Source organism: Onychomys torridus, chromosome 7, assembly GCF_903995425.1.
Source record: "Onychomys torridus chromosome 7, mOncTor1.1, whole genome shotgun sequence".
NCBI lineage: Eukaryota > Metazoa > Chordata > Mammalia > Rodentia > Cricetidae > Onychomys > Onychomys torridus.
Window position 1 is genome coordinate 81,760,032 of NC_050449.1, and position 72,089 is coordinate 81,832,120.

The 72,089-nt window shown below is 38.7% G+C and overlaps 3 protein-coding genes across 3 annotated transcripts in view; all 3 read left to right on the top strand.

Moving 5' to 3' along the window:
* The first annotated feature begins 5,012 nt into the window (after positions 1 to 5,012).
* Positions 5,013 to 16,521, top strand: LOC118586630 (tripartite motif-containing protein 43-like). The gene is made up of 9 exons (XM_036191728.1): positions 5,013 to 6,286; positions 7,418 to 7,506; positions 9,952 to 10,056; positions 11,742 to 12,153; positions 12,713 to 12,808; positions 13,362 to 13,592; positions 14,316 to 14,338; positions 14,734 to 14,831; positions 15,549 to 16,521. Exons 4-9 carry the CDS (start codon positions 11,746 to 11,748, stop codon positions 16,040 to 16,042), a joined length of 1,350 nt encoding a protein of 449 aa, XP_036047621.1. The 5' UTR covers positions 5,013 to 6,286; positions 7,418 to 7,506; positions 9,952 to 10,056; positions 11,742 to 11,745; the 3' UTR covers positions 16,043 to 16,521.
* Positions 16,522 to 16,833: 312 nt separating this feature from the next.
* Positions 16,834 to 42,483, top strand: LOC118586632 (tripartite motif-containing protein 43-like). The gene is made up of 10 exons (XM_036191729.1): positions 16,834 to 16,864; positions 19,396 to 19,585; positions 20,940 to 20,962; positions 21,356 to 21,453; positions 37,337 to 37,748; positions 38,428 to 38,523; positions 39,068 to 39,298; positions 40,121 to 40,143; positions 40,530 to 40,627; positions 41,740 to 42,483. Exons 5-10 carry the CDS (start codon positions 37,341 to 37,343, stop codon positions 42,246 to 42,248), a joined length of 1,365 nt encoding a protein of 454 aa, XP_036047622.1. The 5' UTR covers positions 16,834 to 16,864; positions 19,396 to 19,585; positions 20,940 to 20,962; positions 21,356 to 21,453; positions 37,337 to 37,340; the 3' UTR covers positions 42,249 to 42,483.
* Positions 42,484 to 63,424: 20,941 nt separating this feature from the next.
* Positions 63,425 to 72,089, top strand: part of LOC118587624 (tripartite motif-containing protein 43-like) — a 77,663-nt gene continuing 68,998 nt past the window's right edge. Inside the window, exons 1-3 of the mRNA XM_036193632.1 lie at positions 63,425 to 63,832; positions 64,395 to 64,490; positions 65,006 to 65,236. Of these exons, the coding sequence (XP_036049525.1) occupies positions 63,425 to 63,832; positions 64,395 to 64,490; positions 65,006 to 65,236 (735 nt within the window). The remainder of the gene's footprint in view (positions 63,833 to 64,394; positions 64,491 to 65,005; positions 65,237 to 72,089) is intronic.

Consider the following 72,089-nt stretch of genomic DNA (forward strand, 5'->3'; position numbering starts at 1 on the left):
GGATTCATTCTTGGTCTTATCAGTGTACTTGGTCCAGACGGAGCTGACAGATTTAGGGAGCCTGTCTCTGGTCCAGATGGAAACTCTGGGCCAGATGGGAGCTCTGGTCCAGATGAGAGTGCTGGCTGGCTGGGAGCTGGGTGCTGGACTCTGAGTCTCAGGAAGTTCCTGGGAGCTCCTTATTTTGTCCAGATGGGAGCTCCTCTTGTCCAGATGGGAGTTCCAGGGCAGGATGAAAGCTCTGGTCCAGATGGGAGTTCTGGGGCAGATGGTAGCTGGGGGCTCTGGTCCAGATGGGAGTTTCGGGGCAGGATGGAAGCTGGGGGCTGGTTTCTAAGTCTCTAGAAGTGACTGGGATCTCTCTGGTCCAGATGGGAGTTCCATGGTGGATGAGAGTTGGGGGCTGGTCTCTGAGTCTCAGGAAGTGGCTGGGATCTCACATAGATAGGTGTGGGGTCACAGTGTGGAGATTGCAGGGTCTGCATGCAGTCTTGGAAAAGGGGAACCTTCCAGCAGGGTGCGCTGAATGGCTAGAACCTGGGGCCAAGTTGGGCAGGTCCTCCCGGGATGGCTGGTGCCCAGGGGTGGGACCTAGAGGCAGGTGCCTCTCTGACTATAACCCCAGGCACTCACCTCTGGTCCAGTATCAGTATTGTATCAGTAGATTCCCCCAAGGAATATGTCCTAACTTTTGGCTTTTATAGCTTGCTTCACTGAAAGCCCAAATTCACTGGTTGCTGTTTCCAACACTCCATTTTTACCTCTACTTGGATATTATGCACAATTTTAAAGAAAACTCTGTCTTATTTTTTTCTATTTGAAAGCTGTGTTTTTGAGAGTTCTTTGGGATTTTGAGATAGGGTCCTACTCTGTGGTGTGTGATGGACTCCAACTCACAGTAGTCCTCAGGCCTCCAACCTGGTAGTTCTGGAATTACAGGCACCATGCAGGGGTGAGGTCATCCTCTTGAAGCACCCTTAAAGTATCCCTGTGCTTTGTGTTCAAGCCCAGGGAAAGTTACTTTTGTAGATAGCTTGGGGTTAAAAAGTAATATACAATCAATTTTTATGTCCTTCTCAAATTTTATTCTTATGGTCTGATTTATCAAGAATTCAAATTCTGCTAACCTGCTTCATTGGCATTATCCTGAGCCATGAAAATAAATTTGCAGGGTGGATTGGTGTGAAGGTGACTGTTACTTATCTGAATGTTATAAATGAACATTGTATGTCATTTTTTCAGGAGTCCAAGCTTTTCTCTTTTTGTTTACAACATTTGGATGACATGTTTAGAATGTGAGTTTAGTTACCAGTGAAAGCCAGAATACCTCAAAATATGCTATAACCACCTTAGCAAAGTACAGATATACTTTATGCAGATAATATTCAATTGTTTGTGCATGTTGTGTTTTGGGTTGTTTTCATGGATATTTGATTTCTGTTCTTTACCAGAAAGTGTCCTTTATTTCTACCTATGAACAAAGGATTATATGTGTTTTAGTTAGAGTTTTTTATTCCTGTGAAGTGACACCACAGCACAGAAAAGATTTAATTGCATGTACTCAATCCTCTAAATCCTCTATGGCTAAATTTGGTCTTGTGACCATTCCTGACAATGACCTTTGAAGTCTCCAAAAGGAGGATAGGGCCCCACAATGACGACTCCACCTGGATTGTGGTGACACAATTAAACTGAAAAACATTACCCAAAGATCAGCTTTGAACTACAAACTACTCAGGAAAATTTCCCAGTAGTTACCTAAGATGGTTCAGTCTCACAGACCACTCCAACCAAGACTTCAGATAAGCACTGCACTTTCCCATCACAACTAGACTAGACAACAGCTAACTCTCCCAGGACTTGACCATTATCTCAATTTTCTCTGGGTCCCCTAAAGTTGCTATCACCTCCAGACAGCAAGAAGTAATTTTAAGAATATGATGCCCATATTTCCAAGAGGTGGGGAAGCAGTTTTTGGTCATTTTGGATTATGGATGTTTGCCATTGTTTAGAGGGGTTGTTATTGGTCATGGTCAGGGAGGAAACTAAGCAAAGGAGATCTCAGATTCAGGGATCTCACTCTGAAAAGAAAATAGGGAGGATATAGGAATCATAGGATAAAAGGGTAGATTATTGAATCTACGTTTAAACAAAAAAAATCCTACTAGTCTCAAATATTTTATATAGGTAAGGATTTTTGTAAGTCGATACAAATTTAAGGTTATATTTGTGATACTGTACATGATTCTATTCCAGTTTAAGATACTTTTGTATATTGATACATATTTAAGATTATTTCTGTCATACTATGTATATGTTTCTAATCTTGTTTAAGGTATTGTACCTGTGCAGCTCATTTAACAATGTAATGTAAGTTTCTAGTCCTTGAAAGTTATTATTACAAACTATTTAGGATAATTAACAAATAGAGGTTAGTGGTTAGTCATCTAGTAATCAAATTTTTGACCATGTTAGTTATGTTTTAAAGGTTCAACAGACATATATTTTAAATAGATGGTCTTCAAACATTTCAGAGATCCACATAATATGGCATTTAAGATGTTTTTAATAACATAAGGCTTTTCATTACAGTGAGACATGTCTGCTCCTGGCAGCACCAATCTACTTCAAAAAAGGATGATGGGCATTGAAGACTCTCTATATGGAGTTTGCTTTCATTGTGGCAAAGTTAGCCACTAGACAAGAAACTTCCCTTGCCTCAATTGTTGACAGTATGTTGAGCAAATTGGACAAGCAGGACACAAAAGAAGATGGCTGCCAAACTTTGCCAAGACAAGGTAGAAAGTCCTTCAAAATTCTTGCTTCACAGAAAAGTCTGTCAGATAATCTAGGCTTGTAGGCCAAAGATGGATGCCCAAATGCTGTGGATATCGCTCTGTGTAAATAAAGTTCTGATTGGCCAGTGGCCAGGCAGGAAGTATAGGCAGGACAAGAGAGAAGATAATTCTGGGAAGTAGAAGGCTGGGGAGACACTACCAGCCTCTGCCATGAAAAGCAGCATGTAAAGACACTGGTAAGCCACAAGCCATGTGGCAAAGTATAGACTTGGCAAAGTATAGACTAACGGAAATGGGTTAATTTAAGATAGAAGAAGCAGATAACAAGCAGCCTGCCACGGCCATACAGTTTGTAAGCAATGTAAGTCTCTGTGTGCTTTCTTGGTTGGGTCTGAGCGACTGTGAGACTGGCGGGTGAGAGAGATTTGTCCTGACTATGGGCCGGGCAGGAAAAAATCTAACTACACCCAAATGTTGTAGAGGAAACTTGGGTGACTGTCCAAGCAGCCAGCTATCTCTGTAGTGTCTACAGTTTTAGAAGTTGTTTGCTCTGCACTTCCTGTTTCCTCAGGTAATAGTATAGCCTTCTGGAATCTCTAATGGAGTTGAAAAAGTAGTTACAGTTTTCCTTGTTGCCAAATTCAAAAAAGAAAATCACAGAAGAGGTACAAAGTGTATAATGTTGAGAGACATAAAAGCTTAAATTGTTTATCTAAGAAAATATTTCAATATCTAAGAATATAGTTTTGGCTTGGTAATACAAGTTAGGATAGAAAGTGAATTAGGTAAAAACTTTGAACTTACTAAGATAGGATAGATAATGGAGTATTTTCTCTGAATTAGCCAAATGCAAATGGACTGGAAATTGTGAATATAATCCTTACCTGCTAATTGTCCTTACCGCATATGCTTTAAATGTGCTAGAATTAAAACCTTCCTTTTTATCTAGACGAAAAGGGGAAAATGTTGTGGGATGTTTTGATCGCACTCTGACACTCGTGGGACTGACAAAGTTTATCCTGAGTCAGAGGACGGAGCTAACTACTAGCTGACCAGAAATACCAAAGAAAAACATCAAATAGCAGAGTCAGAGATTAGACTTTGGAGAAAATACTCATCAGCGAAAGGTAGGAACACACATGAGAGAATTCTCTTTGTAGACTATGTAATGTACAACTTTGAGCCCTCAGATATGGAACTTGGGATAAATTGGTGAAATGGCCAATGTATGATAGAAATGAACTCTCCATCCATGAATACTGACTAACTTGGTAGATTCTGGTTTGGAGATTTTACTGATGTTCCCAGCACTACTCCCTGTTCCAATTTGAAGATCAATTCAGGTTTAGGAGTGCATTGCCCTGTTACTAAGTAATAATGTAGGACTTAGAAAAATTCTGCTAGTAAGATTCTTTGAAGAAAGAAACTACCAGGTTTTAGGGTCTGTGCAATAAAAATGCAAATTTAGACCTTTCACTAGAGTTCAGTGAACAATCATGTAATTCGTGGACTAGAAGCTTAACCCTATCGAGGCGGTGTTGATGCCTGCCTTTGATCCCAGCACTGGAGAGGCAAAGGTGGGTGGATCTCTGTGAGTTTATGGCCAGCCTCATTTATAGAGGGAGCTCCAGGATAGGCAGAGCTATGAAGAGAAACCCTGTCACAAAAAGAAACAAACAGAAGGAACCTTACTTCTAAACAGCCTTAAGTGCTTGCTCCTGAGAATTGCCAAGTGACAACAGGTTGCTATAAGTTTCCAACATTTCACTGCTGTATTGCATCTTCTGAGAATCATTTGAGATTCTGCCACCCCTCCCAGGTGAAGTTCACAAATGAAGGCAGAGTTTTCACATCCTGGCAGCTGTTTCCTAATTACCATACAGAGGCTTATATTAATAGTAAATGCTTTGGCCAATAGCTCAGGCTTATTATTAGTTAACTCTTACACTTAAATTAACCCACATTTCTTATCTATACTTTGCCACGTGGCTCATGGCTAGTTACCTTATTTTCTGCATGACCTGTTTCCTTTGTGGCTAGCTGGTGTCTCCTGTGACTCCATTCTTCTTCTTCCTATCATTTTCAATTCGGCTTTCCCACCTAACTATCCTGTTCAGCTATTGGCCAGTCAGCTTGTTTATTAAACCAATCATAGTGACATAATTACACAGTGTACAGAAGGATTATTCCACAGCACACAGTGGCATCCTCAAATGAGATATAAATTAGTTTTTAGCATTTCCTGGACAAAACTCTGCTAATTAAAGAGTAATGAACAGTCTGGGACTATTAATTCAAACTAATCAGTTAGATTATCAAAGGTCACTCCTCTGATTTGGACTAGGAATATAATACAGGAAGGCTGTGCCTTCTAGTTTCTGGCCACATTCCCATTTCAGGTAAGTTTTTTGTGATTGTGTATCATTTCTAAAGGGCATATCTTGATGTGAGAAAGAGCTCACTGGGTTGGGCTTGGTTATTTGCATAGATGCAGCATGGATATCAATTAAACATAATCATCTCCTTGACTTTGATCTATAAAATGAAGACTTTGCCATCAGTTCCTATCCTGTTTTCAGACCTCATTCTAAGCCACCGCAGAAGAGCAACTAACAAGAAATTTAAAACTAACCAACTATATTGGTTAATTTTCATCTTGTCCTTACAGAAACAACTGTGATGTTTTTTTTTCCCCTCAGTTTCAGAGGACATAATCCATCATGGTCACGGGAAGATCCATCATCAGGTCACATTGCATGTGTAATTGGGAAGCACTGAGAGATGAATGCTTGTGCTCATTTGATTTCAGTTTTACCACTTTTTGCTCAGTCCTCTACAACAGCCCATGGCATGGTGCTGCTGCCCTCAGTGAAAGAAGGTCTTCAGTTCAATTGCACAGACATGGCCCGTTGTTGTGTTTCCTCATAGATTCTAGACCCAATAACTGGAGAAGGAATGTTATTCATCACTCCAACACCCAGTTTTCCAAGGATTTGAAGTGGTACATGGAATGAGGGAATAGACACAGAAATTTCCAATACTGAATCTGGAGAACTTTAACTGTGAAATGATGTCACACTACTTCCATCCAGAGACTACACAATGAATCCCAAATACTTTCTCCCATACATATAACTTGTAGATATGACTGAGTTCTTCTTTTCCTTTGCTCCTCTAATTTTTTTTCCCAAGATCTGACCACCTTAGGTCATATGGGTTAAAGCCAGGCTTTCTATTGTTAGATTCAAGGCTGTCTGTGAGAGTGTGTCACAACCAATTAAATGAGAATCATTATCTAAGATGTTCTAGTAGATGCTAAATCAATTGAATCCAGATAAAATAGGAAGGTAGTCAGACTTTGTTGAATGTAAACCTGGGGGTGGGTATGACCATTTCAATACTTTTAGTTTTTCTGTCAAGAAGGTGTTCTAACTTTTTATTTTTTTATTTTTTATTTTTTTATAAAAATCTAGTGGATGATATGGATGGTAAGTAGAGGAAAAGATTGTGTTGAGGCTGAATTCTTCTTACTTGGGCAGCTAACACAGAGCATGCACTCCCATTAAGTCCTAGATATAGACTAACCAATATTGATTCTAATATTAAGACAACTGTAGGTTTGCATGTGTTGCCCATAATGCTACTTGGAAGATATTTTCAAGTGACAACTCCCTGAGTCAGAAAGCAGAAGACATAGTCATTTGGGGGGAGGTGGTATATTTCAGGTTATCCTCAGGAGGAGTTCCTTAGAAGGCAGGATGAGTCTTTGTGCTAAACTTTTCTCTTAGTCAAGTGGATAAACAGGGACTTCTGGCAAGGAGGGGGATTACATGGCTAAGAACTCAATAACACAGTCTATCTTTTTGATTCTCAAAGAATGCTGACAATTTGGGGTTTTTACATCCTCTTGTGAGTTGAGCAAACTGAGTTATGGAAAGGAAATGCCTGTTTCCTAGTGAACAGGGATAGCGATATAGATACACATGAATATGATAACACATTAAGCACACATGCACAGACACACTGAAACACAGGTGTGAAGATAGATGCAATGGATAGCAAGTGACAGATATAAATGACAGCACCATTAGACCTTCTCATAGGGATATCTTCTGAGGAGTTGAAAGATAGATAACATTGGCTTGGCTTACCATGAACTTCACTTCCTTCCTAATATCTCCAGAATCAAGGAGAAATAGCCAGAACTTGAGGCTCTGCCATATGCCAGGGCACATCCTACTACCTTGACTGCATATGGGCAATATCAGTGGGTCCAGCCCCAGAATAACTTTAGTAGCTGTGTGCAATAGATCAGCACAGATTAGCTGCTGAGCCATAACTCTAGTATCCATGTAGAGGGCACATTTCTTGATATTTTGATATTTGGCTGCTTAGGTTTTTAACTTATCCAGCATCACCCAGGAGGAGGTTTAGCCCAGTTTTGCAAGGCCTGATAAACTACAGGTTCCAGCAGAATCAGATGCTGCTGTTAAGGCAACTTGTCCCTTTCACGTAGCCCTTTTCTTATGGAAGCTCAGCATAGGACTGTCGGAGGGCCCCAAAGACCACAGATGGCTGCACTGATCTAGAAGCTCACGCCATTATCCACACCTGTTCAGCAGGCAGAAGGTGAAGCAGGGTGTATTCTGTCCACGTAGGAAATCCTCACAAGTTTGACAAATCCTGCTCTCTCATTAGGATTTAATGGGTAAGTTACCTGTCATTTTAATGTCTTTTGCATCCTCATTTTGTACAAACCGTGGACTCTATCTTAGCATACTCATTATGGTTTTTATGTCCTCTAAATTCTAAACACAACTCAATCTAAAAACTGATATACTCATAAATAAAATTAAAATACTTTTCCCTCCAGCCCTCCTTAGTAGTTAGACCTATCATGATCACTCAAACATTAATTTATCATTGATTTGGTTTACTACAAAAATAAACACAACATTAGATTTTAAGTATAGTAAAAGAAAAAAGCCTAGTAATACTTATTTACAAGAACTTAGAAAAGAAGCACTAAGTCATACACTCACAGAATACCACAACTGGGAAAAATGCAAAAATCAACAGATCATGGGGATCCCAACCCCCATGATACATCTATATCCTAACTTCTGCATCAGTGATTCCAGAAACATTGTGGAAGAGGGGTCAGAAAGATGGTAAGAGCCAGAATACTAGGAAATCTGCTGTGAAACTGTCTCTCCTAAATGGCTGCATAAATCAGAACAAAACAATGAATATGTGGATGTGGAAGTGGGAAATATTTGAAGAGACCCACACCTAGAATTAGCCTCTATCAGGGATGAGCTCATTCACTGTTCACACAATACAAAGTGATCAGCCCTGATAATGACTATTCTTTTTTTTTTTTTTTTTTTTTTTTTTGGTTTTTCGAGACAGAGTTTCTCTGTGTAGCTTTGCGCCTTTCCTGGAACTCACTTGGTAGCCCAGGCTGGTCTCGAACTTACAAAGATCCGCCTGGCTCTGCCTCCCGAGTGCTGGGATTAAAGGCGTGCGCCACCACTGCCCGGCTTAATAATGACTATTCTTGGTTGTCAATTTGACTATATGTAGAATTCACTGAAACTCAAGAAGCTGTGATTATTCTTGTGGGAGATTTTTCTTGATTGAATAATTTGAAGTGGACAGATCTACCTTAATCTGGATCTTTTGAGGTGTGAGAATCAACCTTAAATCTTGGCCACACCTTCTGGTGCCAGCCTAGAAAGAGGAAGTGTAAAAAAGAATAGAGGGAGAAAATGATGTAATTTTACTTCAACTAACAACGTAGTAGAAATAAAGGTTAAAAACTCGGCATCCAGGTGCAAAGCGATCAACAGTACCTGACTGAGATATTGCAGGTTCCTCCTGGTGTCAGTGGTGGTGCACGCCTTTAATCCCAGCTTTTCAGAGGCAGAGACAGGCAGATCTCTGGGAATTCCAGGCCAGCCCAGTTTACAGAGCTCATTCCAGGAAAGCCAAGGCCACACAGAGAGAAATGCAGTTTCCAAAAAAAAGTGTTTCAGGTTCTGACTCATTTCATATCTGAATTTCCATACAGTTCTCTGACTGGTTAATTTGAACTCTAGACAGCTGGAGAGCTAGGAATCTTTGAACTCTAATGTCACTGTACATGCTTGGAACTGAAATAGAATGATATATATGGAATGAATTTTTTTGTTTTGTTAAAGAACAGGGAGTTGAGTGTGTATGGAAAGAGGATGGATCTGGAAGGAGTTGTAGTTGAGGTGAATATGATCAAAAGAAGTTGTACAAAATTCTCAAAGAACTGTTAACAATTTTTAATGTTGATATTTGCCAAAATCAGAGATTGATGACATCATCATTTGTTAAATTATCAACAGCAAAGTATAAACACACTGCAAAATATTTAGATACAGTAAAATGTAGCTGGAGACCTTCTCTGCAGCCCCGGCCAAGCCCTGTTAGTTCGACAGCCCACTTATAAAATAAATACACAGACGCTTATATTATTTAAACTCTTTGGCCATAGCTCAGGCCTACCATTGTCTAGCTCTTACTCTTATATTCAGTCCATTTCTATTAATCTATACTTTGCAACGTAGCTCGTGGCTTACTGGTACCTTACATCTTCCTTGTCCCGGTGGCCACTGGCAGTGTCCCCTTCTCCCTTCCTCTTTTCTCAGTTCTCCTCTCTGTTAGTCCCACCTATACTTCCTGCCTGGCTACTGGCCAATCAGTGTTTGATTTATACATAGTGATATCCACAACAGTAAAATATTGTAGGAAATTTACTTTTTTTTTTTTTTTTTTTTAAGAAAAGTTCTCACTGTGTATTCTAGGCAGGCCTTGAACTAAAACTCTTCCTACTTCAGCAGCCCATTCCCTAGGATCCTAGGATTAAAGGTGTGAGCTACTACCACACCCAGTTAATCAGTGACTCAGGAAATCTTGTGGAGAATTGGCCACAGATTTAATTCAATCTTCCATCCATTTAGAATACTGCAATTTACAAGAGCTCACCTATGGGAAGCATTAGTAAAAGCAACATGGGAGGAAGTGGGCGTGGTCTTTAGAGAGTATATAAGGACATTCCAGGGGCCAGCCAGGTTCATTCTCTTCTAGACCAGAGTATGTTTCCATACCTTCTGTCTCCTAGACTACTAGATCTATCACTACCATCCATTGAAGATCAGACCCCAGAGCTGAGCTAATATCGTTGTGTCTCCACTCAAACCTGCTGAGGCCAGAGACAATTCCTTGGGTGAGTGCACAATTTACAATGGGAAGTCATTGATATTTCCTAATTTTAATTTATTACCAAAATAAGGTTTCTGCTTAAAAATGACATTTTGCAATTTTTCAAGAAAGATTATGCTCACACTTGGTCACCGGTCTTCGTAAAATTACTATGAGTAACAGTTATAGGTAATTTTAGTTTATCCATATATAGTCTTTTGTGGCTCTGATGTCTTATGTTCAGAGGTACTCACATGCTACTATTCAACTTTGATCATTCTGTAAATTCTAACAACATTTTTAGAGAATTTCTGTATGTACCTCACAGATGCAAGAGCAACACCTCTAGATTAAGTGAAATATATAATAAATAAAAATTGCTGGGCAGTGGTGACACACACCTTTAATCCCAGCACTCAGGAGGTAGAGGCAGGCAGATCTCTGAGTTTCAGGCCAGCCTGAGCTACCAAGTGAGTTCCAGGAAAGGCGCAAAGCTACATAGAGAAACCCTTTCTCGAAGGACCAAAAAAAAAAAAAAAAAAAAAAAAAATTAAATGCTTTGACTGGGTTGCAAATTACTAGTTTTTAAAGATACATTCTATAAAAAGTGGAAATTCACCAGGCAGTGGTAGCACACGCCTTTAATTCCAGCACTGAAAGGCAGAGCCAGACAGATCTCTGTGAGTTCAAGGCCAGCCTGGGGTACAGAGTGAGCTCCAGGAAAGGCTCCAAAGCTACACAGAGAAACCCTGTCTCAAAAAACAAAAAACAACCAAAACCACACACACACACACACAAAACCAAAACAAAAAAAAAAAAAAAGAAAATTCAAGATAAAACAAAAGACAAGTTTTATTATTATTCTGTTGTAAACACTAGGAAGATAATACATTGTGAAATAAGGCTTGATAGTAGTTTACCATTTTGGTAGAACTGGCTATTCCTGCTATTTATTGATTTACAAGGTTGGAAATACACATGTGATTAAATTAGAGAAAACTAATCACACTATTCTATTCAGGAAAGTAGATTCTGGTTAAAATTTGGTGCAATTTTTCAATTCTGTGTGCAATTTTCATTATTTCTGTTTTTTTTTTTGTTTGTTTTTTGTTTTTTGAGTCAGGGTTTCTCTGTGTAGCTTTGCATCTTTCCTGGATCTCATGCTGTAGACCAGGCTGGCCTTGAACTCACAAAGATCCGCCTGCTTCTGCCTCAGGAGTGCTGGGATTAAAGGCGTGTGCCACCACCGCCCGGTTTCTTGTTAGGTATTTGCAGCAGAAAGAAGACAAGTAACTAATGTGGCCTTCAAGTGTCAAGGGGCGGGACAGTGGGATGTGATCCACTAAGATACTAACATCAGAAATCTAGCAACATGTGGACTTGAAGGAGTTTGATCAATCTATTGTATATTTTTTTCCTAACAACTGAGTGAGCATGTTTCTGACTTTGAACCAAGGTACTAATTGATTTGGAGTTTCTAAGAAATATGCAGATGGTAGTGCACAGAAGAGCATCAGATCAGTCTGTATTTTTGTAAGGACAAGTTATCAGGAAGACTAGCTATCAAAATCCTATGCTAGCTTTATTTGTTCATAAAAAATGAAGTCTGTCTTACCACACACAGAATTATGTCATAAGTTGCATCAGTTTTTGTGAAGTTTCTGACTTCTTTGGGGTCCAATAATTTCAATTCTGATTTTCTTCCTTCAGAGAAATGGAGCCAGACATCTCACAAGCCTTCCAGAAAGAACTCACCTGCTTCATCTGCCTGAGCTGCCTGACAGACCCAGTCACCATAAGCTGTGGCCACAGCTTCTGTCGAGCCTGCCTCCACCTTTCCTGGGAAGACATCCAACCTCCTGTCCAATGTCCTATGTGTAGGGAACCATCACAGAAGGACTTGAGAACCAACATTGTTCTGAAGAAGCTGGTGTCCATTACCAGACAAGCCAGCCTCATGAAGGACCTGAGCTCTGAGGAGCAAAAGTGTGTGACCCACAAAGAGACAAAGAGGATCTTCTGTGCTGAGAAGAGGATCTTCCTCTGTCCACTCTGCTCTAACTCCCATGAGCACAGAGGACACAGACACTGTCCCATTGAAGCAGCTGCTGAGGAGCAAATGGTAAGTGATGCTTCTGAGAGAACTTGAAAGCTGGAGAGAGGTAGGCTTAGCAAACCGCAGGAAGATGCTGGTCCTCATTATGACAGAGTCACGGTTTTCAGAATGGTGGCACTTTATTAGCATCTAATAAAGAAAGGGTGACCAGGAATGTAAACATCCTTTGGGGGACCCATGAGTGTAAACATCATTTGTATTTTATGATATATTATGTTCAGGTCACTGGAAAGTGCAATACTAACTTCATGTCTTTTAAAAGTGTCTATGACTGGAGACTAAATTAGAAAACATACATTGGACTCAGCTAGAGAGAAGCATCTGGGAATCCCAGTCTTCTGCAAATTATCTAGAGATTAGCCATAATTATTAATCACTATACCCGAATAAAGGGGTACGCTGTATTTTCTATTTCTATGTTCTGAAATGTAAAATTCATAGTCACCAAAAGTAAAAAAAAGAAAGAGCAATGCGATCCTTCTACTCTCACTAAAGCAGTTGTATTTATTGCCTAAGAGTCTGTCCATCAGTGCTATTAATGAAAAGTTGATATTTATTGTTACAGGAACAACTTCTAAAGCAAATGGCATCTTTATGGGAGAAGATCCTAGAAAATCAAGAGAATATAGAGGCAGAGAACAGAATGACAACTCAGTGGATGGTGAGTATGAGATTCATGCCCAAAATATGGTCAAGGCAAGTATTTTTTAAATTCATCATTCAAGATTTGAGTGTAAGTCATGGGATATAATACTAGGAAAATGTGTCCTGCTGGCCTCTAATTCTCTGTGTATAATATATCTCTGGTTATGGAAAGAATGGTCTGGCTGTGGGAGAGGATTCTGGGACTATTGAGTGAACTGATGCCAGTTTAGCACACTGCATTAGATTCTGACTACACCATGAATTCTAATTACTATACACAGAGTTTCATATCTTTGTGAACTTATGAATTATCAATCAATACCTTTTCTTCAGGCACCTCTGCCTCTCTACTATAGGTGAAAATGCTTAGGGTCTGTTTGCCTGAGTAATTAATAAAGAAGAAATAAATGAAACCAAGGAATTTACATTTTCTGAAAAGTGGAGACAGTTAATCAGAGTCTATGTAACAGAGTTCTAGAAGTCATTTGTGAAATGTAAGCATAGGAGGATGGAATGAAGGAGGTTAAAATACTTAGCAAATATGATTGAGAATGTTCCTTTTTCTTCAGGACTACTTGACTCTCCGGGAAGAAATGATCAGGACAGAGTATAGGAAACTGCATCCATTCCTCTTTACAGAGGAAGAGAAACATATTGAGTCTATGAGACATGAAGGCCAATGTGTTTTAGAGAAACTCAGGACAAGTGAAGCCATGATGGTTCAAAGGAGCAAACAACTAAGAGAAATCTATCAGGAGCTGATGGCAATGTCCCAGGAGCCATATGTGGTCCTGCTGCAGGTGAGCATGGAAGAGTGCAGGAAGAGGCTTTATTGACTTAGGCCCACTTTGGTGTTTGTTATTCTAAGATAGCTTTCAGTATTCTCTGCATTTATGTTAGGGGGATTCATTTCAGCAATAATCTGGAGAAACTAAATTCTTTAATAACCTTGAAAGAACAAGCTTTATGAAACTGTTGTAGTAAATACACCAATGAACATGTCCTAATTTTTTCCTTTTTTAGCTCACTTCTCTGAAAGCCCAAATTCAGTATTTGGTATTTCCAACACTCTTTTTACTTCTACTTGGATATTATACACAATTGTAAAGAAAGCTATTATTTAATTTCTTCTGTTTGAAAGTTGTGTTTTTCAGATGTTCTTTAGGAGATTGGTATTTTAGGTAGGAACCTACTTGGTGGTGCATAGTAGCCTCCATCTCACAGTAATTCTCAGGCCTCTAACCATGCAAGCTCAGGGAAACTCACCTTTGCAGACAGGTGGGGGTTCAAAAGCAGTGTACAATCAATACCTATGTCCTTCTCAAATTTAGCTTTCATCTGATTTCATCAAGAATTCAAATTCTGCTGATCTGAAAAGATGATTTTTTGGCATTATCCTGAGACATAAATAAAATTTACCAGGATAGATCGGTGTGATGATGACTCCCATTTATGAGAACTTTATAAACAAATATTATATGCCATTTCCTCAGAAATCTAAGTTTTTCTTTTTTTGTTTGCAGGGTTTGGATGACATGTATAGAAGGTGAGTTTAGCCATCAGTGCGAGGCAGGATACCCTGAAATATGCTATGAAATAGACCAAGCTGCCTTAGCAATGTGCACATAATTTCACATAGAAAATACTCAATTTTTTGTGAATGATGTGTTTGGGATTTTGTTATTTGATTTGTTATATTTATGTGTGTGTGAGTGTGCATCCACCTGTGCCATTGCACATGTGTGGGGGTCAGAGGACAACTTTCAGGAGACAGTGTTCTTCTTCCATCAAGGGTCCTAAGGATTGAACTCAAGTTGACAGGCTTGTGTAACAAGGGATTTATCCCCTGAGCCATTTGGCTGTACTTGGAGTGAGGTTGTTCCTAATCACTGTGATGATATCTTTAGCACCAGGTAGATCAATATTTTCTTCTTCTTGTAGGAATGAGTCAATGCAGCTGAGCATGTCCCAGGCTGTGAAACCAGAACTCAATGCCCTACCCATCACTGGACTGATTGAAAATTACAACCAATTTCAAGGTGAGTGTCTCCACTGAAAAAATGACCAGAGGTCCCTTTCAATAATGTGATAACCTTTGCAATTATTAAAATATTTTAACTTTTCAGAAACATGTGTATGTAAGTCACATTTATTCCTATTTAATCATGTGGTCATCTTACAAATAAACAAACATAAATGAATACCAATATCATGTTGTATGTGATAGTGGCTAAAAAGAGAGTATCAATTGTTCCTTGAGACATAAAGGATGGTTAAGTAATTCAGGACAGCCTAATTCAATGTTAGTGTACTCAGTGATGGAGATATTTAATTATTTTCCTTTAAATTCTTCAGAAATTATTATTATTTTTTGTTTTTTGTTTTTTGAGACCAGGTTTCTCTGTGTAGCTTTGCACCTTTCCTGGAACTTACTCTGTACCCAGCCTGTCCTCAAACTCACAGAGATCCACCTGGCTCTGCCTCTCTAGTGCTGGGATTTAAGGCATGTGCCACTACTGCCTGGCAGCAATTAATTTCTTAAAATGGTCTTATACTGGATTTAACTTCATAAATTAAAAAAGGCTCCTTCCTTTACAGCATCTAACATTCTGTTTCTTGTGGAAATCCTTTACTTTGATATATTTGAGCCATACTTAACCTCAAGTCTTGTCTTTTTAAATCCAAGAAGACTATGGACCTTTTCACCTGAGAAATGTAAATGGTCAGTTGAACTAAAATATTGACTCTTCCCACAGTGCACATCTTCTTTGAAAATATAATTGTATTCTATTACAAGACGAACCTGTTTAATGTTATGAGAAGATTCATCTTCAGACCTCATCATAAGGATACATCTGTGAATTCTGTTGGATCCTACTTGGCTTCCTGGGGATCACAGAGCTTCATCTCAGGGAAATATTACTGGGAGCTAGATTTGAAGGAATCTTGCGAATGGGCTGTGGGGGTCTGTAAGGATTCCTGGTTAAGGAGTAGAAAGCAAATGAATGAATCTGAAGGTGCATTTCTTCTTGTGTGTGTGAAGGAGGGTAATCATTGCAGTCTCCTCACCACATGCCCATTATTCCAGCACTATATAGAGAGGCCACTGTGCCGAATTGGTGTGTTCCTTGATTATGAGGATGGATGTTTAAGTTTCCTGGATGTTGCCAAGAGTTCCCTCATTTACAGGTACCCTCCTGGAACCTTCAATTATCCTGTCAAGCCTTATTTCTCCAGGGGTCACACATGAGCATATTAAGCTGTAATCCCTGTCTTTGCTTTCCCAGTGATGAGATTAAAGACTTAATGTCACCAACACAAGAAAGATCCCCCTCTCTTTATTTGGGTTGTTGGTTCAAGTCTGCATTTCTCTTTGAAACCTTGGCTGTTCTAGAACTTGAACTATAGACCAGGCTGGTTTCAGACTCACAGAGATCTGTCCACTCTGCCTCCCAATTCCTAAGATGAAAGCAGTGCAAATCCACCGCTGGCCCATAGTTCTTTTTCTTTTTTATTAAGACATTTTTCATTCATTTTACACGCCAATCAAAGATCCTCCTCTTCCCTCCTCACTACCCAGCCTTCTCTCAAACCACCCCCCAGTATTCCCCCAAGAAGGCAAGGCCTCCCATGGGGAGGCACATCCAGTGGAGGCAAGTTCAAGCCCTTCCTTTGCCTCAAGGGTTCACCAGATGTCCCATCATAGGTAGTGGGCTCCAAAAAGCCTGCTCTTGCCCCAGGGATGGATTCTGATCCTACTACCAGCCCCCCCCCAAACAGATCAAGTCACACAACTGTCTAGCCATGTAGACGGCGTAGTCCAGTCTCATGTAGGCTACACAGCCAGTGAACCAAGTTTCATGAGTTCCCACTAGTTTGGTTTGGTCATCTCTGCAGGTTTCCTCATCATGATCCTGATGCACTTGCTCATAGAATCCCTCTTGTCTCTCTTTGACTGGACTCTTGGAGCGCTGCCTGGTGTTTGGCTGTGGATCTCTGGATCTGCTTCCATCAGTCATTGGAGAGAAGCTCTTTGATGACAGTTGGGGTATTCACCAGTCTGATCACTGGGGTAAGCCAGATCAGTTCAGGCACCCTCTCCACTGCTGTGAGATGTTCTGTATGTTAAATATGTTGCTCTGATTGCTTAATAAAACGTTGATTGGCCAGTAGCCAGGCAGGAAGAGTAGGCTGGACAAGGAGGGAAGAGAATTTGGGAAAGTGGAAGGCTGAAGCAGAGAGACACTGCCAGCCACCGACATGACAAAGAAGATGTAAGGTACTGGTAAGCCAGGAGCCATGTGGCAAATGGGTTAATTTAAGATAGAAGAAGTAGATAACAAGAAGCCTGCCATAGCCATACAGTTTGTAAGTAATGTAAGTCTCTGTGTAATTATTTTTATAAGTGGGCTGTTGTTTGTCGGCGCTCTTACCCTGTGAGGAAATGTCATGACAAGATCCACTAACAAGAGTTTTTATTAAGATAGGAAAGAAAGAGACAGACATAAACAGGCCTGTGGAAAACACATGTGGTCAAGAAAGAAAGAAAGTGAGACTGAGGAACATGGCACTGGTTAAAAAAGGCTGGGCTGCGCTTGTGTACATGGACTTATGTGGCTACTCCACACATGCACATAGATCACATGGTTGCGCTGTGTGCTTTACGCAACCAGGCAAAGCCACAGGGTCCTGGACACATGAGACGTTTTGACCCGGAAATGGCTATTTTGCACCAGAAATAGCTAGTGTGAGTGTCTAGATCTGCCAGGCATGCCCAACCGTGGGGGCATGTTATGAATTCATATCAGTACATAGGCTTGGAAGAGAGAAAAAGGAATATATACAGTGATATACATACATATATTTTTTAAAATTTAATTTAATTTAATTAATTCCTTTTTAAAATTAAATTAAATTTAATTAATCCCCCCCCCCCCATTCCCATCTACTCCACGGCAAAGACTCCCCTGGGGATTCAGCTCAACATGGTAGATTCAGTACAGGCAGGTCCAATCCCCTCCTTCCAGGCTGAGCAAAGTGTCCCTGTGTAAGCCCAAGGTTTTAAACAGCCAGCTCATGCACTAAGGACAGGTCTGGGTCTCACTGCCTGGATGCCTCCCAAAAAGATCAAGCTATTCAGTTGTCTCACTTATCCAGTTGGGGGCTCCACAGCTTTCGGTTCATAGTTCATGTGCTTGAATCAGTTGGATTTATTTTATGATGTTTAAAGGGGCTTTAATTGAGGAACAAGGATCCTATGTCTTATTTTGTTTTGTTTTGTTCTTTTCTTTTCTGGAACATCCTTCTACACTTGAGGGTGGCCCAGCAGCAGCCCTAGCTATCTCCATACACATGTGTGCACATTGAGAATATTTCCCAAGTGTTTTATAATCATTAGTTGCCAACATCCTCACATTTACTGTTTTCTCCTAGATTTCCCAGGTGGTATACATGTTCCAGAATCCAGACATACCATAAGAACACCTTTGTGTGTCTACTATAAAAATATAGCACTATTTGGGTTTCATGTGTGTTACTCATTGAAAGGCAGTATCCTCTGTGAAGTTCAGGTGGTTTTCTTCCACTGCGTCTCCAGCTCTCTGGTGTCATTGACATCACCACATCTATTAAAATTGAATCATAGAAGCAGTTCCCTCAGAAATCCCTTCCCCTGTTCTATTAAGGATTTGCTTGAAGTGTTAATGGACTTGGGAAGTACAGTGCAGGAAAGGCTCTTTCCATTTGTAATGGTGTCATATGCAGCACCAGTAGAGCTATATTCCCATTTTTCCTAAGTCATGAAGAGAAAACCAGACCATTGTAAAGTATGCAGTATAGCCCAATCTTAACAATGCTTTCTGTATTAAAATTGCAGGCGGCTTCCAACATGTTAGGAAGTTGTAAGTATCTGAAATCCCTCTCATGTTCAGGAAATCTCTTAGTGTTTCATTCCTAAAAAGCCCGAATCAGTGTTCTTGTTGGGAAGGAAGGTTGAAAGAACTGGGGTTAATTTTGTGTGTGCTGGTGTGGATTCACCTGATATACTTTGTGCTGATGTTCTTGTAGATATAGCCCAGGTGGGAGACACAGACTTTGAACAACAGCAGAACATAGTAAAGAGAGTTTTCCTGGAAAGTAACAGCATGCCCTACTGCAACCTGTAGGAGAGAATCCAGGAAACAGTCAGGTAGTACTTTCTGCTAGGCAGGCTGAAGCAGTGGGGAATCTATCAATGAGGCATTGATTTGCATGGAGATTTGTGTACTGCTCCTTCCAGGCATAATTCTAAAGGGTAGACACAATGATACCAAACTCCACTGTCAGTTAAAGATGATTTGGGGGAGTTGGAGAGATGACTCTTTGATTAAGAGCACTGGCTGCTCTACCAGAGGAGCAGATTTGTGTCCCAACACACATCTAGCTACTCACAATCATCTGTAACTCAGTTCCAGGGTATCTGATGCCCTCTTCTGGTCTCAGCTGGCCTGCATGCAAGTGATATACAGGATTTCAAATGCAGGCAATACAGATGAAATAAACTTACAAATAAAAATATGATCTTTACCACAACACCCATCCTTCCTACCTCTGTTTCTTCCAAAGCTCCCAGCCTCAGGTTCTAATCAGGAGCTCTCCTAAGATGTCAAGGAACCAGTGGAAAGCTGAGGCTGATGTGAGCTACCACACTCAGCTGATATGGCTGTATCTTCTGAAGGTAGAATGAGCCCACAGAATGATGTTTTTAAAATACAGCTCTGGGAGTTGAGAAAGGTATCAAGTACTGTAGCTCCAGGTAGGTAACTACATTGCATTCTGGGTCTACACTGTCATGTGTACAAGGCGTCAGTGGAGACAGGGACAGAAAGAAGGCTGTACGTGAGCTCATTTCCTGCTTGTGCTCCTCACACTAGACTGACCTTCAGGGTGAATGATTCAAATGACACTTTGACAACTATCTTGGAGCTTCTGACCTAGTACTTCTGGATTCATAGACTTTCTGTTCATTGCCAATCACTGTTAGATTAGATAGACATCAGCCTGTAAGTCATTGTAATAAATCATACTACTATATCTATGTATAGAGAGATTTGCCTGCCTCTGCCTTGTGAATGCTAGGATTAATGGCATGTCCCACCACAGTCCTGCTTCTCCATGTATTTACAAAAAAGGTAAAGAACAGAAAGATGAGTGGGTAGAGAAAGGGGATGAATCTTGAAGAAACTGTAGTTGAGGTGAATGTGACAAAAATGAATTGAACAAATTGTCAAATAATTATTAAGATTTTTTAATGTTGATACTTCTAAAACCACAGATTAATATGATTAACCTTGAAATTACAAAAGGAAAAGAGAAAATATAAGCACACCACAATATGTTTAGAAATAGTGAAATGTTGTAGCAAAATTACTCTTTATTTTTTTATTATACAAGTTCTCACTGTATATCCTAGACAAGCCTTATAGTCTTAGGCCCACACTGGTGATTGTTATTCTAAGATAGCTTTCAATATTCTCTGCATTAATATTAGGGGTGTTACATTTTAGGGATAATCTGTAGGTACTAAATTCTATAATAACTTTGAAAGAACAAGCTTTATGAAACTGTTGTAGTAAATACACCAATGAACATGTCCTAATTTCTTTCTTTTGTAGCTCACTTCTCTGAAAGCCCAAATTCAGTATTTGGTATTTCCAACACTCTTTTTACTTCTACTTGGATATTATACACAATTGTAAAGAAAGCTATTATTTAATTTCTTCTGTTAGAAAGTTGTGTTTTTCAGATGTTCTTTAGGAGATTGGTATTTTAGGTAGGAACCTACATGGTGGTGCATAGTAGCCTCCATCTCACAGTAATTCTCAGGCCTCTAACCATGCAAGCTCAGGGAAACTCACCTTTGCAGACAGGTGGGGGTTCAAAAGCAGTGTACAATCAATACCTATGTCCTTCTCAAATTTAGCTTTCATCTGATTTCATCAAGAATTCAAATTCTGCCAATCTGAAAGATGATTTGTTGGCATTATCCTGAGACATAAATATAATTTACCAGGATAGATTGGTGTGATGGTGACAGACATTTATGAGAACTTTATAAACAAACATTGTATGCCATTTCCTCAGAAATCTAAGTTTTTCTTTTTTTGCAGGGTTTGGATGACATGTATAGAAGGTGAGTTTAGCCATCAGTGCTAGCCTGATACCCTGAAATATTGCTATGAAATAGACCAAGCTGCCTTAGCAATGTGCACATAATTTCACATAGAAAATACTCAATTTTTTGTGAATGATGTGTTTGGGATTTTTTTTATTTGATTTGTTATATTTATGTGTGTGGGAGTGTGTGTCTACCTGTGCTATTGCACATGTGTGGGGGTCAGAGGACAACTTTTAGGAGACAATGTTCTTCCATCAAGGGCTTTGAGGATTGGACTCAAGTTGACAGGCTTGTGTAACAAGGGATTTATCCCCTGAGCCATTTGGCTGTACTTGGAGTGAGGTTTTTACTAATCACTGTGATGATATTTTTAGCACCAGGTAGATCAATATTTTCTTCTCCTTGCAGGAGTGAGTCAATGCAGCTGAGCATGCCCCAGACTATGAACCCAGAACTCAAAGCCTTATCCATCACTGGAATGATTGAAAATTACAACCACTTCCAAGGTGAGTATCTCCACTGATAAAATGACCAGAAGTCCCTCTCAATAATGTGGTAACCTTTGCAATTATTAAAATATTTTAACTTTTCAGAAACATGTGTATATAAGTCACATTGTAATCCTAGTCATCTTACAAATAAACAAACAGAAACTAATATCAATAGCATGTTGTATGTGATGGTGGCTGAAAGAGAGTATCAGTTGTTCATTGAGACATAAAGGATGGTTAAGTAATTCAGGACAGCCTAATTCAATGTTAGTGTACCCAGTGATGGAGATATTTGATTATTTTCCTTTAAACTCTTCAGCAATTAATTTCTTATACTGGATATAAGATTAAAATATCCATGAAAAGGAAAATCTATGATTTTCCATAGATTAAAAAAGCCCCCCCTCTTCTACAGTATCTAACATTTTCAAAAAATTCCTCAGTTTTTTGAATGCTACCACTGTTTCTTATGGAAATCCTTGATTTTTATGTATTTGAGCCATACTTAACCTCAAGTCTTAGCCTTCTGTTTTTAAAATCCAGGAAGACTCTTTGGACCTTTCTCACCTGAGAAATGTAAACTGTCTTTTTAACTTAAATGTTGATTCATCCCACAGTGCACATTTTCTTTGAAAACATAACCATTATCCATCACAAGATGAACATATTTAATGCCATGAGAAGATTCACCTTCAGCCAATAAAGATACATCTGCGGATTCTGCTGGGTGCTGTTTTGTTTCCTGGGGATCACAGAGCTTCATTTCAGGGAAATATTACTGGGAACTGGATTTGAAGGACTCTTGGGACTGGGCTGTGGGGGTCTGTGAGAATTCCTGGTTAAGGAATAGAAACCAACTGATTGAATCTGAGAGTGCATTTCTTCTTGTGTGTGTAAAGGAGGGTAATGGTTGCAGTCTTGCACATGCCCAGTATTCCAGCACTATATATATACCCAACTGGGCCGGGTTGGGTAGCTCCCTGGTTGTGAGGAGGGATGGATGTTTAAGTTTTGGGAATGTTGCCAAGAGTTCCCTCATATACTGGTATCCTCCTGACATCTTCAATTATCCTGTCAAACCTTACCTCTCCATTGGCCACATATGAACATATGAAGCTGTATTCCAGTACTTTTTAGTACTTTAAGGTATTTCCTGTTGTAATGTTACTTCAATTATTGCTATGAAATATTAAAATTCTATTAAATGAAAAAGATGATAGGCTACGTTTCCTTTTCATCGATGGTCTACATATTTCCCAAAGAGCACTTCATTTCAAAGTAGTTTTTATTTGATTGTTTTTGCACATTTTCTAGAAGTACTATTTTAATAATTAGGCTTAGAGTGTAAAACAGAGACTAGTCTTAGGAACTAAGAGTCTAGTTTAGAGTTAGAAAGCTCTTTTTAACTATGCTCAGAACCTTCAGTTGGATCTAGCACCATAAAAATATGGTCTAGCTGTGGGATTCTATTTAATGGTATGAAGCAACAGCACAGATAGGTATTGTGCTGGCTAATTTAATGTCAGCTTGACACAGGCTAGTTTGATTTTTTGAGATACATTTTCTCTGTGTAGCCTTGGCTCTCCTCTGTACATCCCAAGTGTTGGGATTAAATTTGTGCACCATCAACACTTGAAAAAAATTTTTTATATCTTTCTTTGTTTCTTTCTTTCATTTCTGCTTGCTTGCTTGTATTTATTATTTGAGATAATGTTTCTTTGTGCAGCTTTGTCTGTTCTGGACCAGGTTATATACCACGGTGTCCTTGAAGTGAAAGAGATGTTCCTATCTCTGCTTTCCCAGTGCTGGGATCAAAGGCTTATGTCACCATCACAAGAAAGATTCCCCCTCTCTTTATTCAGGTTGATCGTTTAAGAATGGGTTTCTCTCTGTAGACTTGGCTGTTCTAGAACTTGAACTGTAGACCAGCCTAGCCTCAGATTCACAGAGATCTATCCACTCTGGCTCCCAATTCCTAAGATGAAAGGAATGAAAATCCACTGCTGGCCTACAATTCTTTTTCTTTTTTATTAAGAAAAAATTAAAAAAATTTTTTTCTTTATTATTATGTGTTTTAAATTTTATACATCAGCCATGGGTTCCCCTGTCTTCCCCCCTCCTGCCCCACCCCCACCTTTCCCCCAGCCCCTCCCCTCCATTCCCCTGTGCTCCAGGATCAAGGCACCCCTAGGGATTCATTTAAACCTGGTGGATTCAGTACAGGCAGGTCCTGTCACCTTCCAGACTGAGCAAAGTGTCCCTGTGTAAGCCCAAGGTTTTAAACGGCCAGCTCATGCACTAAGGACAGATCCTGGTCCCACAGACTGGGTGCCTTCCAAACAGATCAAGCTATTCAATTGTCTCACTTATCCAGAGGGCCTGATCCAGCTGGGGGCTCCACAGCCTTTGGTTCATAATTTATGTGCTTCCATTTGTTTGGCTATTTGTCCCTGTGCTTTTTCCAGTCTTGGTCTCAACAATTCACACTCTTACAGTCCCTCCTCTTTCTCAACAATTGGAGTCCTGGAGCTCCACCTGGGGCCTGGCTGAGGATCTCTGCATCCACTTCCATGAGTTATTGGATAAGAGTTCCAGCACAACTGTTAGGGTGTTTGGCCATCTGATCACCAGACTAGGTCAGATCAGGCTTTCTCTCAACCACTGCCAGCAGACTACAGAGGATATATCATTGTGGATTTCTGGGGACCTCTCCAGCACTCTGCCTATTCTTGTTCTCATGTGGTCTTCATTTATCATGGTCTGTTATTCCTCATTCTCCCTTTCTGTTCTTGATCCAGGTGGGATCTCCTGTTCCCCTAAGCTTTCTTTCCCTCAAATTTTGCCCTTCATTACTCCCACTGTCATCCAAGTTGTTCATGTAGATCTCATCCATTTCTCCGTCATTGGGTGATCCCGTTGTCTTTCCTAGGGTCCCGTTTTCTAGGTAGCCTTCCTGGAGTTGTGTAGCAGTCTAGTCATCTTTGTTTTCCATCTAGTATCCTCCTATGAGTGAGTACATACCGTGTTTATTCTTCTGAGTCTGGGTTACCTCTCTCAGGATGATTTTTTTCTAGATCCATCCATTTGCCTGCAAACTTCATGATGTCATTGTTTTTCTCTGCTGAATAGTACTACATTGTGTATATGTACCATATTTTCTTTATCCATTCTTCAGTTGAAGGGCATCTAGGTTGTTTCCAGGTTCTGGCTATTACAAATAAAGCTGATACGAACATAGCTGAGCAAATGCCCTTGTGGTATGATTGAGCATTCCTTGGGTATATGCCCAAGAGTGCTATAGCTGGGTCTTGGGGGAGATGGATTCCCAATTTTCTAAGGAAGCACCATATTGATTTCCAAAGTGGCTGTACAAGCTTGCATTCCCACCAAAAAGTGGAGGAGAGTTCCTCTTGCTCCACATCCTCTCCAGCATCAGCTGTCTTCTGTGCTTTTGATCTTAGCCACTCTGACATGTGTAAGGTGGTATCTCAGAGTTGTTTTGATTTGCATTTGCTAGATAATTAGGGATGTTGAGCAATTCCTTAAATGTCTTTCAGCCATTTGAACTTCCTCTGTTGAGAATTCTCTGTTTAGTTCTATAGCCCATTTTTTAATTGGACTGTTGGGCATTTTGATGTCTAATTTCTTGAGTTCTTTATATATTCTGGATATCAGCCCTCTGTCAGATGTGGGGTTGGTGAAGACCTTTTCCCATTCTGTAGGCTGTTGCTTTGTCTTGTTGACCGTGTCCTTTGCTCTACAAAAGCTTTTCAGTTTCAAGGGGTCCCATTGATTAATTGTTTCTCTCAGTGTCTGTGCTACTGGTGTTATATTTAGAAAGTGATCTCTGGTGCCAATGCATTCAAGAGTACTTCCTACTTTCTCTACTATCAGGTTCAGAGTAGCTGGATTTATGTTGAGGTCTTTGATCCACTTGGATTTAAGTTTGTGCACGGTGACAGATATAGATCTATTTACAGCCTTCTACACATTGACATCCAGTTATGCCAGCATCATTTGTTGAAGATGCTTTCTTTTTTCCATTGTACATTTTTGGCTTCTTTGTCAAAAATTATATGTTCATAGATGTGCGGGTTAATGTCAGGGTCTTCAATTCGATTCCATTGGTCCACATGTCAGTTTTTATGCCAGTACCAAGCTGTTTTTATTACGGTAGCTCTATAGTAGAGCTTGAGGTTGGGGATTGTGATGCCTCCAGAGGTTGTTTTATTTTACAGGATTCTTTTGGCTATCCTGGGTTTTTTGTTTTTCCATATGAAGTTGAGTATTATTCTTTCCAGCTCTGTGAAGAATTATGTTGGTAATTTGATTGGAATTGCGTTGAATCTGTAGATTGCTTTTGGTAAGATTGCCATTTTTACTATGTTAATCCTGCCTATCCATGAGCATGGGAGATCTTTCCATTTTCTGACATCTTCTTCAATTTCTTTTTTCAGGGACTTAAAGTTCTTGTCATATAGGTCCTTCACATGCTTAGTTAGCATAACCCCAAGGTATTTTATATCATTTGTGGCTACTGTAAAGGGTGATGTATCTCTGATTTCCTTCTCAGCCTGTTTGTCTATTGTAGAAGGGCTACTGAGTTTTTTTGAGTTGATCTTGTATCCTGCAATGTTGCTGAAGGTTTTTATTAGCTGTATCAATTCCTTGGTTGGATTTTTGGGGTCACTCATGTATACTAACATGTCATCTGCAAATAGGGAGAGCTTGACTTCTTCCTTTCGAATTTGTATCCCCTTAATCTCTTTATGTTGTCTTATAGCTCTGGCTAGAACTTCAAGTACTATATTGAATAAGTAGGGGGAGAGGGGACATCCTTGCCTTGTTCCTGATTTTAGTGGAATCGCTTTGAGTTTCTCTCCATTTAATTTGATGTTGGCTGTTGGCTTGCTGTAGATTGCCTTTATTATGTTTAGGTATGTTCCCTGTATTCCTGATCGCTCCAAGACCTTTATCATGAAGGGGTGTTGGATTTGGTCAAATGCCTTTTCTGCATCTAGTGAGATGATCATGTGGTTTTTTTCTTTGAGTTTGTTTATATGGTGTATCACATTGACGGACTTTCATATGTTGAACCACCCTTGCATCCCTGGGATGAAGCCTACTTGATCATGGTGGATAATTGTTTTGATGTGTTCTTGGAGTCTGTTTTCCAGAATTTTATTGAGTAGTTTTGCATCAATGTTCATGGGGGAGATCGGTCTGTAGTTCTCTCTCTTTGTTGCATCTTTGTTTGGTTTAGGAATCAGGGTAATTGTAGCCTCATAGAACGAGTTTGGTAATATACCTTCTGCTTCTATTGTGTGGAACAATTTAAAGAGTATTGGTATTAACTCTTCTTTGTAGATCTGGTAGAATTCTGCAGTGAAACCATCAGGTCCAGGGCTTTTTTTGGTTGGGAGATTTTTAATGACTGATTCTATTTCCTTAGGGTTTATTGGACTATTTAAATGGTTTCTTTGGTCTTGATTTAAGTTAGGTATGTGGTACCTATCCAGAAAATTATCCATTTCTTTTAGATTTTCCAGTTTTGTGGAGTAGAGGTTTTTGAAGTATGACCTGAAGATTCTCTGGATTTCCTCATTGTCTGTTGTTATGTCCCCATTTTCATTTCTGATTTTGTTAATTTGGATGCTCTCTCTCTGTCTTTTGGTTAGTTTGGATAAGGGCTTGTCTATCTTGTTGATCTTCTCAAAGAACCGACTCTTTGTTTCATTAATCCTTTGTATTCTCTTTATTTCTATTTTATTGATTTCAGCTCTCAATTTGATAATTTCCTGGCATCTGTTCCTCCTGGGAGACTTTGCTTCTTCCTGTTCAAGGGCTTTCAGGTGTGCTGTCAAGTCACTAGCGTGAGATTTCTCCAGCTTCTTTATGTGGGGACTTAGTGCTATGAATTTCCCTCTTAGCACTGCTTTTATAGTATCCAATAAGTTTGGGTATGTGGTGTATTCATTTTCATTGATCTAGGAAGTCTTTAATTTCTTTCTTTCTTTCTTTCTTTCTTTCTTTCTTTCTTTCTTTCTTTCTTTCTTTCTTTCTTTCTTTCTTTCTTTCTTAACTCACTGATGATTCAGTTGAGCGTTATTCAGTTTCCATGAGATTGTAGGATTTCTGTAGTTTTTTCTGTTGTTGAAATCTAACTTTAAACCATGGTGGTCGGATAGAACACAGGAGGTTATTCCAATTGTTTTCTATCTGTTGAGATTTGCATTGTGGCCAAGTATGTGGTCGATTTTAGAGAAGGTTCCCTGGGGTGCTGAGAAAAAGGTATATTCTTTTTTGTTCGGGTGGAATGTTCTGTAGATATCGATTAAGTCCATTTGAGCCATAACATCAATTAAGACCATTATGTCTCTGTTAAGTTTCAATTTGGCCGATCTGTCCAGAGGTGAAAGTGGGGTGTTGAAGTCTCCCACTATCAATGTGTGGGGTTTTATATGTGATTTAAGCTTTAGTAATGTTTCTTTTACATATGTGGGTGCCCTTGTGTTTGGGGCATAAGTGTTCAGAATTGAGACTTCATCTTGGTGGATCTTTCCTGCGATGAGTATGTAATGTCTTTCATCATCTCTTTTGATTGATTTTAGTTTGAAGTCTATTTTGCTGGATATTAGGATGGCTACACCAGCTTGCTTCTTAAGACCATTTGATTGGAAAGTCTTTTCCCAGCCTTTTATTCTTAGGAGGTGTCTGTCTTTGAATTTGAGGTGTGTTTCTTGTATGCAGCAGAAAGATGGGTCCTGTGTTCATATCCATTCTGCTAGTCTGTGTCTTTTTATAGGTGAATTAAGTCCATTGATATTAAGGGATATTAATGAGCAGTGATTGTTCGTTCCTGTTGTTATTTTTATTTTTTGGTGGTAGTGTGTGTGTACTTCTCTTCTTTGGGGTTTACTGCTGTGGTGTTATCTATTGTCTGTGTTTTCATGGGTGTATCTGCCTTCCTTAGGTTGCAATTTTCCTTCTAGTGCTTTCTGTAGGGCTGGGTTTGTGGATAAGTATTGTTTAAATCTGGTTTTGTCTTGTAAGGTCTTGTTCACTCCATCTATCATGACTGACAGTTTTGCTGGGTATATTAGTCTAGGCTGGCATCCATGGTCTCTTAGTGTCTGCATTATATCTGTCCAGGTCCTTCTGGCTTTCAAAGTCTCCTTTGAGAAATCGGGTGTTATTCTGATGGGTTTGCCTTTATAAGTCATTTGGCCTTTTTCCTTTGCTGCCCTTAATATTCTGTCTTTATTTTGTATGTTTAGTTGTTTAATATTATGTGGCGAGGGGACTTTTTTGGGGGGTCTAGTCTGTTTGGTGTTCTATAGGCTTCTTGTATCTTCATAGGCATTTCCTTCTTTAAGTTGGGAAAGTTTTCTTCTATGATCTTGTTAAATATATTTTCTATGCCTTTGAGTTGGTATTCTTCTCCTTTCTCTATCCCTAATATTCATAGGTTTGGTCTTTTCATGGTGTCCCAAATTTCTTGGACATTTTGGGTCATGACTTTGTTGGTTTTAGTGTTTTCCTTGACTGATGAATCTATTTCTTCTACCATATCTTCAACACCAGAGATCCTCTCTTCCATCTCTTGCATTCTGTTGGTTATACTTGTATCTGAAGTTCCTGTTTGTTTACTCAGATTTTCTATTCCCAAAATTCCTTCTGCTAGTGTCTTCTTCATTTTTTCTATTTCCCTCTTCAGGTCTTGGATTGTCTCCCTTGCTTTTTCATGATTTCCATTCAAGGATTTATTGTTTTCTTCTGCTTTAATCGTCCTTTCCTCTAGTTTTTTATAGTGCCCTTCCCTTTTTTGTTTGTCTGTTTCTCTACTTTATTTTTGATTTCTTCTATATAAGGCTGTAACCTCTTCATGATGTTACTTATAAGGTTGTTTTCTTCTTCTTCCATTCTGTGATGGTCAGGTCTAGCTGTTGGAGAAGGGCTAGGTTCTGGTGATGCTGTATTGCTCTTTATTTTGTTGTATGTACTTCTGTCTTGACGTCTTCCCATCTCCTCTTGTGTTCGTTCTTGGTCTTATCAGTATACTTGGTCCAGAGAGAGTTGACAGATTTAGGGAGCCTCTCTCTGGTCCAGATGGAAGCTCTAGGCCAGATGGGAGCACTGGTCCAGATGAGAGTGCTGGCTGGATAGGAGCTGGGGGGCTGGACTCTGAGTCTCAGGAAGTCCCTGCTGTCTCCTTATTTTGTCCAGATGGGACCTCCTCTTGTCCAGATGGGTGTTCCTCTGGTCTCTGGTCCAGATGGGAGTTCCAGGGCAGGATGAAAGCTTGGGGCTGGTCTCTGATTCTCAGGAAGTGGCTGGGGTCTCCAGCAGTTGGGTGTGGGGGCAGGGTGTGGAGACTGCAGTGTCTGCCTGCAGTCTTGGAAAAGGGGAGCCTTCCCGCAGTTCCCACCAATTGGCAGGAAACTGGGGCCAAGTTGGTCAGGTCCTCCCGGGGTAGCCTGTGTCCAGTGGTGGGACCCAGGTGCAGTTGCCTCTCTGACTATAACCCAGGTACTCACCTCTGGTCCAGATGGGAGTTCCGGGGTGGAGGGAAGCTGGGGGGTGGTCTCTGAGTCTCAGGAAGTGGCTGGGGTCTAGGGCAGATGGGTGTGGGGGCAGGGTGTGGAGACTGCAGTGTCTGCCTGCAGTCTTGGAAAAGGGGAGCTTTCCTGCAGGGCCCGCAGATTGGCAGGAAACTGGGGCCAAGTTGGTCAGGTCCTCCCGGAGTGGCCTGTGTCCAGAGGTGGGAACCCAAGGGTAGTTGCCTCTCTGGCTATAACCCCAGGCATTCACCTCTGGTCCAGATGGGAGTTCCAGGGAAGAAAATTTTTTCAGTGGAGACACCAATCAAATACTCGCCTCTTCCCTCCTCCCACCCCCAGCCTCCCTCTCCCAACCCACCCCCCAGTCTCCCCCACAAGAAGGCAAGGCCTCCCATGAGGAGGCACATCCAGTAGAGGCAAGTCCATCCCCCTGCCTCAAAGCTGCACGAGGTGTCCCATCAAAAGTAGCGTGCTCCAAAAAGCCTGCTCACGCACCAGGGATAGTTTCTGATTATCAGGGGGTCCTTACAAACAGATCAAGCTACAATACTGTCTAGCCATGTAGAGGGGTGCCTAGACAGGTCCCATGCAGGTTCCACAGTTATTGATCCAACTTTCATGAGTTCCCACTAGTTTGGTTTGGTCATCTCTACAGTTTTCCCCATTAATATCCTGATGTACTTGGTCATATAATCCCTCTTCTTTCTCTTTGACTGGACTCCTGGAGCTCTGCATAGTGCTTGGCTGTGAATTTCTGCATATGCTCCCATCAGTCATTGGAAAGAAACTCTGAGATGACAGGGTATTTACCAGTCTGATCACTGGGGTAAGCCAGTTCAGTTCAGGCACCCTCTCCACTATTTCTTGTACTCCAACCTGGGTCATTCTTGGGGATTCCTAGCAACTTCCCTAGCACCGGGTTTCTCTCTATCCCCATGATATCTCCTTCTATTATGGTATTACTTTCATTGTGTTTCCACTTCATCCCTGTTCCAGCTCAACCATCCCATTCCCTTATATTCTCATCCCATATCCCCTACTCTCCATTGCCCACCCCTCATCCCCAGTTTACTCATGGAGATCTCATCTATTTCCCCTTCTCAGAGCAATCTATTCATCCCTCTTTGGGTCTCTCTTGTTAACTAGCTTCTCTGGAGTTATGAGATGTCTCATTATCCTTTACTTTACATCTAGAATCCATTCATGTGTGGGTCCATACCATGTTTGTACTTCTGAGTCTTGGTTACCTCACTCAGGATGACATTTTGAAGTTCCATCCATTTGTCTGTAAATATCATGATGTCATAGTTTTTCTCTGCTGAGTTGTATGTCATTGTGTTTATGTACCTCATTTTCTTAATTCATTCTTCAGTTGAGGGGCATCTAGGTTGTTTCCAGACCCACACTTCTTCAGAGCTCTTGAAAGGAGAGTTATCAGATTCATATGGAGATACGAAAAACAAAACAAAAACAAAGAAACCAAACAAACACAAGAACAAACAGGCAAAAATCCCGGCAAACTTTAACAATTTTGAACTGTAGCATGAATCTTAAAAGGTCTTATTAATAAAATCAAACCTGGGACTTATGCAGGGACACTTTGCTCAGCCTGGAAGGAGGGGACTGGACCTGCCCGTACTGAATCCACCAGGTTTAAATGAATCCCCAGGGGAGACTTGGCCCTGGAGGAGATGGGAATGGAGGGGAGGGGATGAGAGGAAGGTGGGGGTGGGGGCGGGAGGAGGGAGGACAGGGGAACCCATTGCTGATGTGTAAAATTAAAACACAAATAAAATAATAATAAATAAAAAAATAAAAAAATAAAATGAAGACAACATCTTTAACAAATGTACCTATTCATACTGGATGGCCTCATGTAGAAGACTCCAAATACATCAATATTCATCACCCTGTATAGAATTCACCTCTAAATAGGTCAAAGACCTCAGCCAGATACATAGAAAACGATAGAAGAGAAAGTGTGGAATAGCCTTGAACTCACTGGAACATGAAAGAATTTCTGAACAGAACACCAATAGCACAGCCACTAAGAGCAACAATTAATAAATGGTACCTCATGGAACTGAAAAGCTTCTATTTGGCATAGGACAAAGTGGCAGCCTACAAAACAGGAAAAGAAGTTTAACTACTACACAACCAATAAAGGGCTAATATCTAAAACATATAGAGAACTAAAAAGACTGGATATCAAGAAAACAATCAACCCCATTATAAATGGAATATAGATCTAAACAAAGACTTCCAAGGGAGGAAACACATCAACCTCCACTTCAGTATGCATTCATCCTGTAGCATCCCTTCCTTATCCTGAGAAGGCTCAGGGAGCTCCACATAAAGCTTAGTTCACATTCTATTTTCCTTAAATGAACCAAATCATCCAGCTTCTTTGCCCTGGTATTCTCAAAGGCAGTTTCTAAATGGCTTCAACTAGGGTTAAAGCTTTCCAGGATCTGGCTATGACTTTAGAGGCAAAGAAAATTGCATAAGGGAAACTAAGAGGCTTCATCTCCTCGGCTCCTATCAGGTAACAACTGTTACTGTAGTGATTTTAATTCAAATCCAGGAAGATGCTACATAGAAGACACAGCATGAATGATAGCACAGGTCATGACTCCATCAATAAGATTCCTGCTAACTCAGTTAGGAATAATCGTTATCTGGACCATATTTATAGCTAGAAGACTAAATAAACTTTACATACAAGGAATCTTCACCAGTCTGACAACTCCAGTTCCCTCACCCAGTATTTAATGGGTAAGTTACATGTAATATTATCATCTTTCTCATCATCATTTTACACACTTCTTGGAAGGTGTGTTAAGATACCCATTACGGTTCCTTTGCTCTCTAAAAACTAAACACATCTCCATGATATGACAAATAATACTAAGTACATTTTTCTTGCCAGTCTTCTTAGTAGTCATTCCTATCATTTCCTTGAACTCACAATCCCTGAAACAATTTATCCTTGATTTGGTGTCCTACTAAAATGAAGAATACATTAGATTTCAGATCAAGTAAGAAAAGCATAGTCATGCTTATTTACAAGAACATAGAAAAGAAGCCATCAGCAATACGGCAGACACTCACAGAATACCACAATTGGAGAGAATGAAAAATCATGAGATCACGGGGATCTGGACCCCAACAGATGTTGATATCCTACATCAATGGCACCAAGAAAAATTGTGGAAGAGGGCTCAGAAAGACAGTGAGAGCCAGTATACCAGGAAGTGTGCTGTGAAACAGTCTCTTCTAGAAATGGCAGGATAAACAAGACCAGAGCCATGTACATGTTGATAAAAATGTGGAAAATTTTGAGAGTCCCATCCCTAGACAAAGAATTAGGCTCTATTAGGGAGGAGCTCCCTAACTGATCATCCAACACAAAGTGGTCAGCCCTTCTCATTGTAGTATGAATCTTAAAGAGTCTTATTAATAACATCAAACCTGAGGCCAGTTATTGGGGTGACCGCTGGAAGATCAGAGAAGCAGAACAAGCCACAGCTCCCTCACCTTGCCAGTTTCTCAGCTTGTCTTGTTTCCTCAGACTGCATGCTTCTGAGTCCTCATCCAGAATGAATCTCAGCTGAACTGTGCTGCTCAAAGCCTAATAGCTTAACCAGCCAAATGGTGAACCAGGCAAATGCTTCTAGTTTATGGTCTTCATGCCTTATAGAATCTTTCTAGTTCTGCCTCCACTCCCTGGGATTAAAGGTTTGCTTTTTGGGATTAAAGGTGTGTGTCACCGTGCCTGGCTGTTTCCAATGTGGCCTTGAACTCACAGAGATCCACCTTTCCACCTTGCTCTGTCTCCCAAGTGCTGGGATTAAAGGCCTGTACCACCACCGCCTAGCTTCTGCTATAGGTTGTTCTGACCCATTTTCTAGCCACCATTTTTGGTTCTGCATCTAGTGACTATTTGTTCTTTGACCCCAGATAAATTTATTAGGGTGAACAATATTTTGGGGAATACAATACCACCACATCTCATGGCTATTCCCTGGTGTCAATTTGACTACATGTGGAGTTAACCAAGAGAACAGTGTAGCAACCACCCTGAATCTAGAGGAACAAAACTATGTGAATTTGGACACATATGCAGAGAGAGAAAGAGAGAGAGAGAGAGACAGACAGAGAGAGAGACAGAGAGAGAGAGAGAGAGAGAGAGAGAGAGAGAGAGAGAGAGAGAGATGGAGAGAGAGAGAGAGAGAGAGAGAGAGAGAGGAAGCAGTGGTTCAGTCTACAATGCTGGATGTATCATCTGGTCTTCAGTCTACTTTGAAATCCTCCCCAAAATAGGCTCTTATACCAGTGAAGGGATGAACTCGCCAGTGGGAGTGAGAGCAAGAAAACAAAGAGCAAAGATGAGAGAGTTTCCTTCTTCCATGTCCTTTTACATTGAATGCCACCAGCTAAGATTTAAGGTGGGGCTTCCCACTTCAAATGATTCAATCAAGAAAACTCACAAGAAAAGTCAGAGACACTTGGGTTTTAGTTAAAAATATATTTTTTATTCAGACCTAGTTTCTCTGTGTATTGTTGGAGCACAGCTTTGAATTCATTTTGTAGATCAGGCTAGCCTCTAACTCACAGAGATCTCCCTCCAGAATGCTATGACTGAAAGTATGTGTGACCACTGCCTGGATTTCTCAAGTATTTATTTAAAAAAGAAAAAAGAAAAGAAGGGACAGTTGAGAGGGTAGAGAAAGGGATGATTCTCGAAGAAATCGCAGTTGAGGTCAATATGATAAAAATGAGTTGAACAAAATTCTGAAGAATTTTTGAGAAGTTTTTACTGTTGACATTTGCTAAAATCACAGATTGATATCATTAATTGTGAAATTACAAAAGGAAAAGCAAAAATATAAGCATACTACACAATATTTCGAACAGTGGAATATTGTAGAAAATTACTCTTTACTTATTTATTTTTTAGAAAAGTTCTAACTGTATATCTTAGGCAGGCCTTGAACTAAAACTCCTCCTGCTTCAGCAGCCCATCCCCTAGGAGTCTATGGATTAAAGGTGTGATCTACCACACCCAGCTAAGCTGGCACTCAGGAAAACTTGTTGTGGAGATTGGTTTGATTATTGACCATAAAGTTAATTCAATCTTCCATCCATTTAGAATACTGGTATTTAGAGGAGCTGACCTATAGCAAGCATTAGTAAAAGCAACATGGGAGGAAGTGGGCGTGGTCTTCTAGAGTATATAAGGACACGCCAGGGGCCAGCCAGGTTTATTCTTCTCTAGACCAGACAGAGTGTGTTTCCATACCTTCTGGCTCCTAGACTGCTAGATCTATTCCCTCCACACATTGAGGATCATACCCCAGAGCTGAGCTCCTATTGTGTCTCCACTAAACACTGCTGAGGCCAGAGACTATTTCTTGGGTGAGTTCACAATTTAACGTGGAAAGTTGTTGGTGCTTTCTACTTTATTACCAAACTGAGGTTTCTGTTTAAAAATGCTTAAAATTTGGCTAGTTATCAAAAGAGATTCTGATCCCATAAGATCATCTTGCTTTGTAAATATACTGTGTTACAGCTATAGATAATTTTACTATATCCATTTATAATCGTTCTTTGCTCTGATGTTCCAACTTTCAATTTTGATCTGTCTCTTAATTTTAAGAATATATATAGAGTATTTCTGTATATAGTTCATAGATGTGAGATCAATACCTCTAAATTATTTTTACATGATTAATGCATAAAATATCTGCTCTGAATAGATTGATAATTACTGGCATTTAGAGATATATTCTATGAGTATTATTTATAAAAGTGAAAACTCATTATTTAGCAAAGGAAAATCATTTAGTACTTTCCTGTTATAAACTATAGGAAAACATCACAGTGTGAAATAATGCTTGATAATAGTTTACCATCTTTGAAAAACTGGCTCTTCCTGTTATTGGTTAATTTGCTAGGTTGCAAGTATACATGTGATTAAATTAGAGAAAACTAATCACAATATTCTATTCAGGAAAGTAGATTCTGGTTATACTCTGGTGCAATTTTTTAATTTTCTGCATTCAGTTTTTAATTCATAAATTATTTTGGAATGAAGTATCCAATATAGAAAAACATACCAAATGGGTGCGATCAGATAAATTAAGGAAGGCAGCATTGGAGTCTCCATCTCTTTTCTAAACTAATCTTGACAATGAGTATTAGTATTATTTTCAAGGTAAATAAGACCACCAGCTAAAGCCATGGAATCCATTTGCTTCAGACCACAGAAGCTGAAGTTATTTGGGTGATGTTTATCTCAGTCAATCCAAGATTATTTATCTAGACCTACAAGGAGAAGGAACAATAGGCACCTGTTGATTAAATATGAAATTCTGGTATAGTCATGAGAGCCTCATTTATGCCTCAATGTTCTTCCCATAAACTGAAGCCAGGAACTGTATCTTTGATAAACAAACAACTTTCCACAGAGGGTACCTAGCATTCAACTTGATGGGATTTAGGATAGATAGGGAAACCACTGGGAAGGTCTGTGAAGGATTATTTGTGGAAGATTCACTACAGTTGGTAAGTGCCACACTAAATGCTCATGAGATCACTTGACCAGTCCATGCTTTGAGGTCTCAAACTAAAGAAAAGGGAACAGGAGCTAGCAGCAAGTGTTCCTTGCTTTCTTCTTGCTGATTTTCAATGCAATGGGACCAGGTACCTCAAACCCCTGCCACCATTTTTTCCCCACAATGATGGACAATGTCCTTGAATTATGAGCCAGCACAGTTCTAATTCTTGTTAATTATTTCATCAGAAAGAAGACAAGTAACTAATGTTGCCTTCAAGTGTCGAGAGGTGAGACACTGGATGTGAAGGACTAAGATGGGAAAATCAGAAATTAAGGAAAGTGTTTACTAGAGACCATGTGAAATAGGGAGTGTTTTCTTGGATAGCCAACAAGGAAGGGTGTGTCTAACCTTCGTAGGTCTGTAGTGAAAGGCAAACATGTGGATTTGAAAGAGTTTGAACACTCTAGTGTATATTTATTTATAAACACTTGGAAAGCAGGTCTCACACCAGCAACACGACACTAATTTGAATGGAATCTCCAAAAAAGATGCAGGTGGTAGGTAGCAGAAGGACATCAGATTAATCTGTATTTCTGTCAAGCAGAGTGAAAGAGGAAAGATCAGCAACTGCAATCCTATACATATCTTGATTTTTGTTGCTGAACAATGAAGCCTGCTTTTCCATACACAGAATTAAATCACAACTTGCATCAGTTTTTGTGCTGTTTCTGACTTCTCTGGGGTCAAATAATAGCAATTCTGCTTTTGTTCTTTCAGAGAAATGGAGTCAGACATCTCACAAGCCTTCCAGAAAGAACTCACCTGCTTCATCTGCCTGAGCTGCCTGACAGACCCAGTCACCATAAGCTGTGGCCACAGCTTCTGTCGAGCCTGCCTCCTCCTTTCCTGGGAAGACATCCAACCTCCTGTCCAATGTCCTATGTGTAGGGAACCATCACAGAAGGACTTGAGAACCAACATTGTTCTGAAGAAGCTGGTGTCCATTACCAGACAAGCCAGCCTCATGAAGGACCTGAGCTCTGAGGAGCAAAAGTGTGTGACCCACAAGGATACTAAGAGGATCTTCTGTGCTGAGAAGAGGATCTTCCTCTGCCAACTCTGCTCTAACTCCCACGAGCACAGAGGACACAGACACTGTCCCATTGAAGCAGCGGCTGAGGAGCAAATGGTAAGTGATGCTTCTGAGAGAACTTGAAAGCTGGAGAGAGGTAGGCTTAGCAAACTGCAGGAAGATGCTGGTCCTTATTATGACAGAGTCATGGTTTTCAGAATGGTGGCACTTTATTAACATCTAATAAAGTCAGGGTGACTAGGAATGTAAACATCCTTTCAGGGACTCATGAGTGTAAACATCATTTGTATTTTATGATGCATTATGCCATGGTGACTGGAAAGTGCAATACTAACTTCATATCTTTTAAAAATGTCTATGCACACCTTTAATCCCAGTACTTGGGAGGCAGAGGCAGGCGGATCTTTGTGACTTTGAGGCCAGCCTGGTCTGCAGAGGGAGATCCAGGAAAGGCACAAAGTTACACAGAGAAAACCTGTCTGGAAAAACCAAAAAAAAAAAAAATGTGTCTATGACTTTATAGTAAATTAGGAAAAGTACATTAGAGTCAGGTACAGCCAAGCATGTAATCAAAATTATTAAGCACTATACCTGTGCAAAAGGGTAAGCTACATTTTACAATTCTATGTTCTAATCTAAAATTCATAGTTACAAAAAGAGAAAAATGAAGGATAATTTTGATTCTAGTACTCTCACTAAAATTATTGTAATAATTACACAAGAGTCTGTCTATCAGTATTATTTTTCAAAATTGATATTCATCATTTTTTTACAGGAAAGAATTTTGAAGCAAATGGCATCTTTATGGAAGAAGGTCCAAGAAAATCAAGAGAATTTAGAGGCAGAAAACAGAATGAGAACTCTTTGGACGGTGAGTAAGAGAACCATGCTTAAAATCTGCTTGATGCTAATATTTTCAAAATTCGCATTCAAGATTTGAATGTAAGGCATAGGATATGATACTAGGAATATGTGTCCTGCTCACCTCTCATTCTGAGTGTATAATCTATCTCTGATATTGGAAAGAATGGTCTGCCTCTGGCAGAAGAGTCTTGAACTAATACGTGAATTGCTGAGGGTTCTGCACACTGCATTAGGCTTTATGACTACACCATGAATTCTAATTACTAAATGCAGAGTTTCATGTTTTTGTTCATATATGAATAATCAATCTTTTCATTCAGGCACCTCTGCATCTCTAATATAGATGTAAATGCTTCTTAGGGTTGGATTGCTTGTGTAATAAATAAAAAAAATAAATAGGGAATTTATATTTTCTGAGATGTGGAGACAGTCAATCAGAATATATGCAGCAGAGTTATACAAGTCATTTGTGAAATTTTAGCATAAAAGTATGCCATGAGGGAGGACAAAATACTTAGCAAATATGATTGAGAATGTTCCTTTTTCTTCAGGACTACTTGACTTTTCGGGAAGAAATGATCAGGACAGAGTATAGGAAACTACATCCACTCCTCTGTGAAGAGGAAGAGAAACATATTGAGTCTATGAGACATGAAGGCCAATGTGTTTTAGAGAAACTCAGGACAAGTGAAGCTACGATGGTCCAAAATAGAAAACAACTAAGAGAAACTTATCAGGAGCTGATGGCAATGTCCCAGGAGCCATATGTGGTCTTGCTGCAGGTGAGCATGGAGGAGTGCAGGAAGAGGCTTTATTGACTTAGGCCCAAGTGGTGATCGATATACTAAGATAGCTTTCAATATTACCTACATTTTTTTAAGGGTGTTTCCTTTTCAGAAATTTTTCTAGAGAAACAAAATTATGTAATAATCTTGAAAGAACAAGCTTTTTGAAATTATGTCAGTAGATTCTCCAGGGAATATGTCCTAACATTTGTCTTTTGTGCCTTGCTTCTCTGAAAACTGAAATTCAATGATTTCTATTTCTAACATTCTTTACCTCTACTTGAATATTGTGCACAATTTTAAAGTAACCCATGTCTTAATTTCTTCTGTTTGAGTGCTGTGTTTTTGAGAGTCCTTTAGGAGGTTGGCATTTTGAGATAGGATCCTACTTGGTAGTACATGATAGCTTATAACTCACACTAATACTCAGGCCACGAAACCTGCAATTCTGAAATACACATGTGAAGCACCATTCAGGGGTGAGACCACCCTTTTGAAGTATCCTTAGCTAAAGTATCCCTATGTCTTATAGACAGGCTCAGGAAAAGTTACCTTTGCAGACAGGTGGGCGTTCAAAAGCAATGTACCGTCAATACCCATGTCCTTCTCAAAATTTACTCTCCAGTCTGATTTCATTAAGAATTCGAGTTCTGCTAATCTATTTGGTTGGCATCATATTGAGACATGAATATAATTTACCAGGGTAGATAGATTGGTGCGATGGTGACTGACATTTATATGAACTTTACAAAGGTTTTTTTTTTTTTTTTTTGTATTTCATCTCTTCAGAAATCTAAGTTTTTCTTCTTTTCTTTGCAGGGTTTGGACGACATGTTCAGAAGGTGAGTTTGGCCATCAGTACAAGTCACGATACCTTGAAATATGCTATAAAAATTTTCAAGTTACCTTAGGAAAGTGCAGATATCTTTTACATAGAAAACACTCAATTGTTTTTGTGTGAAATTTTTTGCATTCTTTTATTTGTTTTCTTATTTTTATGTGTGTGTGTTGGTGTGTGAATGTGTGTGTATGTACATGCACATGTGTGCAGGTCAGAGGACAACTTTCAGGGGACGACTTCTCCTTCCATCAAGGGTTCCAAGGATTGAACTCAAGTTGTCAGGCTTGTGTAAACTGAGGTGTTTGGCTGAACTTGGAAAGAAGTTTTTCCTAATCACCCTGTGCTTTCTTTAGCACCACACAGGTCAATATTTTCTTTTCCATGCAGGAGTGAGTCAATGCAGCTGAGCATGCCGCAGGCTATTAAGCCAGAACTCAATGCACTACCCATCACTGGACTGACTGAAAGTTACAGGAAGTTCCAAGGTGAGTGTCTCCACTGATAAAATGACTAGAGGTACCCTTCAATAATAATATAACCTTTGTAAACACAAATATTTTAACTCCCCAGAAATATGTCTAGGTAAGTCACATTCTATTGTTATTGAATCACATTGTCATCTTACAAACAAATCAATAAACAGAAATGCATACTAATATCATGTTGTATGTAATGGTGGCTGAAAAGAGACTATGAGTTGTTCATTGAATAGAATGGTTATTTCACTCTGGACACTAGAATTCAAACCAAGTATAGCCAGTGATGGAGGTATTTTATTTTTTTCCATTCAATGTGTTAGCAATTAATTTCTTACATTGCATTTTAATCCATGGATTAAAAATATACAAGATAAGGAGGTGGACATTAGTAATCCCAGCATCAAAAACCTAGAGTGTGGAGGACTGTCAATGAGGTTGAGGACAGTCTGGTCAACATAGTGAGTTCCATGCCAGTCTTGGACAAATAGAAAGACCTAACACCAAAGGAACAAAAAAAATCATAAAATAACCGACAAAGCCATGTATCATGAGCAATGAAAATGAAACAAATTGATAGGACATGAGGCAGTGTCTAAATCCCTCTAGTAGATATAAAAGTCAAATGTAACCTCATAGAGAAAGAGTATCAGAGGAACCATAGGTTAAAGGAGGACAAATACATCTAGGGATCCACTTCTAGAGCATATTTAGAATCTCCTTGAGTATAAATATGCTCATTTAGATGCAAATCAAAACACCAATATGAAAGTTATCACTACGTCTATCTACATAAAAATAACTTTTCATGTAGATCATGAGCAGGGCCTTTGCTCTGGCCCTTGCTGCAATGCACACATCTTCCCTTAGGCAGGTGTTATTAAAAGTCACCTGACAGAAGTAGGCTGAGGCTCCCTCCTCTACAGCATCTGAAATTTTCAGACAACTTTTCAGCATGCTATCAATCTTTTCTTGTGGAAATCCTTGACATTGGTGTATTTGAGCCAAATTTAACCTCAGATCTTAGCCTTCCCTTTTTAAAATCTATGCATACTATGTGGAACTCTCTCACCTGAAAATTGTAAACTGTCATTTTGCCTAAATGTTGTTTCTTCCAACAGTGCACATTTCATTTTCAAACATAACCATTATCCATCACAAGATTAACATCTTTAATGCCATGAGAAGATTCAGCTTCAGACATCACCATAAAGATACAACTGTGGATTCTGCTGGATGCTATTTTGCTTCCTGGAGATTACAGAACTTCATCTTAGGGAAATATTACTGGGAGATTGATTTGAAGGACTCTAGGGACTGGGCTGTAGGGGTCTGTAAGGATTCCTTGTTAAGGGATAGAAACCAGGTGATGGAACCTGAAGGTGCATTTCTTCTTGTCTGTGTGAAGGAGGGTAATCATTACAGTCTCTTCACCACATGCCCAGTATTCCAGCACTATATAGAGAAGCCACTGGGCCAAGTTGGTGTGTTCCTTGATTGTGAAGAGGGATGTTTAAGTTTCATTAATATTGCCAAGTGTTCCCTCATACACAAGTACCCTCCTGGCACCTTGAAAAACCCTGTCTGGCCTTACTTCTCCACGGGGGAAATCTGCAATCCAGTACCATAGTGATTTTTAAGTACTCCCTACTGTAATGTTACTTTTGTTATTGCTATTAAATATTAAAAACTATTAAATGAAATTCTGTAGTCCACATATTCCACAAAGTATCCTTAGTTTCATAGTGATTTTTGTTTTTATGTTTTTGCATACTTGATGTTAAGTAATTATGCTAAGATACTAAGAGAGTAAGTAGTCTTAGAGACTCAGGCTCTAGTTGGCTGTTAAAGCCCCCTTTAAATGTACTCAGGACCCTCAGCTGTATTCTAGCATAATAAAAACATGCTCTTCCTATGGGATTCCACTTAATGGTGTCAAGCTGGAACACAGTTATGTGTTGTGCTTGTTATTTTAATGTCAGTTTGACACAGACTCTTGGTGTGTTGAGACATGGTTTCTCCATATGGGTTGGGCTGTCCTCTGCATTCCAGGTGCTGGGATTAAAGGCATGCACCACCAACACATGAAAGAAACATCCTTCCTTCCCTCTTTTCATTCTTTCTTTCTTCCTTTCTTCCATTCTTCTTCCTTCCTTCCTTCTTCCCTTCCTTCCTCCCCCCCTCCATTTCTTTCTTTCTTTCTTTCCTTATTTTTTTTTTTTTTATTTGAGACAAAATTTTTGAAACCTTGGGTGTACTGGACAAGTCTATGGAGGTGGCTTGTCTTGAAGACTCAGATGTGGGTCTGCCTCTGCTTTCCCAGTGGTGTCATTAAAGGCTTGTGTTACCATGAGAACAGGAAGAAACAAAGTGCTAGAGAGGTCCCCAGAAATCCACAATGATACATCCACTGTCGGCTCCTGACAATGGTCAAGAGAAAGCCTGATCTGACCTAGTCTGGTGATCACATGGCCCAACACTCTAACTGTCTTGCTGGAACTCTCATCCAATAACTGATGGAAGTGGATGCAGAGATTCTTGGCCAGGCTCCAGGTGGAGCTCCAGGAGTCCAATTGGTGAGAAAGGAGGGACCGTAAGAGTGTGAATTGTTGAGACATAGATCGGAAAAGCACAAGGACAAAAAGCCAAACCAATGGAAACACATGAATTATGAACCAAAAGCTGTGGAGCCCCCAGCTGGATCAGGTCCTCTGGATAAGTGAGACAAATGAATAGCATGAGCTATTTGGGAGGCACCCAGGCAGTGGGACCAGGAGCTGTCCTTAGTGCATGAGCTGGCTGTTTGGAACCTGGGGCTTATGCAGGTACACTTTACTCAGCCTGGAAGGAGGGGACTGGACATGCCTGTACTGAATCTACCATGTTGAGCTGAATCAAAAGGGGAGCCTTGGCACTGAAGGAGAAAGAAATGGAGGGGAGGGGCTGGGTGCAAGTTGGGGGCAGAGGCAGAAGTGGGGAGGACAAGGGAACCTATGGCTGATACGTAAAATTAAAACACAAATATAATTAAAAAACTAATAAAGATGCTACTTATTTATTTATTTATCTATCTATTTATTTATTTATTGTTTATTTGTTATTTATTTATTTTTGGTGAAGGGTGGGGTTCAAGACAAGGTTTCTTTCTGTAGACTTGGCTGTCCCAGAATTTGAACTGTAGATCAGGCTGGCCTCAGAGTCACAGAGATCTGACTACTCTCCTTCCTGAGTGCTAAGATTAAAGGAGTGCATGTCCACCCCCAGGCCACAATTCTTCAGACGTCTTGAAAAGACAATTATCAGATTCCTATGGAAATACTAAAAAAGAAAACAACAAAAAACATAAAATCCCAATGACAACAAAAATGGCAAAAAAAAAAAAACATAGAAAAGCTAAAGCAATCTTGAATAATAAAACAACTGCTGGATCCATTACTATCTCCATGTTCAAATTGTACTACAGAGCTTTAATAATGAAAATAGTTTGATGTTGTCTTAAAAATAGATGCATTGATCAATGAAAGCAAATTAAAGCTCCACACATAAATTCATACAATTATGAATACCTGATATTTTTATTTTTAAAGTGAAAAATGAATTCTAAAATGAAGACAACATCTTTAAAAAATGAACCAGGTCAAACTAGATGATTTCATGTATAAGACTCCAAATACAACAATATTTATCACCTTGTACAGAATTCAACTCTAAACAGATCAAAGACCATGGCTCCCATCCAGCCCAGAGCTTCCATCTAGACCAGAGAGAGGCTTCCTGAATCTGTCAGCTCTGTCTGAACCAAGAGCACTGATAAGACCAAGTACAAATCCACAAGGAGATGGACAGACGTCAAGGCAGAAGTAAATACAACAAAATAAAGGGCAATACAGCATCACCAGAACCTAGCCCTCCTCCAAAAGGTAGACCTGAACATTACAAAATGGAAGAAGCAGAAGAAAACAACCTTATAAATAACATTATGAACAGGCTAGAGGTTTATAAAGAAGAAATAAAAAATGAAGTGGAGGAACAGACAAACAATAGATGGGAAGAACACTATAAAAAACTAGAGGAAAGGACAAATAAAGTAGAAGAACACAATAAATCCCTGAAAGAAAATCATGAAAAAGCAATGAAACAGATGAGGGAACCAGTCAAAGACCTGAAAAGGGAAATAAAAAAAATGAAGAAGACACAAGTAGAAGGAACGCTGGAAATAGAAAATCTGAGTAAAGGAACAAGTACTTCAGATGCAAGTATGACCAACAGAATGCAAGAGATGGAAGAGAGCATCTCTGGTGTTGAAGACACGGTAGAAGAAATAGATTCATCAGTCAAAGAAAACACTAAAACCAATGAAGTTGTGAACCAAAATGTCCAAGAAATTTGGGACACCATGAAATGACCAAACCTACGAATAATAGGGATAGAGGAAGGAGAAGAATACCAACTCAAAGGCACAGAAAATATATGTAACAAGATCATAGAGGAAAACTTTCCCACCTTAAAGAACGAAATGCCTATGAAGATACAAGAATCCTGTAGAACAGCAAACAGACTAGACCCCCCAAAAAGTCCCCTTGCCACATAATAATTAAACAACTAAATGTGCAGAATAAAGAAAGAATATTAAGTGAAGCAAAGGAAAAAGGCCAAGTGACTTATAAAGGCAAATCCATCAGAATAACACCCGATTTCTCAACAGAGTCTTTGAAAGCCAGAAGGACCAGGACAGATGTAATGCAGACACTAGGAGACCATGGATACCAGCCTAGACTAATATACCCAGCAAAACTTTGAATCATGATAGACAGAGTGAACAAGACATTCCAAGACAAAGCCAGATTTAAACATTGCTTATCCACAAACCCAGCCCTACAGCAAGAACTAGAAGGAAAATTTCAACCTAAGGAAGTCAGATACATCCTCGAAAACATAGGCAATAGATAACACCACAGCAGTAAACACCAAAGGAGAGAGGTATACACACACACTACCACCAGAAACACAAAACACAAAAAGCAAAAGAAAACAACCCCCCACCCAAAAAAAACAAAAACAAAAACAAAGAAACAGGAAAGAACTATCACTGGTCATTAATATCCCTTAATATCAATGGACTTAATTCACCTATAAAAAGACACAGGCTAACAGAATGGATACGAAAATAGGAACCATCTTTTTGCTGCATACAAGAAACACTCCTCAAATTCAAAGATAGACAATACCTAAGAATAAAAGTTTCTGAAAAGACTTTCCAATAAAATGGTCTTAAGAAGCAAGTTGGTGTAGCCATCCTAATATCCAGGAAAATAGACTTCAAAATGAAATCAATCAAAAGAGATCAAGAAGGATATTACATACTCATTGTAGGAAAGATCCGCCAAGATGAAGTTTCAATTCTGAATATTTATGCCACAACCCAAAGGTACCCACATTTGTAAAAGAACTATTAATAAAGCTTAAATCACATATAAAACCCCACATATTAATAATGAGAGACTTAAACACCCCACTTTTCCCACTGGACAGATCTGCTAAATTGAAACTTAACAGAGAAATAAAGGACTTAACTGATGTTATGACTCAAATGGACTTAATCGATATCTACAGAACATTCCACCCAAACAAAAAAGAATATACCTTCTTCTCAGCACCCCATGGAACATTCTCTAAAATCGACCTCATACTTGGCCACAAAGCAAATCTCAACAGATACAAAACAATTAGAATAACCTCCTGTGTTCTATCAGACCACCATGGTTTAAAGTTAGATTTCAACAACAAAAAACCAGAGAAAACATACAATGTTATGGAAACTGAATAATGCTCCACTGAATCACCAATGTGTTAAGGAAGAAATAAAGACATAAAAGACTTCCTAGAGATCAATGAAAATGAATACACCACATACCCAAACCTATGGGACACTATGAAAGCAGTGCTAAGAGGGAAATTCATAGCACTAAATGCCCACATAAAGAAGTTGGAGAAATGTCATACTGGTGACTTGACAGCACACCTGAAAGCCCTTGAACAGGAAGAAGCAAAGTCTCCCAGGAAGAATAGATGCCAGGAAATTATCAAATTGAGAGCTGAAATCAATAAAATAGAAACAAAAAGAACAATACAAAGAATTAATGAAACGAAGAGTTGATTCTTTGAGAAAATCAACAAGATAGACAAGCCCTTATCCAAACTAGCCAAAAGACACAGAGGGAGAGCATCCAAATGAACAAAATCAGAAATAAAATGGGGGACATAACAACAGATAATGGGAAAATTCAGAGAATCCTCAGGTCATACTTCAAAAACCTCTACTCCACAAATCTGGAAAATCTAAAAGAAATGGATAATTTTCTGGATAGATACCACATATCTAAGTTAAATCAAGACTAGATAAACCATTTAAATAGTCCAATAACCCCTAAGGAAATAGAATCAGTCATTAAAAGTCTAAAAAAAAAAAAAAAGCCCAGGACCAGATGGTTTCAGCCCAGAATTCTACCAGATCTTCAAAGAAGACTTAATACCAATACTCTTTAAATTGTTCCACACCATAGAAACAGAGAGACCATTACCAAACTCCTTCTATGCGGCTACAATTAACCTGATTCCTAAAATAACAAAGATGCAACAAAGAAAGAACTACAGACCGACCTCCCTAATGAACATTGATGCAAAAATACTCAATAAAATACTGGCAAACAGACTCCAAGAACACATCAAAACAAATATCCACCATGATCAAGCAGGATTCATCCCAGGGATGCAAGGGTGGTTCAACATATGAAAGTTCGTCAATGTAATACACCATATAAACAAACTCAAAGGAAAAAAAAAAAACACATGATCATCTCACTAGACGCAGAAAAGGCATTTGACGAAATCCAACACCCCTTCATGATAAAGGTCTTGGAGCGATCAGGAATACAGGGAACATACCTACACATAATAGAGGCAATATACAGCAAGCCAACGGCCAACATCAAATTAAATGGAGAGAAACTCAAAGCGATTCCACTAAAATCAGGAACAAGGCAAGGCTGTCTGCTCTCCTCATACTTATTCAATATAGTACTTGAAGTTCTAGCCAGAGCAATAAGACAACATAAGGAGATTAAGGGGATACAAATTGGAAAGGAAGAAGTCAAGCTTTCCCTATTTGCAGATGGCTTGATAGTATACATGAGTGACCACAAAAATTAAATCGAGGACTGATATAGCTTATAAACACCTCCATTAACATAGCAGGATACAAGATCAACTAAAAAAAAGATCAGTATCCCTCCTATTTACAATTGACAAACAGGCTGAGAAGGAAATCAGAGATACATCACCCTTTACAATAGCCACAAATAATATGAAATACCTTGGGGTTACTCTAACTAAGCATGTGAAGGACCTATATGACAAGAGCTTTAAGTCCCTGAAAAAAGAAATTGAAGAAGATATCAGAAAATGGAAAGACCTCCCATGCTCATGGATAGGCAGGATTAACATAGTAAAAATGGCAATCTAACCAAAAGCAATCTACAGATTCAACACAATACCCATCAAAATACCAACACAATTCTTCACATACCTGGAAAGAATAGTACTCAACTTCATATGGAAACACAAAAAATCCAGGATAGCCAAAAGAATCCTGTACAATAAAACGACCTCTGGAGGCATCACAATCCCTGACCTCAAGCTCTACTATAGAGGTACAGTAATAAAAACAGGTTGGTACTGGCATAAAAACCGACATGTGGATCAATGCAATCGAATTGAAGACCCTGACATTAATCTGCACACCTATGAAGATGTAGTTTTCACAAAGAAGCCAAAACTGTATCATGGAAAATAGAAAGCACCTTCAACAAATGGTTCTGGCATAACTGGATGTCAACTTGTAGAAGGCTGCAAATAGATCCATATCTGTTACCAGTCACAAAACTTAAGTCCAAGTGGATCAAAGATCTCAATATAAATCCAGATACTCTGGTATAGGAAATTAGTTAAACCTCTTATTTCTCTGTTAAGTTATGAATTTGCAGATCTGTCCAGTGGTGAGAGTGGGGTGTTGAAGTTTCCCACTATTAATGTGTGGGGATTTATACGTGCTTTAAGCTTTAGTAATGTACATACGTGGGTGCCCTTGTGTTTCTGGCATAAATTTTGAGAATTGAAACTTTATCTTTGTGGGTCTTTCCTGTGATGAGTATGTAATGTTCTTCTCGATTTCTTTTGATTGATTTTAGTTCTAAGTCTATTTTCTTGGATATTAGGATAGCACACCAGCTTACTTCTTAAGACATTTGATAGAAAAGACTTTTCCAAGCCTTTTACTCTGAGGTAGTGTCTATCTTTAAAATTGAGGTATGTTTTTTTATACACAGCAGAAAGATAGGTCCTGTTTTCAAATCCATTCTGTTAGCCTGTGTCTTATTATATGTGAATTAAGTCCATTGATATTAAGAGGTTTTAATGAGCAGTGATTGTTAGTTACTGTTATCTTTTTTGGTAGTGTATGTGTATTTCTCTTCTTTGGGATTTACTGCTATGGGCATATCTACTGCCTTTGTTTTTGTGGGTGTATCTGACTTCCATATGTTGGAATTTTTTCTAGTGCTTTCTGTTGTGCTGGATTTGTGGGTAGGTATTGTTTAAATCTGGTTATGTCTTGTTTGCTCTGTCTATGGTGATTGAAAGTTTTGCTGGGTGTATTAGTCTAGTCTGGCATCCATTGTATCTTAATGATTATGTTCCATCTTTCCAGGTCCTTCTGGCTTTCAAAATCTCCATAGAGAAATCGGGTGTTATTCTGATGGGTTTGCCTTTATAAGTCACTTGGCCTTTTTCTTTGCTGTTCTTAATATTCATGCTTTAGTCTGTAGATTTAATTGTTCAATTATTATGTGGCAAGGGGACATTTTTAGGGGGTCTAGTCTGTTTGGTGTTCTATAGGCTTCTTGTTGTCTTCATAGATATTTTTATTTCCTTTTTTTTTGGTTTTTCAAGTCAGGGTTTCTCTGTGTAGCTTTCTGCCTTTCCTGGAACTCACTCTGTAGCCCAGGCTGACCTCAAACTCACAGAGATCCACCTGGCTCTGCCTGCAAAGTGTTGGGATTAAAGGGGTGCACCACCACTTCCTGGCTGATATATTTTTTCTTTAAGTTGGGAAATTTTTCTTCTCTGATCTTGTGGAATATATGTTCTGTGCCTTTTAGTTGGTCTTTTTCTTCTTCTTCTTTCCCTATTATTCTTAGGTTTGGCCTTTTCATTGTATCCCTGATTTCCTGTATTTGTTTTGTGACTTTTTTGGTTTAGGTTTTTTCTTTGACTGAGTATTCTATTTCCTCTATAGTATCCTCTATACCAGAGATTCTCTCTTTCATCTCTTGCATTCTGTTGGTTATGCTTGTATTGGTGTTTCCTGTTTATTTACTCAGATTTTCTATTTCCAGCATTCCCTCTGTTTGTATTTTCTTCATTGTTTCTATTTCCCCTTTCACGTCTTGAACTGTTTCCCTTACGTGTTTAATTGTTTTTTTATGGTTTTTGTTGTTGTTGTTTGGCTTTCTTGAAGGGATTTATTGATTTCTTCCAATTTTTGTTTGTCTTTTCCTCCATTTCATTTTCATTTTTTTCTTGAAAGGCCTCTAACATGACCATGATGCCATTCTTAAGGTCACTTTCTTCTGCTTCTTCTACATTGTGATGTTCATGTCTTGCTGTTAAAGGAGGGCAAGGTTCCAGTGATTCCCTATTACTCTTTATGTTGTTGTATGTATTTTTGCATTGAGTTCAGCCCACCTCCTCATCTCTTTGTCTAGTTTGAGTTATTGGTCCAATGCAAACTCTTGGTCTAATGTGAAATGGTGATTTGGTTTCTGTTCTATAGGAAGTGGCTAGGATCTCAGGTGGATGGATATGGGGGCAGGAACTGTAGATTGCAGGGTCTTGTTGTCGGTCTTGGTTTTGCTTTTATTAATGCTTGCTGTAGGTGAGTTCTTGTAAATAGAAGTATTCTAAATGGATGGAAGATTGAATTAACTCTATGGCCAGTATCTACATTCAAATCAAAGAAAATACTAAAGACAAAAAATTCTTAACACAAAATATCCAATAAATTTAGGACACCATGAAAAGACCAAACCTAAGAATAATAGGGATAGAAGACAGAAAAGATTACCAACTCAAAGGCACAGAAAACATATTCAACAAAATCATAGATGAAAACTTTCCTAACCTAAAGAAAGAAATACCTATGAAGATACAAGAAGCTTATAGAACACCAAATAAGCTGGATCCAAAAAAAATTCTTCTCACCACATAATAATCAAAACACTAAACATACAGAACAAAGAAAAAATATTAAGAACCCCAAAGGAAAAAGACCAAGTAACATGTATAGGCAAACCCATGAGAATAACACCAGACTTCTTTATAGAGACTATGAAAGCTAGAAGGTCCTGGACAATGTTATGCAGACACTAAGAGACCATGGATGCCAACCCAGACTATTACACCCGGCAAAATTCTCAATCACAATCGACTGAGTAAACAAATTATTCCATGATAAAACCATATTTAAACAATACCTGTCCACAAACCCAGCCCTAAAGAAACTAATTGAAGGAAAAAGGCAACCTAAAGAAGCTAAACACACCTATGAAAACTCAGAAAATAGATAATCCCACACCAACAAACTCCAAAGAATTACAACACAATACTACCACAAAAATAATAGGAACCAACAATCACTGGTCATTAATATCCATCAATATCAATGGTCTCAACTCAACTACAAAAAGACACAGACTGTCAGAATGGATAAGAAAACAGGATCCATCCTCCTGCTGCATACAAGAAACACACCTTAACTTCAAAGACAGACACTACCTCAGAGTAAAGTCCTGGGAAAAGGCTTTCCAAGCAAATGGACTTAAGAAGCAAGCTGGTGTAGCTATCCTAACATCTAATAAAATAGACTTCAAACTAAAATCAATCGAAAGACATAAGGATGGACATTACATATTTATCACAGGAAAAATACACCAAAATGAAGACTCAATCCTCAACATTAATGCCCCAAATACAAAGGCACCCACATTCTTAAAAGAAACTTTACTGAAACTTAAAATGCACATCAAAACCCACACATTAGTTGTGGGAGATTTCAACACTTCACTCTCACCAAAGGACATATCTACCAGACTGAAACTCAACAAAGAAATAAAGGATGTAACAGATGTTATGACTCAAATGGACTTTATAGATAGCTACAGAACATTCCATCCTACCACAAAAGAATATACCTTCTTCTCAGCACCCCAGGGAACCTTCTCAGAAAATGACCACATGCTTGTTCACAAAACAAATCTCAACAGATACAAAATCATTGGAATAACCTGTATCTTATCAGACCACCATGCCTTAAAGTTAGACTTCAACAGCAATAAAAATTATAGAAATCCTACAATCTCATGGAAACTGAATAATGCTCACCTGAAACATCAATGGATCAAGGAAGAAATAAAGAAAGAAATTAAAGATTTCCAAGAATTCAATGAAAATGAAAGTACAACATACCTAAACCTATGGGACACCATAAAAGCAGTACTAAGAGGAAAATTCATGGCTCTGAATGTACACAAAGAAGATGGAAAAATCTCATACCAATGAATTAATAGCACAACTGAAAGCACTAGAACAAAAAGGAACAAACTTACTCAGGAGAAATAGATGCCAGAAAATAATCAAATTGAGGCCTGAAATAAATGAAATAGAAACCAAGGGAACAATACAAAAAAATCAATGAAACAAAGAGTTGGTTCTTTGAAAAAGTCAATAAGATAGACAAACCCCTAGCCAAATTAACCAAAAGGCAAATGAGAGCACCCACATTAACAAAATCAGAAATGAAAAGGGGGACATAACAACAGACAATGAGTTAATCCAGAAAATCATCAGGTCATACTTCAAAAACCTCTGGAAAATATAAAAAAATGGATAATTTTCTGGATAGGTACCACATACCTAAGTTAAATCAGGACCAGAGAAACCATTTAAATAGTCCAATAACACCTAAGGAAATAGAATCAGTCATTGAAAGTCTCCCAACCAAAAAGCCCAGGAACAGTTGGTTTCAGTGTAGAATTATACCAGAATTATACCAGGGACAGTAGACATTCTATGCTAGCATAACCAACAGAATACAAGATATGGAGGACAGGATCTCTGGTGTAGAAGATGCAATAGAGGAAATAGATTTGTCAGTCAAAGAAAACACTAAATCCAAACAAGTATTAACACAAAATGTCCAGGAAATTTGGGACACCATGAAAAGGCCAAACCTAAGAATAATCAAGAAAGAAGAAGAAGAATACCAACTTAAAGGCAGAGAAAATATATCTAATAAAATCATGGAAGAAAAATTTCCAAACTTAAAGAAGGAAATACTTATGAAGATAAATGAGGCTTATTGAATACCAAATAGACTAGATCTCCACCCCCAAAAGTATTCTTGCCACATATTAAACCACTAAACACACAGAATAAAGAAAGAATATTAAGAGCAGCAAAGGAAAAATGCCAAATGACTTATAATGGCAGACCCATCTGTATAACACTTGACTTCTCAATGGAGACTTTGAAAGACAGAAGGACCTGGACAGATGTAATTCAGACACTAAGAGACCATGGATGCCAGCCTATATTAATCTACCCAGCAAAACTTTCAATCACCATAGACATAGTGAACAAGATATTCCAACACAAAACCAGATTTAAACAATACCTATCCATAAATACAGCCCTACATAAAGCACTAGAAGGAAAATTCCAACCTAAGCAAGTCAGATACACCCATGAAAACACAGGCAATAGATAACCCCACAGCATTAAATCCTAAAGAAGGGAAATACAAACACACTACTACCAAAAGAATAACAGGAATTAACAATTACTGGTCATTAATATCCCTCAATATCAATGGATTCAATTTACCTATAAAAAGACACAGGTCAGAATGGATAACAAATCATGATCCATCTTTCTGCTGAATATAAGTAACATACCTCATCTTCAAAGACAGACCCTACCTCAGAATAAAAATCTGGTAAAATATTTTCCAATCAAATACATTTAAAAAGCAAGCTGATGTAGCTATCCTAATAACCAACAAAATAGACTTCAAACTAAAATCAATCAAAAGAGGTCAGGAAAAACATTACAAACTCATCACAGGAAAGATCCACCAAGATGAAGTTTCAATTCTGAACATTTAAGCCCTAAATACAAGGGCAGCCACATTTGTAAAAGAAACAACACTAAAGTTTAAATCACACATCAAACGCCACACATTAATACTTGGAGACTTCAACACCCCATTCTCACCACTGAACAGATCTACCAGACAGAAATTTAGACAGAAACTTAACAGAGAAATAAGGGAACTAACAGATACAATGACTCAAATGGACTTAATAGATATCTACAGAACATTCCACTCTAACACAAAAGAATATACCTTCTTCTCAGCACCCCAAAAAACCTTCTCTGATATCAACTACATACTCTGTCACAAAGCAAATCTCAACATGTAAAAAAATTGGAATAACTTCCTGTATTCTATGGTACCACCATGACTTAAGATTACATTTCAACAACAAAAATTGCAGAAAGGCAAAAATCTCATGGAAACTGAATAATGCCAACTGAATCACCAATTGCTCAAGGAAGAAATAAGAAACAAAGTAAAGACTTCCTAGAATTCAATGAATATGAATGTACAACATACCCAAATTTATGGGACACTATGAAAGCAGTGCTAAGAGAAAAATTCATAGCACTAAATGTACACAAAAAGAAGTCGGAGGAATATCACACTAGCAATTTCACAGAACACCTGAAAGCTCTAGAAGAACAAGAAGGGAACTCATCCAGGAGGAATAGACATTTGAGGGTTGAAATCAATAAAAATAGAAACAAAGAGAACAATACAAAGAATCAATGAAACAAAGAATTGGTTCTTTGAGAAAATCAACAAGATAGATAAGCCCTTATCCAAACTAACCAAAAGGTACAGAGAAGAGTGTCCAAATAAACAAAATCAGAAATGAAGATATAACAACAGACAATGAGGAAATCCAGAGAATCTTCAGTTCATACTTCAAAAACCTGTACTCTACAAAATTAGAAATTGTAAAAGAAATGAACAATTTTCTAGATAGGTACCACATACCAAAGTTAAATCAAGACCAGATAAATAATTTAAATAGACCAATAACCACTAAGGAAATAGAAACAGTCATCAAAAGTCTCCCAAGAAGGCCGGGGTTGGTGGTGGCACATGCCTTTAATCCCAGCACTGGGGAGGCAGAGCCAGGCAGATCTCTGTGAGTTTGAGGCCAGCCTGGACTACCAACTGAGTTCCAGGAAAAGGCACAAAGCCAGAAAGAGAAACCTTATCTCAAAAAAAAAAATAAACCAAAAAAAGTCTCCCAAACAAAAAAAGCCCATGACCAGATGGATTCAAAGCAGAATACTACCAGTTATTCAAAGAAGAGCTAATACCAATGCTCTTCAAATTGTCCACACACAATAAAAACAGAAGGAACATTACCAACCTCCTTCTATGATGTACTCTGATTCCCTAACCACACAAAGGTGCAACAAAGAAAGAATAACAGACCAATCTCCCTCATGAACATTGATGCAAAAAATACTCAATAAAATATTGGTAAACTGGATCCAAGAACATATAAAAAAATTATCCTTGATCAAGTAGGCTTCATCCCAGAGATGCAAGGATGTTGAACATATGAAAATCTGTCAATGTAATACACCATATAAACAAACTGAAAGAAAAAAAACCACATGATCATTTCATTAGATACTGAAAAGGCCTTCGACAAAATCTAACACCCACTCATGATAAAGGGCTTGGAGAGATCAGGAATATAAGGAACATACCTAAACATAATAAAGACAATTTACAGCAAGGCAACAGCCAACATCAAATTAAATGGAGAGGAACTCGAAGCGACTCCATTAAACTCAGGAACAAGAAAAGACTCCACTCTCCCCATATTTATTCAATATAGTACTTGAAGTTCTAGATAGAACAATAAGAAAACAAATTGAGATCAAAGGGATACAAATTGGAAACAAAGAGGTCAAACTTTCACTATTTGCAGATAATATGATAGTACACATAAATGACCCCAAAAATTCTGCCAGGGTACTCCTACAGATAATAAACTTCTGTAATGTGGCAGGATATAAGATTAACTCAAAAAAATCAGTAGCCCTCCTATATACAAATGCCAAATAGGCTGATAAAGAAATCAGAGAAATATCATCCTTCACAATAGCCATAAAAATATAAAATACCTTGGGGTAACTCTAAGCAAGTGAAAAAACTGTATGACAAAAACTTTAAGTCTCTGAAGAAAGAAACTGAAGAAGATATCAGAAAATGGAAGGATCTCCCATGCTTGTAGATAGGTAGGATTAACAGTAAAAATGGCAATCTTACCAAAAGCAATCTACAGATTCAATGCAATCCCCATCAAAATCCCAACACAATTCTTCACAGACCTGGAAATAACAATACTCAAGTTCATTTGGAAAAACATCAAACTCACGATAGCTAAAATAATCCTGTACAATAAAGCCACCTTTGAAGGCATCACCATCCCTGACCACAAGTTCTGCTATAGACCTATAGTAACAAAATCAGCTTGGTATTGGCATCAAAACCAATATGTGGACCAATGGAATCTAACTGGAGACCCTGACATTAATCCAAACACCTATGAACACCTGATTTTTGACAAAGAAGCCAAAACTGTACCATGGAAAAAAGAAAGCATCTTCAACAAATGGTGATAGCAAACCTGGATGTCGGCATGTAGAAGAATGTAAACAGATCAATATCTATCCCCATGCACAAAGCTCAAGTCCAAGTAGATGAAGATCTCAACATAAATCCAGTTACACTGAACCTGATAGAAGAGAAAGTAGGAAGTAGCCTTGAATGCACTGGCACAGGAGACTACTTCCTAAATATAACACCAGTAGCACAGACACAGAGGGCAACAACTAATAAATGGGACCTGCTGAAACTGAGAAGCTTCTGTAAGGCAAAGGACACAGTAAATAAGACAAAACAACAGCCTACAGAATGGGAAAAGATCTTCAGCAACCCCACATGTGACAGAGGACTAATCTCCAAAATATATAAAGAGCTCAAGAAATTAGACATCAAAACAATGGACAATCTAAAAAAAAATGAGCTACAGAGCTAAAAAGAGAATTCTCAAAGGTAGAATCTCAAATGGCTGAAAAACATTTAAGGAATGGCTCAACATCCTTAGACATCATGGAAATGCAAATAAAAATGACTCTGAGATACCACCTTACACCTGTCAGAATGGCTATGATCAAAAACAATGAAGACAGAACTCTTTTTATTCTCTGAAAAATCAAAGATGACTTCCTCCTCCTTTGAGATGTGAGGAGATAAGTTTGGAAAAGTTTGGAACAGGTGTGAGTACAGGTGAATTAACCAGAGAGATGTGAGTACCCAAGACAACATTAAAAGTATTCTACTACATAAGCTATCAGGAGACAAATTGCTCCTTAGCTTTCACTTTAGAGGTAATTGGATGGAGTTGACAATGTCCCCTACATGCTCAGATATTTGAACACTTGGCAGCCAGTTGGTGGTGCTATTGTGGGAGGCTTGGATGTTAGGCCTTGCTGGTGGAAGTATGTCATTAAGGATTCGATTAGAGATTAAAAGCTCAACACTTCCAGTTAACTCATTGCTTCATGTTTTCCGTTGAGGCTTTGAGCTCTCAGCTTCCTGTTCTTGCTGTTATGCCTCCCTGCCATGATCGGCCCCTAACCCTCTGGAACTACACGTCAAAATAATCTCTTCCTTCTATAAAACAAACAAACAAAAACACTGAAGATAGCCTATGTTGGAGAGGATATGGAGAAAGGGGAACACTCTTCCACTGTTGGTGGGAGTGCAAATTTATACAGCCACTCTGGAAATCAGTATGGTGGTTTCTCAGAAATTTGTGAACCAATCTTTGTCAACACCCAGCTATACTACTCTTGGGCATATACTCAAGGGATGCTCAATCATACCACAAGGACCCATACTCAACTATGTTTATAGCAACATTATTTGAAATAGCCAGAACAGGGAAACAGCCTTGATGCCCTGAACTGAAAAATGGATTAAGAAAATGTGGTACATATCCACAATGCAGTACTACTCAGCAGAGAAAAACTATGTCATGAAATTTGCAGGCAAATGGATGGAACTAAAAACTGTCATCTTGAGTGAGGTAACCCAGACTCTCCCCAGCCTTCCTGTTCCCCGCCTTCTCCTCTTCCTTGTCCCACCTATACTTCCTGCCTGGCCACTGGCCAATCAGAACTTTATTTACACAGAGTGATCTCCACAGCACTTCCCCTTTTCTTTTTTCTTTTTTTTTTTTAGGAAGGTTTTAACTTTTACATAGTACAATTACATATAACAAAACAATTATCAAGCAAGAATTATAGTTACAATATTAAAGAAGATATCCTATCTATCTTATATTTGTGAGTCTAAAGTTTTATATCTAACTTATCTTGTATCATAACTGAGTAAATTATAACTATCTAGTCTTCAACCACATCAAAGACCTCAGAAATATTTAATATTACCTGAGAAATGGGAGAAGGATGCAAGCAACTTTCGGGAGTCTTGCAGAGTAGACAGAGACAGCTGGCAGCGTGGACAGTCACCTAATGTTCCTTTGTAAAGTTGGGGCATTTATCTTCAGCCCACAGGGCTAAAGTCTCTTGGTCACTTCTCTCAGTGTCCTGTAGAATGTCTGGCAGTTTCCTCTGCGAAGCCAGAACCTGAAGGACCATTTTGTCAAGCAAAGTTCAGTGGTCACCTTTCTATGGGTCCTGCATGTCCAGGTGATCAAGCAGTCCAGGCAAGAACAGTTTCTTGCCCAAATGGCTATTTTTGCCAAGGTGAAGATAAACTCCATATGAAGTGTCATCAATGCCCATCCTCTCTGAAGTAAATTGGTGCTGCCAGGAGCAGACATGTCTCACTGTCCAGAAAGTCTAAATTTTAAAAATATTTTAAGTGCCATATTCTGTAGACCTTTGAAGTGTTTGAAGATTACCTGTGTATCTGAAATATCTCTGTGTATACCTAGAAGACTTAACTAACATGGCTATGAGTATGATTATCATAGATGACCAGTTATTAATCTATTTTTAATTATCCATTACAATTTTAAATGAGCTATACAAATACAATACCTTAAACACGAGTAGAAATATATACATAGTATAACAAAATTAACTTTAAGTTTGTATCAATAGACTAAAATCTAAACCAATGTAAAACATTTTAAACAAGTTGTTGCTCTTTAGAAGTAAGTTCCCTAATCTACCCATTCATCCTATTATATCTATATCATATTCCCCTTTCTTCTTTAGAAAGAGATCTCATTTATAATCAACCTGCTTTAAAGAAAAATATTGTTTTTCCTCTGTCCCACACCAGAGGTCTCTTTTGATTTGGGACACAAGAATCTCTTAACCTTTTCTTTTAGCAACATGTCTGGGTTTAGAGAAGGAGTGAGCCAATTGCATCTCCAAAGCCAGCTTGATAATTTTGGGAATGTGGGTGTAGTTTCTCTTACTATTTCCTGCTGGAGGGGGGCGCTCTATCTTATGGGGACACAAAGAAAATTTTAGGATTATGGAGTAGTCCATTAGGGTGAACCTCTGAGCCAGTTGCCTTGAAACCATTCTGGATGTCGGATCATCTGGGCCACTGTGTCATCGGAGACCTTTCAGGTGGTCTTGGCTGATCAAACCTGATGTATCTTAATCTGGAACAAATCCATAGCCTCTGGCTTTCTGTGGAAACAAAAGCAGAGACTCTTTTCCAAAGCAACATATCCTTATATCCAAATTTTGAAGTCAAGGTACCTTTAAAATTTACATATTTGTTTAACTCAACATGGAGTCAATAAAGAACCCACAAACTGAGGTCATGCTGGAAGTGAAAAATCTGAATAAACAAACAGGAACTACAGATGCAAGTATAACCAAGAGAATGCAAGAGATGGAAGAGAGGATCTCTGGCATTGAAGATACAGTAGAAGAATAGATTCATCAGTCAAAGAAAACACTAAAACCAACAAAATCATGACCCAAAATGTCCAGGAAATTTGGGACACCATGAAAAGACCAAACCTAAGAATAATAGGAATAGAAGAAGGAAAAGAATACCAACTCAAAGGAACAGAAAATATATCCAACAAAATCATAGAAGAAAATTTTCCCAACCTAAAGAAGGAAATAAATGCCTATAAAATACAAGAAGGTTACAGAACACCAAATAGATTGGATCCAGAAAAAGTCCCCTTAACGTATAATAATCAAACCACTAATCATACAGAATAAAGAAAAAATATTAAGAGCTGCAAAGGAAAAATGCCAAGTAACATATAATGGAAGACCTATAAGAATAACACCTGACTTCTCAGTGGAGACTCTAAAATCCAGAAGGTCCTGGACAGATGTTATGCAGATACTAAGAGACCATGGATGCCAACCCAGACTGTTATACCCAGCAAAACTCTCAGTCAACATAGATGGAGTAAACAAAATATCCCATGAAAAAACTAGATTTAAACAATATCTCTCTACAAATCCAGCCATACAGAAAGCAATTGAAGGAAAAAGCCAACCTAAGGAAGTTAGATACACCCATGAAAACACAGTCAATAGATAGACCCATACCAACAAATACCACAGAAAGGAAACACAAAACCACCACCACCAAAAAAAAAAAAAATTAACAGGAATTGACAATAACTGGTCATTAATGTCCATCAGTATCAATTTACCTATAAAAAGACACGGGCTAACAGAATGGATACAAAAACGAGATCCATCCATTTGATGCATACAAGAAACACACCTCAACTTCAAAGACAGGCACCACCTCAGAATAAAAGGCTGGGAAAAGACATTCCAATCAAATGGATTTAAGAAGCAAGCTGGTGTAGCTATCCTAATATCTAATAAAATAGACTTCAAACTAAAATCAATTGAAAGAGATCAGGAAGGACACTACATATTTATCACAGGGAAAATCCAACAAGATGAGGTCTCAATTCTGAATATTTATGCCCCATATACAAGGGCACCGATATTAGTAAAAGAAACATTACTAAAGCTTAAATCACACATCAAACTTCATATACTAGTAGTGGGAGGCTTCAGCACCCCACTATCACCAATGGGCATGTTTGCCGGAAAGAAACTTAACAGAGAAATAAGGGAACTAACAGACATTATGACTCAAATAGACTTAATAGATATCTACAGAATATTCCACCCTAACATAAAAGAATATACCGTCTTTTCAGCACCCCATGGAACCCTCTCCAAAATGGACCACATGCTTAGTCACAAAGTAAATCTCAACAGATAGAAAAAATTGAAATAACCTCCTATTCCTTGTTGCCTATTAGACTACATGTGGAGTTAACTAAAACCCAAGAGATAAATGTAGCAACCACCTTGAATCTACAGGATCTACAGGAACAAAACTAAATGGATGTGGGCACACATGCAAAGAGAAAGAGAGAGAGAGAGAGAGAGAGAGAGAGAGAGAGAGAGAGAGAGAGAGAGAGAGAGAAGTGGTTCAGTCTACAAGGCTGGATGTAGCATCTGGTCTTCAGTATACTTTGAAATCCTCCTCCAAAATAGACTCTTACACCAGTGATAGGATGAACTTGCCATTGAGTGTGAGGAAGACAAAGAGCAAAGATGAGAGAGTTTCCCTCTTCTTCTATATCCTTTACATAGGCTGCCACCAGATACGATTTAATGTGGATACTCAAACCTCAAAACTTCTGAATTTAGGTGGGGCTTCCCACTTCAAATGATTCAATCAAGAAAATTTCCTCACAAGAAAAATCTGACTCTTGGGTTTTAGTTAATCAAATACATACATACATACATACATACATACATACATACATACATACACACATATATATATTTTTTTCAGAGACCTGGTTTCTCTGTGTATCTTTGAAGCACAGCTTTGAATTTACTTCGTAGACCAGGCAAGCCTCTAACTCACAGATATCTACAAGCCATTGAAGGTATTTGCCACCACTGCCTGGCTTCCTTATGTATTTATTTAAAAAAAAGAAAAGAAGAGACAGTTGAGAGGGTAGAGAAAGGGATGAATCTCGAAGAAATCGCAGTTGAGGTGAATATGATAAAAATGAGTTGAACAAAATTCTAAAGAATTTTTGAGAACTTTTTAATGTTTGTTTTTGCTGAATTCACAGATTGATATCATTAACTGTGTGTGAAATTACAAAAGGAAAAGTGAAAATACAAACACACAATAAAATATTTAGAAACAGTGAAATATTACAGCAAAATTACTCTTTGCTTTTTTTTTTTAGACAAGTTGTCACTGTATATTATAGACAGGCCTTGTACTAAAACTCCTGCTTCAGCAACTCATTTCCAAGGACTCTATGGATTAAAGGTGTGATCTACCACACCCAGTTAAGCAGGAACACAGAAAACCTTGTAGATATTTGGTTGTGGATACTGGCCACAGAGTTAATTCAATCTTCCTTCCATTTAAATACTGCTATTTACAAGAGATCACCTACATCAAGCATTAGTAAAAGCATCATGGGAGGAAGTGGGAGTGGTCTTTAGAGAGTATATAAGGACACTCCAGGGGCCAGCCAGGTTCATTCTTCTCTAGACCAGACAGAGTGTGTTTCCATACCTCCTGGCTCCTAGACTGCTAGATCTCCCCCTCTACACATTGAAGATCATACCCCAGAGCTGAGCTACTATCGTTGTGTCTCCATTAAACACTGCTGAGGCCAGAGACTATTTCTTGGGTGAGTGCACAATTTAAGGTGAAAAGTCATTGATGTTTCCTATTTTAATTATTACCAAACTGATGTATCTGCTTGAAAATGCTTAAAATTTGGTTGTTTATCAAAAGGGATTCTGCTCCCATTTGGTCATCTTTCTTTGTACATATTCTGTGAGTTACAGCTATACGTAATTTTAGTTTATTCATATAGTCATTCTTTGCTCTGATGTTCTAATTTTCAATTTTGATCTTTCTCTAAATTTAAAAATATTTTTAGAGCATTTCTATATGTACTTCAATGATGCTAGATCAAAACCTCTAAATTAATTATATATGTATAATATATAAAAATAATTGCTTTGAATAAATTGATCATTTATTTAAAGATATGATTTAGCGAAAAAAAATATTTTAGTCTTTTCCTGTTATAAACTATAGGAAAACATCACAGTTTGAAATAATGCTTGATAATAGTTTACCACCTTGGAAGAACCGGCCAATCCTGCTATTGATTGATCTGCTAGGTTGGAAGTATACATGTGATTAAATTAGAGAAAACTAATCACTGGGGATCCTGTCTCAGTCCATGATCCAAGGTACTAATTTGGATGCAGTCTCCAAAGAAGATGCAGGTGGTAGGGCTCAGAAGTCCATCAGATCAATGTGTACTTCTGTTAAGAAGGGTGAAACAGGAAAGATCACAAACTGAAATTCTATACTTATCTTGAATTGGGTCACCAAAAATGAAGCCTGTTTTGCAATACTCAGATTGAATCACAACTTGAAGCAACTTATATGCAGTTTTTTACTTCTCTGGGGTCCAATAATAGAAATTCTGCTTTCATTCTTACAGAGAAATGGAGTCAGACATCTCACAAGCCTTCCAGAAAGAACTCACCTGCTTCATCTGCCTGAGCTGCCTGACAGACCCAGTCACCATAAACTGTGGCCACAGCTTCTGTCGAGCCTGCCTCCTCCTTTCCTGGGAAGACATCAAACCTCCTGTCCAATGTCCTATGTGTAGGGAACCATCACAGAAGGACTTGAGAACCAACATTGTTCTGAAGAAGCTGGTGTCCATTACCAGACAAACCAGCCTCCTGAAGGACCTGAGCTCTGAGGAGCAAAAGTGTGTGACCCACAAGGATACTAAGAGGATCTTCTGTATTGAGAACAGAATCTTCCTCTGTCCACTCTGCTCTAACTCCCATGAGCACAGAGGACACAGACACTGTCCCATTGAAGCAGCTGCTGAGGATCAAATGGTAAGTGATGCTTCTGAGAGAACTTGAAAGCTGGAGAGAGGTAGGCTTAGCAAACTGCAGGAAGATGCTGGTCCTCATTATGACAGAGTCACGGTTTTCAGAATGGTGGCAATTTATTAACATCTAATAAAGGAAAGGTTTGACTATAAGTGTAAGCATCCCTTGGGAGATCCACAAGTGAGAAGATTATTTGTATTTTATGATACATTATGCCAGGTCACTGGAAAGTGCAAAACTAAACTAATATCTTTTACAAGTGTTTATGACTGGAGACTAAATTAGAAAATGTACATTGGACTCAGCTAGAGAGAATTATCTGGGAATCCCAGTCTTATGCAAATTACCCAGACATTTGCCCTAATTATTAATTACTATACCTGAACAAAGGGATATGCTGTGTTTTCTATTTCTATATTCTGAAATCTAAAATTCATTGTTACCAAAAGTAAGAAATGAAAGAATATTGTGATCCTTCTACTCCTGCTAAAGTCATTGTATTTATTGTCCAAGTTCTGTCCACCAGTACTATTTATTAAAAGTTGATATTTATTGTTTTTTACAGGAAAGACTTCTAAAGCAAATGGCATCTTTATGGGAGAAGATCCAAGAAAATCAAGAGAATTTAGAGGCAGAGAACAGAATGACAACTCAGTGGATGGTGAGTATGAGAACTATGCTTAAAATCTGGTTGAAGCAGATATTTTTTAAAATTTGTCATTCAAGATTGCATATAAGGCATGGGATATGATGCTATGAAAATATATGTGGCCTCTAATTCTGTGTGTATAATATATGGAAAGAATGGTCTGGCTGTGACAGAAGAGTCTGGGATTAATAAGTGAATTGCATTAGACTACACCATGAATTATAATTACTGCATGCAGATTTTCATATCTTTGTGAACTTACAAATTATCAAGCAATACCTTTTCTCCATGGAATCTCTGCATCTCTAATATAGGAGAAAATGCCTAGTGTCTTTTTGCCTTTGTAATTTATAAAGACGAAATAAATGAAACCAAGCAATTTACATTTTCTGAAAAGTGGAGATAGTCCATCAGAGTCTATGTAGCAGAGTTCTAGAAGTCATTTGTGAAATGTAAGCATAGGAGGATGCAATGGAGGAGCACAAAACCACTTTGCAAATGTGATTGAGAATGTCCTTTTTCTACAGAACTACCTGACTCTGCAGGAACAAATGATCAGGTCAGAGTATACAAAACTGCACCCACTCCTCTGTGAGGAGGAAGTGCAACACATCGAGTCTATGAGAAATGAAGGCCAATGTGTATTAGGGAAACTCAGGATAAGTGAAGCCATGATGGTCCAAAAGAGCAAAGAACTAAGAGAAATGTTTCAGGAGCTGATGGCAATGTCCCAGGAGCCATATGTGGTCCTGCTGCAGGTGAGCATGGAGGAGTGCAGGAAGAGGCTTTATTGACTTAGGCCCACGTTGGTGATTGTTATACTAAGATAGCTTTCAATATTCCTTGTATTTATGTCAGGGGCATTTCCTTTTCAGGAATATTAAATTTCAGTGGTTGCTGCTTTCAAATCTCTCTTTACATCTTTGTGGATATATTACATAATTTTAAGGAAAACTATTTTTAATTATTTTCTGTCTCAAAGCTGTGTTATGGAGAGTTCTTTAGGAGTTTGGGACTTTGAGATAGGATCCTATTCTTTGTTTCTGAGGGTATAAATATACAGTTGATGGACTCCAACACACAGTAATCACTGACCTCTAATCCTGCAGTTATGGAATTACAGGTGTGAAGCACCATGCAGGATTGAGATCATCCTTTTGAAATGCACTTAGTTAAAGTATCCCTGTACTTTTAGGAAAAGCTCAGGGAGAGTTATCTTTGCAGACATTTTGGGGTTTAGAAACAATGTACGGTCAATACCCAGGTCCTTCTCATATGTTAATCTCCTGTCTGATTTCATCAAGAATTTGAATTCTGCTAATCTCCTTGGTTGGCATCATCTTGAGATATAAAAGATTAGAGGGTATATTGGTGTAATGGTGACTGACATTTATATTAGCTTTATAAACAAACGTTGTATTTTAGTGGGTAGCCATCCCATCATTGGCCTGGAAGTTCCAACCCCCACTGAGGCTTCGGTAATGGTCACGCCCAGAAGGCGGGGCAGAGGAGGAAGCGGAAGACGAAGGATCGGGAAGAGCTCTGTCTCTTGGTTCCCGGACTCTGGACGCTGGAGGTAGACCGAGCAGAGTTCTCAAGAGAACACCGCCGGACTGTGCTATACCCTTGCCAGACCCTGTAACCTACCCCTTCATTTTGTAAGTTACCCCACAAAATAAACCTCCCTTTTAACTACGTGGAGTGGCCTTAATAATTTAACCAATATCTGGCGCTCACGTGGGGCAAATTCCAAAGGCCTAGGCGGCTCCCTTCCTTAGCCTCCTCCCCGGCTGGCGGGTACCTAAAACCGCCTGCAAAGTTCCATTTAACCAAGGGACACCTACACGGTTCCATTCCCGAAAAAGGGAGCAGCTAGTCCAGTCTCAGTTCCCTAGCTTATCCCCCAGACCAGCGAAAACCGCTGTGAGTGAGATCTTCCCACTCCTCCGAGTGCCGTTTCCCCGCCATCTTGGCTCCTGCCTTCAGCTGCCACCAGCCAAGGTTGCCAGCAGGCCCTGCTTTGGAGCTATACCAACGCCTCCTGCTGGCTGAAAAGTGCTATTGCACCCCCCAAAACCACGGAAAGGTAAGCTTCTTTCAAGTAAAAGTACTTGATAATTTTACACCTTAAAACTGACTAACAAATTTTGAGTAATTCTTGTAATATGGCTGACAACATTACCTCACAAGAATTTAATAACCTTTTTGCCTGTATGCTGAATGACATTTTCCTGGAAATATACGACCTCCCTAAGACATATCTGGCCTGTACCATTTTGACGTTCATTGTAATAATTCACACAGTGTTCAAACACTGGTTTAATAATAAGAACAAAGATGAGTCATTATTGGGACTGATACAGGCTTTAAAAGTTAGCAATGAAAGCTTACAGAAAAAGATTCTGTCTATGGAATCTGCTGACCAGGACTTACATAAAAAGATTCTCTTTCTGGAATCTGCTAACCAGGAATTACAGGTTTTAAAAGATAGCAATGAAGGCTTACAGAAAAAGATTCTCTTTCTGGAATCTGCTAACCAGGATTTACAGGCTTTAAAAGTTAGCAATGAAGGCTTACAGAAAAATATTCTGTCTATGGAATCTGCTGACCAGGACTTACACAAAAAGATTCTCTTTCTGGAATCTGCTAACCAGGAATTACAGGTTTTAAAAGATAGCAATGAAGGCCTACAGAAAAAGATTCTTTCTCTGGAATCTGCTGGCCAGGACTTACATAAAAAGATTCTCTCTCTGGAATCTGCTAACCAGAATTTACAAAACAAGCTTGTACCCAAAATTGCTTTTATTGATAATAAATATGAGTATTTAATGGATAGAACCCTAACTCTCCAGAGTGAAGTTGTAGCTACTCAGACAATATATAAGGAAGAAAAATTATCATTACTTGATAAGATAAGGTCCATGGAATCATGTGTTTCAGAAGAACATAAAAACTTCCATGATTCCATGAAAATTCTGGAATCCCTTACAAGAGAAGAGGTTTACTCCCTGGAACAGACCCTAGGTGTCGTTTACAAGCCCTGGAGGAAACTCTAAATAAACATGACAAGGGACCTAATAAGCAGAAGGGCAAGACCATACAGGTTGTAACATCTCCAAATGGCTCTCATACAATGGCTTATCCTGTTATCATCCATGAGAAGCCAGCAGATGACACACACCCCGAGCCATATTCGACATATACATTACAACCAATTTCAACAAGGGACTTTAAAAATATAAAGGAAGCAGTAGTTACATATGGGATACACTCCACATACGTAAAACAGATGTTAAATTCGTGGTCTACCTCACATAGAATCATTCCAGATGACTGGCATCAGTTAATTTCAGCTGTTATAGAATATAGCCAGCAGTTACAGTGGAAAAGCTGGTTGAGAGAAGAGGCAAGAGATTTAGAACAACAAGGTAAACTCAGAGGTTTTGAGATCTCCCAAGATCAAATACTTGGTGAGGGATGTTTCACTGACAGGAATGTACAAGCCATTTATGATGAGCATACAATATCCCTATGCCGTACAGCAGCTCTAAATGCTTGGGAAAAAATTCCAGAACCTGGAAAAGCAACTGAGGTATACACAAAGATATTTCAGGGACCACATGAACCCTTCACTGATTTTTTACAAAGGCTGAACACAGCTATAACAAAAGCTGTATCAGATAAAGAATTAAGAAAAGTATTAACTGAGTCCTTGGCATTCGACAATGCTAATGCAGAATGCAAAAGAATACTTACACCATTAAAGATCAGATCAGCTCCTTTGGAAGAATGGATTCAGTATACTAATAGTGTTGAATCTCTTAACTACAGTAATGAGGCTTGGATAGGAGAGACAAATCCCAGAGGTGTAAGAAGGCCCCGTGGTACCAAATGTTTTAAATGTGGTACACCAGGTCATATAAGTAAAAACTGTACATGGGGTAATCCTAGAAGTAATACTCCTTCTAGGAATAGCCTAAACAGAAGACCCCAACCACTTCCTGGATTATGTAGAAGATGTGGCAAAGGCCGACATTGGACCAGTGAGTGCAGATCAAAAATAGATATACGAGGCAAGCCTTTAGTAGCGGGAAACGCCTCAGGGGGCCTCTTGCAGGCCCCCAAATCAAATGTGGTAAGAACATTCCCAGCCACTGTGGAAGACATTCCTCTCCAGGACAACTGAATAAACTAATGTCTAATGTAAAAACTGATACTGCAATGGATGATAAAACAGCTCTGATAGATGAATCACAGTTTACAAAGAACACAATAAAACAAATATTTTGGCAGACTTCCATAAATGAACAAAGGCCAAAGCTTAGAATTCGAATTAATGGCTTGGTTCTGGAGGGCCTGGTAGACACAGGTGCGGATGTGACTGTAATTACACCAAAATCATGGCATCCAAATTGGCCTCTTCAAGAGGTAGATGTCCAACTTTTAGGAATTGGCACCCTATCTCAGATAAAACAGAGTTTGAGATGGGTTGAATGCATAGGGCCAGAAGGACAGAGAGGAAGGCTGAAGCCATATGTAGCAAATGTAGCAGTAAATCTATGGGGCCGAGATCTGTTACAACAGTGGAATACCCAGATTAAAATTCCTACACTCTCAGAAAAGGAATACAGGCCAATGCATGTTTCTAGGAATAATCTCATAAAATGCTATAAAAACCAGTCACCAACCATTCAGGCTGTACACAAACAGAGCACAACTGCTGTTGAACTCTCAGAAGTACCAACTGCCTTACCTTTAAAATGGCTAACTAATAAACCTGTCTGGGTTGGACAGTGGCCTTTGACAAAAGAGAAGCTACAAGCTTTAGAACAGCTGGTTCAAGAGCAGTTAAATGCTCAACACATTGAAGAATCTACCAGCCCTTGGAATTCTCCTGTATTTGTTATTAAAAAAAAGTCTGGTAATTGGAGAATGCTGACAGATCTGAGAGCTATTAATAAAGTAATTCAGCCAATGGGCTCCCTACAGACTGGGATGCCCTTGCCCTCTCTGCTACCCAAAGAATGGCCTATAATAGTTATTGACTTAAAAGACTGTTTCTTTACCATACCCTTACAAGAAAATGATAGAGAAAAATTTGCCTTCACAGTTCCTAATTATAACAATTCTCAGCCAGTCAAGAGATATCAATGGAAGGTCTTCCCACAGGGAATGTTAAACAGCCCTACCTTATGCCAATACTTTGTGCAAAAACCATTGGAGTTAATTCGTGTAAAGTTTCCACAATCCATAATTTATCACTATATGGATGATATCCTATTAGCAGATCCAAAGTTAGACACATTAGAAAGCATGTTTGAAGAAGTAAAAAAAGTTTTGCCTCGCTGGGGACTGCAAATTGCTCCTGAAAAAATACAAAGAGGAGATTCTATTAATTACTTAGGATATAAGATAGAGTTACAAAAAATTAGACCCCAAAAGGTACAACTGAGGAGAGATCGATTAAAGACTCTTAATGATTTTCAAAAGTTGTTAGGAAGCATTTCCAACTTATTGGGTATCATGGGAATACCCAAAGATGGACTACAAAATTTGGCTAATACTCTAGAAGGGGACAAAGAATTAAATAGCCCAAGAGAATTATCAGCCGAAGCTGAGAAGGAATTGGCTCTAGTAGAAAAGACAATTCGAGAAGCACATGTGGATCGTGTGGATCCAGAACTTAAATGTATTATTGTCATATTCCCCTCCAGACATTCCCCCACAGGTATTTTGATGCAGAGGGAAGATATTATATTGGAATGGATATTCCTACCATGTAAACCAAATAAGAAATTAAAGACTTATATAGAAAAGATCTCTGATTTGATTCAAAAAGGTAAATTAAGACTTTGTCAGTTGACAGGAATGGACCCAGCAGAAATTGTAGTACCTTTAACTAATGAGGAAATTTCGTCACTATGGAAAGATAATGAATACTGGCAGAGAGCCTGCAGTAACTTTTTGGGAGAGATTAACAACCATTATCCCAAAAGCAAGAGAATAGAATTCATAAAGAAGACTGAATGGGTCCTTCCTCACATTGTACGACACAAGCCAATTTCTGGAGTCCTCACATTCTATACAGATGCAAATAAATCAGGGAAAGCAGGATACAAATCAGGAGACTTAAGTAAAGTAGTACAAAGTCCATACAGCTCTGTACAAAAGGCAGAACTGTATGCCGTTCTTATGGTACTGATGGACTTCACAGAAGCCCTCAATATAGTCACTGACTCTCAATATGCAGAGAGAGTTGTTTTACACATTGAAACTGCTGAATTTATTCCTGATAATACAGAATTAACTTCATTATTCATACAATTGCAGGAAATCATCAGAAAAAGGGAACATCCTATATATATATATAACACATATCAGATCCCATACAGGTCTGCCAGGACCTCTAGCACAAGGTAATGATGAGATTGATCAGTTACTAATAGGTAATGTGCTAGAAGCCTCAGAATTTCATAAGAAACACCATGTAAATAGCAAAGGTTTGAAGAAGGATTTCTCCATTACTTGGCAACAAGCTAAGGATATTGTGAAAAAATGTCCTACTTGTTCCTTCTATAACCAAACTCCATTACCTGCAGGAAGCAATCCAAAGGGTATACAAAGAAATGAAATTTGGCAGATGGATGTGTTTCATTTTGCAGAATTTGGAAGATTAAAGTATGTACACTATACCATTGACACCTATTCAGGATTTCAGTGGGCAACTCCTATGAGTTCTGAAAAGGCTGATTCTGTGATTACACACCTATTAGAAGTTATGGCCATCATGGGAATACCTGTACAAATTAAGACAGACAATGCCCCAGCATATGTCTCCAATAAAATGAGACATATTACATGCTTATTACAATATAAAGCATGTTACAGGTATACCACACAATCCCACAGGCCAAGCAGTCATAGAAAGATCCAATTGAACTTTAAAGGATATGCTAAATAAACAGCAACAGGTAACAATGACTCCTAGAAATAGATTGCATAGTGCTTTATTAACCTTGAATTTTCTCAATGCTGATGAGAAAGGAACAACAGCTGCGGAGAGACATTGGACGACAGACAAAACTCCTGAGCTAAACCAACCGGTTTATTTCAAAGATGTGTTGACCTCAGAATGGAAACCTGGATATGTCCTATGTTGGGGAAGGGGTTTTGCTTTTGTTTCCACAGGAGAAGAAAAGCTATGGATACCAACAAAATTAATAAAAATTCGATTCGAACAGGAGAAACCCCTTGATGAGGAGAAGTAAAAGATCATCCACCAATGTGACATCTCTTCAGGTTGTAAGAAAAATTTAACAATCAAAGGTTGGGGTAGGGTTCTGTTTTTGTCTTTCCAGGATAATGGAAATACCCATCTTCCAGAAATCATAAGGCCTTGGATATCCAGATGTTTACAGCAGAAAGAAAGAATCTATTGGTACCAATCTACACAGGGTAAGATATCACTGTCTAACATCTATATCTCTATCAATCTAGAATAGTTGTGGTTCCAATTTAATTATAAACCAAGCTGGATTTGGAGATGGAACTGGCTCACTCCTTCTCTAAACCCAAGCATATTGATAAAAGAAAAGGTTGAGAGATTCTTCA

Excerpts from the sequence above, each read along its gene's own strand:
- LOC118586630 (XM_036191728.1), top strand. The coding sequence starts at position 11,746 with ATGGAGCCAGACATCTCACAAGCCTTCCAGAAAGAACTCACCTGCTTC. Across the intron at positions 12,809-13,361 it reads GAATGACAACTCAGTGGATG|GACTACTTGACTCTCCGGGA; the intron begins GTGAGTATGAGA and ends CTTTTTCTTCAG. Across the intron at positions 13,593-14,315 it reads CATATGTGGTCCTGCTGCAG|GGTTTGGATGACATGTATAG; the intron begins GTGAGCATGGAA and ends TTTTGTTTGCAG.
- LOC118586632 (XM_036191729.1), top strand. The coding sequence starts at position 37,341 with ATGGAGTCAGACATCTCACAAGCCTTCCAGAAAGAACTCACCTGCTTC. Across the intron at positions 37,749-38,427 it reads CAGCGGCTGAGGAGCAAATG|GAAAGAATTTTGAAGCAAAT; the intron begins GTAAGTGATGCT and ends ATTTTTTTACAG. Across the intron at positions 40,628-41,739 it reads AAGTTACAGGAAGTTCCAAG|TGCACATTTCATTTTCAAAC; the intron begins GTGAGTGTCTCC and ends TTCTTCCAACAG.